Genomic DNA, 72,089 nt, shown 5'->3' on the forward strand with positions numbered 1-72,089 from the left:
AATATTCTGTTAGGCTTTCTGAGCTGCCATCACTGAGAAGGCCTATTTTAGGGGAAAGCAATCAAGACAGGAAAGCCATCCTTAAGTATGGTTATGCCATCAGCTTTCTAATGATGATCCACTCTAAAGCACCAGTATTTTATGTAGTTGGCAGAATAGACAGGTATGGAGAGTCTGAAGGATTATTTCAGAAAGTTTATCTCCTCAATACGATTTTAACAAATCTCCTATCAAGATAAGAAAAACTGAAAAGTTGTACACTTGTTCTTCTTGACCCATCTTTTCTGTTTGATATATTGGACAATGATAATGAAGACAGCCAAGAGATCTAAAAGGTTTTTTTAAAAAAAACCAAGATAACAAAGTCTATACTAGCGGTGATCATGTAGTTTGATCCTAAGCTCCTTCAAAAAAATTTTTCATTTCTGAATCGTCTTCAGATGTCTACACTTTATTTAAAATTCCATCTCAGAAACCGAACTACAATATGTTGGAAATATTTTCTGTAAAGTATGGAACTGCACTTACTTGGACTAATTCACATCAGTGAAAATACCGTTTTGATTAGAGGTAGGATGGAAAATAATAATATTCCTTGTCGCCATCTGGACATACAGTATTTAATGCTCTATCTAAAAAAATTATACTTTGGGAAGATGGCTCTTTCAGAGTGGGCAGCTATAAGTCTAAATAAAACAAATAATAATAATGAGTGGTTTTTTTATGTTACATTCAACAAGTAGAAACAATGGTTTGCGATTAAATGGAAAATGGAATTTCATATTATGCAATTTGGATTTACTTTAATTCATTATTGATTGTTCTTTGGATAGACCTTAAAAGTCCAAGAGCAAAGTCATACAATTGCAATTTATTGAGCAAGAGTATTTATTTACAACTGAGATTCTCCATGAAAGTTATTTGTGATGGTATTATTGCCTGCTTTCATCATCCACCATAGGGCGGAAAGTAAAACCTGTCATCAATTTTGCAACATCATTCGAAATAATCTTAAGTGCATTTAACATGACATTATGATGGTTTTAGCCTCCTTGCTCTTTGAGGAAAGCTCAAAGGACTGCATATTGTGAATTGGGAAGAAGATCCTGGTTGGATCATCTTTTCAAAGCAGTAGTTTCTGAGTTTCTGCAGAATGGGCACCTAGTGAAAAAAGGGTCCAGAGGTTTCTTTGTCCTAAGGAAAACAACAGCATCTTAACAAGGATGGATTTCATTGGTTGTTGGGCATGAAGGGGGCTTTCAAGAATACACTGATGCAAATAAACCTTCCACAACATTCTATGAACATGAACAAGAGCACTGCTGCATGACCACGTGACAGGACCACATGGGATGACGTCACCGCGCCACACCCTCAGTGATGACGTCACAACACCCAATCACGTTGTTCTTGTCACTTTTTTGGGATGAAAAAGTGCCAAAGTAAAGAGAGGGAAAGTTGAGGTTACAGGTAAGCAAGTGGGAGAGGACTCTGAAGGACTTCACCACGATCCCCCAAAGCTACCCTTTGAACCCTACCTTCCCTCCAGGGTTGATGCTGATGGAATTAACCAATGGGAGGCGTGGAACCAGCGTCTCCTTATTGGTCCACTGACTGATATGCAAATGAGGGGAAACGTCACTTCCTGGGACAAATCGAGCGCCATTTTCCCTTTCTGGCTCTGGAAGGAGGGAGGAGCAGTCGGAGGTGGGTGGATGGGAGCTGGGGGGCTCAGTGGTGGTGCCGGAGGAAAGCCGGGTCCCATATTGCACGGCCGCCTGGACGCCGCCAAGGCAAGGATGCTGCTGCACCGCCGCTGCTGCCCGGATTGTTGAGGTGCTTGAGCGCGCGCTGCAGGTCGAGGCGAGGAGGCGGAGCCGGGCGGGGCGGCCGCTGACTGAGGGTCCGAATAGGAGATAGACAGGAGGAGGAAGAGGAGGAAGAAGAAGAGGAGGAGGAGGAGGAGGAGGAGGAGCGGCGCCGGCGGCACCGGGCGAGGTTGCAACGCGTCCGCCCGCCTCGGGGAGTCGCAGTCGAGGAACGGAGCGGGTAGGCAGCGGGCGCCCCCTGCAGCCGGGACAGGTAAGCGCAGCCCGCGCCGTTAGGCAAGAAGCTGGACTCCGCTCGCCCAGCGGGAACCTCTTGGTGCGCCGCACCTTCTCGAGGCTCTGCCGGCAGCTCCAGTGGCCGTGTCCCCCCCTTCCCACCCCTTGCCCCGGGCTTGCTCGCTGTCTTGCCGGCAGCGCAGAAAGGCAGCGATGGAGGGAAAGGAGGCCCGCCCTTTCTTGCAAGGCATTTGCGCCCCGGTGCTGCTCGGGCTGCAAGTCGGAGCTCGACCCGAACTCGTTTTGTTCACCGAGCGCCAGAATCGGCCTGAAGCTTTTTGGATGAGTTTGGAGTTTTGGGTTTTGCTTGTTTTTAACCTTCCCTCCACGCGTGCGAAGCCCCGCTGCCGGTATCGTTTCTGTGTGACTGAACTGATCCCGGGACGCCCGTAAACTCTCCTGCCGTTTGGACTGGGGCTCCCGGTGTGGGGCAAGAAAACTTCTTACTCTATTTCTACCTGCAAGGAGAAGAAACTAGGAAGGGGCTTCAGTGGTTTTCGCTTCTGGGGATAGAATAAAATAACCTGTCTGTGTCGTTCAAGTGGTGGTTTCTTCTTCGTGATATTTTATTGTCTGCCAGATCCCAGAATTAGTGTATGCATGTTGATGTGTCTGTGTGGGTGGGTATATGTGTGTGTGTGTGTGTATGTATATAAACGTGACAAACGGACCTGCCTTGCATATGACAACTCTTACCTTTACATTTCCATGCATGAATAGACAATCACATAGCTGCATTTCAGTCTACATTTATGCAAAAATTATTCATGTTTTGGGGTTGGGAACTTCTGTATACTTACAACTTTACATTGTAGCCAAGTGTCATTTCTTCAGTGTTGTCACATGAAAAGATATACTTTAATATTTACAAAATGTGAGGGGGTGTACTCACTTCTGTGGCATACTGTAAATGTTGCAGTCCCACATACTTAAGAGGGCAGCCGGCTGGGGAAAATTCTAAGTGACATTTAAGCCATTTAGACAATTTAAACACATCAGATTAATAAAGTCTGAGTGTGATGTCAGAGTAGATCAAGAATGTTGATCAGAAAGATTTCAAGATGTTCAAGAAAAGCCAGACAAACAGAAGTGCAGAGGAGGAAAAAGTGAGGTGAGAGCTGTTTCCAGATTACCAAATATAAGAGGTGGTTTTGCAAGACAGACTTAAAGAGACTCTGATAAAAAACATTATAATGTTGCCCTTATATATAAAATTGAGAGTTTAAAATCTCTTTGATTTAATTCAAATACCATAAGATCTTAAGTTCAGAGATGGGAAAATTGGATCCTTATTTCTATCTTTTATTTCTAAAATGAGATTTTGAGCAAAGAAATATGACACTGATTGGGGCAGGAAGGCTTTAGGAGTTGAAGGTGCTTAAGAGCCTCTTCTAAAATGGCAAAGAGGTATTATAAGAGTGATAAAACAAATATAATGCCATTAGCACTGGTTTACAGTTTACAGAGTTGTAGATGCATTTGTGTTTCTGCCCAAAGTTGTTCTTTTAATTAATGATCTTAAATGTTGAGGAAATAATTGTGCAGAATGGTATTGTAAGAGGGGTTTGAAATTGATGGCTTTAGCTCTGCTAAAGGACTAAGCAACTCAAAATGGCTTATATCCTCAGGTGCTGGAACTGTAGCTAAAACAAGGTTCTCTTTGAACCTGCATTCCTTGTGTAGTAATAATAATTGAAATTATTTATTCTTTTAGTATTTCACTTAGAATTTTATCAATGCCATAAACTAGGCACTGTGACTAGAGGCAGCCTGTAGTCCTAGTGGGGAAGTCTTGGCAGGTTAAGAATGACATAGAAAGCTTGAGGCCAATCCATGCCCAAAGGATTCGATAGGGATGGGGCCTGCCTCCCTTTCCTTAAATATTTTACATGCATTCTAGGCCTTGCACAACATTTTAATGTCCTATCTATGTAAAAATTAAATGACACAATTGAATTTTGACAAATGCACATATCTTATCCCAGTAAGGCATTCTTATCACTGTTTACCAGTCTCTGACATTGAATGAGAAGATTTCTTTTTAACCATTTGTTCATGCAGTTCATGCAGCTATGTAATGTTTGAGGAGTTTCTTGCTTGCCTAGTCTATTTCAATTCATCCAACAACATTTCAGTGTGATTTAGATCATGGCTTTAATTTGGTCATTACTTTGTGGATTTATTGGAATATTTAAGGTCATTGCTATGTTGTAAGGTCCACTTTTGGTTGAGCTTCAATCTTCTGACAGATGGTTTCTAGTTATCATCAAGCATCTTGTAGTACATAATTCATAGTGGATTCTATGATTATAAAAGATCCTGATGTAGCAAAGCATCTCCAAACCATAAGATTTCCATCATCATGCTTTACCATTTATATCAGGAACTTCCAGTGAAATGCTATATTTGTTTTTTGCCAAACATGTCTTCTGGTACTGTGTCAAGAATAGTTTTATCTTTGTCTCATCTAACCAGAGTCCTTTGGTCCAGAAGTTCTGGTCTTTGGCCAGGTGTTCATGAACAAACTTCAGTCTTGTCCTGATGTTCTTTCACACACTTCCCACATGGATTTAATTTGTGTAGTTTTTTCTAATGATAGGATTGTGCACTTTGTTGTCAGTAATGGAAAAACAACCTGTAAATAATGTGATAACATTCTGGGGTTCTTAGACACTTATTTCAGGATCTTGTTTTCTGTTCTTGCTGAGATGCTTGGCCTGTACCAGTTGGCAATTGTTTGAAATCTTCTCTACTTGTAGATAATATTCCAGACAGTGGAATGATTGATGTCCAATTGTTTGGCAATCTTTTAAAATTCCTCCCCACAGACATACACATCTGTTATTTCTGAAGGCCTTAGATAACTTTTTTCAATCTAGGCATGGTGATATATGTGCTTCAGCAACAAAGAGCAAAGCAAACTAAATGTCTGTTTCAAGAAGACATGTTTCTCCTAAATCCTGTCTAATAATCTTCAAATCATTTGCATTTGATCCATACATCCTATTCTAATTTTAGATATCTGAGGTAGCGATAAACGTAGGGGAGTACTTTTTCCACATGCAGTCTTTACATTTATTTTTATTTAAATCACACAGTGGGCTACAAAATATAAATGGCACATATTTGTTACACTGTGTCCCTTTTATCTTCATTGTTGAAATGAAGATTAAATATGTTAAAAAGATCAAAAAATTCAACCTACTTTTCCCACATGTCTGTAATTTTAAATTACTGAGGTGGTTCAAGCATACTGCAAAGATGACAAATTATCACCAAGTGTCCCCAAGTTGATCAGATACAATAAATATGTCTTTGCCTAGGGCAACCGAAAATGTCAACTGGGATTCATAATGCATGTTTACATTATAATAGCATAATGCATAAAAGAGAATGGAACAAAGGAGATACCAATTCTAGATATTGTCTACAAGCTGTTCTCAATTCTTCCTGCCTGTTTTTGCTATGTGCCTCTAGGGAAACAGATGGTTCATTGCAAATTTATAACATGGTTCACTTTTGTTCTATATATGTTTAAGTTTTTAATACCTATAAGCTTTGTGAGTAATTAAAATCATTGATAGAATCATCTTTGATGGCCTTAAGAATATACTAATTTTGACTAACCATAGTTACTAGCAAATTTTGGTGATTTTCATTGGATAGGCTTACCACTATATCTGGGTTAGATGTGGGGTGAAGTATACTTATCACATATAGAACAACCATGGGCATGAATGTCCTCTAGGGGGCACCTATTAACTGGAACGAGCTCCCCCCAGAGATACGGAGGATCCCGGATCTGCGCACCTTCCGCCACGCTTTAAAGACCTTACTATTTCACCAGGCGGGCCTGGCCTAATTTTCTCCCTCTTTTATAAAAGATTTTTAATTTTCAAATATCTTTTAGTATTTTATACATTCAATTTTAAATTGGTTTTAAAAGTTTGGGGTTTTAAATTTGTCGGGGCCAAAATTATTTAATTTGATTTTATTCTACTTTTAAATTTTGTATGTATGTGTTTTATTGTTTGGCTGTGCACCGCCCTGAGTCCTTCGGGAGTAGGGCGGTATAGAAATCAAATAAAATATAAATCAAATAAAATATATACTGAGCCCATATTGAAGCTCCAGATATGCTAATTCACTGCTGTTCCGGATTGGTTTTCATGATGGATTCCATTTCCAAAACATTTTCATTTCTTGAATTCCCTTGTTTATGTTTAAATTGTAGCAAGGCCTTCTTTCCAAGAAAGAAATTAGACTGTAGCAGTCACTTAAGACAAAATTGTGTATTCTTCTATTCTCAAATCTTACAATTGTTCTGGATGTTATATAGCTTCCTACAAAGTTTATCTTTACAGTTATAAGACTTGTGAAGTTATATTGAAAAATGTACCTCTATTTTGTGTCTTTGTCTTTCAGGCAGTTTGACATGTTTCAAATTCCTGTGCAAAATCTTGATAATATAAGACGATCTCGAAAGAAAGTGAAAGGTATTCTTGTGGATATTGGACTTGACAGCTGTCAAGAGTTACTTCAGGTAAAGAAGAAAACTTTTGAAAATTAGAAAGCCCTTTATGATTGCATTCATAAAATTTTGTGGCTATTCTGAAATGATCTCATGAGGCCTCTTGTGAAAAAATATTTTAAAATAAGTCTTTGTCCTGGAAAAACTAAAAGTAGGATTCTATATTTCAAATAGTAGGATTTTCAAATTTTGCAATAGTGTGACACTGTAAAATAATAAATGTATTTGTACAAGCTGCCCATGAATAAAATTAGTAATTTCATTGAAATTAGGATAGGTTAAGAAATATTTCACTAACTTTTAATGATTAAATTTTAATCTATATGTCAAAAGTAAATTAAAGCCATGGTTTAGAATAACAGAGTTGGAAGGGACCTTGGAGGTCTTCTAGTCCAATCCCCTGCTTAGGCAGGAAACCCTACACCACTTCAGACAAATGGTTATCTAATCTCTCCTTGATCAGTTTCCACTCCTTGCTTCTTGTCCTGCCCTCAGGTGCCTTGGAGAATAGTTTGACTCCTTCTTCTTTGTGGCAGCCTCTGAGTTATCAGAACACTGTTATCATGTCACCCCTAGTACTTCTTTTCATAAGACTTGACATATCCAGTTCCAGAAACCGCTCTTTATATGTTTTAGCCTTCAGTCCCCTAATCATCTTCGTTGCTTTTCCTTGCACTCTTTCTAGAGTTTCAACATCTTTTTTACATCATGGCAACCAAAACTGGATGCAGTATTCCAAGTGTGGCCTTACCAAGGCATTATAAAGTGGTATTAACATTTCATGTGATCTTGATTCTATCCCTCTGTTTACTCAGCCTAGAACTGTGTTGGATTCTAGGCTGCATAAACAGAGGGATAGAATCAAGATCACATGAAGTGTTAATGAGAAGGGTAACATTTATATATTTATTTTTACTTTTATATAAGAGTAAACCTTTTATATAAAAAGGTTCCTAAAATATGGATTTCATTTTGTGTAGTCATTTATATTCACCAAAATTGGGGAGAAAGAGTATTTCCTTGGTTCTAATAGTTCCTTAAACTGGTCTTTAAATGCTACAGTTTGCATTGGGATGCTCTAAACCAGTGGTCCCCAACCTTTACAACTCGGCTACCTGGCTGGGAGGGAGGGAAAGCGTGAGTGGTAGTCCAGTGTGCACACGCACAATTGCCCGCTTGCCTACTGCTTGTGCAAGTTGAGCTGTGTGCGCACATGCACTCTGGCCAGCTACTCATGGCCCAATTCCAAATAGGCTACAGTCCAGTAGTGGCCCGTGCCCAGAGGTTGGGGTCCCCTGCTCTAAATTGGTTTTGGTGTCTTTCTAATGAACGAATTAATCCACATTGAGGCAGCCTTTTTCTCTTTCTCTGTTATTCCTTCTGGTCAGTTGGTCAGAGTTTGGCATAGAAGCACTGTTTCCTCTGATCATGGTCTTCCTTTTGAAACACAAAGAGTGGTTTGTATAGAGCTTGGGAACTGTTAGCTTTGCATTAATTTCTTCCTCAAACTGATAAGTCTGTTTGGAAAGGAGGAAAGAAAAGGAGTCTTTAGTGACTCTCCGTCCATTGACTCCACTTAAAGAAAGGCTGCCATATAGAATTCTGATTGGGAAAATGCAGAGAAGAGAATTTAGCATAATACCTATGCATATTACAAATTAAAATATTAATGCATATTAAAATATGAAAAAGTCATTTGTGTGCCAAATCTAATCAGCTGTAAGTCATCATGTGCTGTTTTCTCCTTGGAGAAAATAATATTGGATAATATAATTTTATGTATAGAGCCAATTTGGTGTAGTGGTTAAGGCACCAGTCTAGAAACAAGGAGACACTGAGTTCTAGTCCTGCCTTTGCTTTGAAAGCCAGCTGAGTGACTTTTGGCCAGTCAGTCACTCTCTCAGCCCAACTCACCTTGCAGGGTTATTGGCAAAATAGGAGGGAGGAGGATTAGGTATGGTTGTTGCCTTGAGTTACTTAAAAAGTAATAAAGGCAGGATAAAAATCAAATAAATAATTATTGAGAAAGTCCAAATTCAATAGTAGAGTCCTAGTAAATTCTTTCAAGACACAAACTGGACTTGTATGGTAGAACAAGCCCAGGAAGAAAACTGCCATTTCTTTTGCACCACAAAGATTTGTCTATGTTACCATTTTGAGCTGTGAAGAGATACTGTAGGTACATCATGAAATGCAATGGATTATAATTAAGCTTTGGCTAGAGTCATAGCATCCTTTAGACAAGTCTGTCAAGTGTGGGAAAATCAGAGTCCAGGAGATTCAAACAAACATAAATATTTATTGCAAGTTTATGCTCTCTACAAGAATCTGAACTACCAACGGTCAAAGCAAATTAGAGGTTGATAAGAGTCAATGGAATTTAAGGTGCGCTGGACATAGATCTCTTGTGGGCACGAAGAGACATGAGACTGATGACATGTTTGACTTCCTCCCTTGGGCTCAGTCTGGTCATCTACAAGTCTGGTAGATTTTATTCAGTAGGCAACAGTGAGTATTTCTGATATTTAGGATAGGGTTTCAAAGGTTAGGACCACTGCTTGCTTTATGGATTACAGTAGTCACCGCATTTTCTTGGCTCTGTCTCTATACTGTTTCCACTTGTCTGTCTTACTCTCTTGCTACATTTTAGTAGCAGTTACTTTATTTTGACAAAACATTTTTAATATTTTGTCTGCCTGCCCATTCCAAGGCTTCATATGTTAAACATCTTATTTAACTTTTTCCTTTCTTTACTGCTTCATTTATTTGGTGGAGGTTTCAAATGTTGTCAATCTCTTATTTAGCAGAAGGGGAAGCTATGCTACTGAGTTTGCTTTCATTCCATCCATTTATTACATTGGAGGAAGAAATTCTGTGAGATAAGGATAAAGACAGTACAGGCAGATATTAATGGAGGTGATTTGTAGTGAATAGTTACAAAGTTATAGTTATGAGAGATAGAGAAGACTAACCTGGATATATGCCACAAAATGAGTATTGTATCATGAGGAAGCATTGACTGCATAATTTAATTTCAATGAAAAAAAATTGTGAATGAGATAGAAATTCTCAAAGAAACCACTAAAACGAAAAGAATTTGGAGAAAGAATAAATAATGTAACAGAAAACAACCAAATTAAATACTCTGAGTTTTGGTTCTGATCCTGATGATGACATCCTACCAGTAGAATTCAGAACAAAGAAAAGCCACAAAATATGGGGTTAAAGATACCTTCATTAATTTTTAGGTTTCATCCATACCTTCGGATTGCTGGTATGAAGATACCCTACTAAGGCTTGATATAAGTATTCTGGCAGGAAAGGAGGTTTTTTTACTCTTATGCTGGCATCAAAACGTTCTTACAGTCTAGGCAGATGGAATGGAATCTTGAGATGACTTGGCTGAGGGAGGAGATGATCTGCTTGAATAGAGTCGGTTTGCTGTGGTGCACTGGTGCACAGGTGCTGTGGTGCACAGGTTTGCTGTGGTGCACTGCAAGCTTCTTCCCAGTAATTTGGCTCAGTGTCGGTGCTTCTGTGCTATTCAGGTTGCAAGGGAACCCTGATTTCTGTAGCCACTTTTTTTTAAAGGGAGCTTGGTGAACCTAAAGAGAAATCGTTCCTTCTGACAAGACCCATGTAACTCTTTGCAAAGCCTTGAAATTGACCAGTCCATCCCTGGCTTAGCATGTAGTTAGTGCTTCTATGCCCTGTGTAGTGGAGAATTCATTTTTCAAAGACTGCTGTTCTTGGAGAAGTTCTGGATCCTCACTTTGTCTTCTCAGAGTATTCTTTTAAAAAGTTGTGGTCTTGGTCAGAATTTTCTTTTAAATGATCTGTGGTTATCATCCTCGATTTGTATGGTAGGACTTGAAATCATGGTGTGTTTTCAAATCAGAACATCTTTTTGCTGAAGGTAGGACAAGAACAGGAACACCACAATCCCAACCCCCTCAAGTGATAACATATCAGGTAACAATTGGGAAGACTGAGGTTCTTCTCCATATAGGCTCCAGGGTAACTTGCCCTAGACTGCACTGAAGTCTCTCTGGTGCTAACGAAACTTTTATCTGCTTTGTTCCTGTTCCTAGAAGCTTATTTTTAAAATTGCTAAATTTTTAAAACTGCTCTTTTAAACATCTTTTTTTCCCCACATCCTTCTCATCTGTGAAGAGGTGAGGATTTAAACTGCATAAGCTTTTCTTTCTTAGGAGATGTTTTCTCTTTGGAGGTGCAGGAGAACATCTTTCTCACTTTCCAAGATGGAAACAGGGAGGGGATCTGCCAGTCCCTAATTGAGGCAGAACAGGGATGGCGAAAAGGAAGATAGGAGTGGGGAGGTCATGGGTTCAGAGGATTGGATGACAAAGTAAGTCTGTCTCCCACACAGCTTCTAATTTAGCACTGCGGGGAGAATGAGGCAATTGGGGACATAGCTGAACATGGGTAGGAAGCATGTTAATTTTGAAAACAACTTGCTGGGCTTGTCCAGGTACTGTAGGCTTGGGACTTCGATGAAGAACATGACCATTTAATAGAATAAATCAAGATTACAGTTCTTTACTATAGTCTTGTTCTTGGGTATGTATGGTTTGTTCTTATTGTTTTGTTTCTTAACTTAGAGGAGTTGGATTTCTTTCTTCTTTAGTGTTTTTCATTTATGATCATTAGAACGAGTGATCTCAGACTTAACATTTTAGCTGACAAGTCATTCTTCAATCAGACATCTTAATAAAGAGGGCTTTTACAGTTCACTTAAACTAGAGCATCAACTTTGTTTTACTTTTCAATTCATCAGGACCAATAAAGCTTATTTCATTTGCTTTATGTTTATAAAGCAGTTTTCTTCTATTTATGCTGCTTAGGTCCATTTCCTAACAAAGATAGTTGAATAGTTCAACCAGCTTTGTCTCAGCTTTTGAAATACTTTATCTTCCATTATTTGCTTAGGCTAGAAAGTTGTCAATTGCTATATTATTACATGGGGCCTTTTTGGTAGGCGCTAGGTCAGATCTGGGCATTTTACAGGCCATATCCAACTCTTTGACTGCCTGCTAGCCCACAGCAGGGGAGGGGGGATAGTGGGAGCAGCAGCAGCAGTGGGTTACTACTGGTTCGCCCCGGATTGGGTGAATCGGTACTGGCGGCGGGAGGCTCTGCCCACCCACCCAGACGCTTCTGCGCATGTGTAGAATGTTGTGCGCGCGAGCGCCCACAAGCGAACTGGTAGCAACAGGTTTTGAAACCCGCCCCTGAGCAGCAGCCCTCCACAATAGTCCCAGTTTCTCACATGGCCCCATGGAAAAATTAATTGCCCATCTCTACTGTAAGTTCTGCTGTCTGTTTTTCTCAACAGACTCTGCATCCAAAATACTTAATTACGGGTAATCCTGTACACTTTTTGTACACTTGATATTTGGGCTTGAGCAAATGCTATTTTTGAGTGGCTGTTTCCTATAATATCATAGGCATATCCCTCTTTGTTAATTAATTACATTTTGTAATGCATGAACAATAGAGACCATGAAGGAAGATAGATTTCTTTTTTGTAAATATAATTTGAGATCATTTGTACAGTTATCAAATTTAATCATTTTCCCTACTTCAGATGCCTTTTTTCTCCATGGGCCTATATTCTATGATTTTTGTTGCCCGTATTTACCGCATTGGTAGCAGAATAGCACTTGGGTAGTGCACGCTGAGGATCAGAAAGGGCAAGGGAGAGGAACAAGCAGGCTATCTATAGCCAGATCATTCAAATCTAGAATGATTTCTGCAATGTTCTTTGCTTATTTGAATGTATACATGACTATTCAAAAAATCAAACTTATAGATAGGGAAACATATCACTATTGTTCTGCATTTTTTGCTGACTATTACTAATATAAAAATATTCCCACTTTTTTATTTCCATAATTTTTTTTAATTAAAAAATTATTTTTTTTTCACATGTGGCAATACTTTTTCAAAAAGTTCAATAAAATACCCTTTTCATGGACTTAACACAAGTAGTCCTCAGTTAACAATGTTGATTGCAATGTAGTTGTAAAGATGATGTTATGTGACCACATTTCTTAGCAAAGGCAGTGCTGTTGCCATCAATAAGTGAGGATCATAACTTTTGACTTCCTGTTGGTTTCCCCATTGACTTTGTTCATGGGAAGCCAGTAGAGAACTTTGGAAATTACAATCATGGGAACATTGTGATGGCTGGAATTCTGAGGAATGGATCATAAATACTATTCATTGTTTTCCTGCAAGTTTGAACAGTTCCTGAGCGAGTGGCTGTTAAATGAGAACTACCTGTATTGGCCTTTAAAGGAAAAAATACATACTTTTTAAAAAGACTACTTTTAAGCCTAAATTTACAGTTGCAAGAAAAAGTATGTGAACCCCTTGGGATTACGTGGAGTTTTGCATGAATTGGTCATAAAATGTGCTCTGAACTTCATCTAAGTCACAACAATAGAAAAACACAGTATGCTTAAAATAATACTACACAAACATTAGATGTTGCCATGGTTTAATTGAACATAACATGTAAACATTCACAGTGCAGGGAGGGAAAAGTATGTGAGCCCCTAGCCTAATGACTTCTCCAAGAGCTAATTGGAGCCAGGAGTGAGCCAACCTTGACTCCAATCAGTGTGATGATATTGGATGTGTTGCTGACAGCTGTCCTGCCCTTTAAAAACACACACCTGTTTTGGGTTTACTGGTTTCAAGAAGCACTGTCTGATGTGAACCATGCCTCGCAGAAAAGAGCTCTCAGAAGACCTACGACCAAGAATTGTTGACTTGCATGAAGCTGGAAAGGGTTACAAAAGTATCTCCAAAAGCCTTGATGTTCATGTGTCTATGTTAAGACAGATTGTCTACAAATGGAGAAAGTTTAGCACTGTTGCTACTCTCCCTAGGCGTGGTCGTCCTGTAAAAATGACTGCAAGAGCACAGCGCAGAATGCTTCATGAGGTAAAGAAGAAACCTAGAGTGTCAGCTAAAGACCTACAGAAATCTCTGGCACATGCTAACATTTTTGTTGACACATCTACAATAAGGAAAACATTAAACAAGAATGGAATACATGGGAGGACACCACGGAGGAAGCCATTGCTGTCCAAAAAAAAGTATTGCAGCACGTTTGAAGTTTGCAAAAGAGCACCTGGATGTTCCATAGCACTACTGACAAAATATACTGTGGACAGATGAAACCAAAATTGAGTTGTTTGGGAAGAACACACAACACTATGTGTGGAGAAAAAAAGTCACAGCACACCAACATCAAAACCTCATCGCCACTGTAAAACATGGCGGAGGGAGCATCATGGTTTGGGGCTGCTTTGCTGCCTCAGGGCCTGGACGGATTGTTGTCATTGATGGGAAAATGAATTCGAGTTTATCAAGACATTTTGCAGGAAAACGTACGACCATCTGTCCGCCAACTGAAGCTCTGCAGAGGATGGGTGATGCAACAGGGCAATGACCCAAAGCATACAAGTAATTCAACAAAAAAATTGGCTTCAACAGCACAGAATACGCCTTGTGGAGTGGCCCAGTCAGAGTCCTGACCTCAACCCGATTGAAATGCTGTGGCATGACCTTAAGAGAGCGATTCACACCAGACATCCCAAGAATATTGCTATACTGAAACAGTTTTGTGAAGAGGAGTGGTCCAAAATTACTCCAGATCGTTGTGCAGGTCTGATCTGCAACTACAGGAAACGTTTGGTTGAGGTTATTGCTGCCAAAGGAGGGTCAACCAGTTATTAAATCCAAAGGTTCACATACTTTTTCCTCCCTGCACTGTGAATGTTTACATGTTATGTTCAATTAAACCATGGCAATATCTAATGTTTGTGTAGTATTATTTTAAGCAGACTGTGTTTTTCTATTGATGTGACTTAGATGAAGTTCAGAGCACATTTTATGACCAATTCATGCAAAACTCCACGTAATCCCAAGGGGTTCACATACTTTTTCTTGCAACTGTATCTATTTTGTCTGGTCTCCTTGACTACAGTACTCATCTAGGTAGAAGTCTAAGTTAAGCAACTGAAAAAATATTATTTTAGGTTTCAATAGTTTTCTGTCGCTTAAACATATTTTAATATTGCAGTTATAATGTCTGCATGAATACAGATTAGTCAAATACACGTATGTAAAAATTGTCTTAAAATATAGTAGTTTATATCTTAAAATCAAGGGAAATCAAATAAATTTTATAAGCTTCCTTAGTTACATAAACAAAAACTTTTCAGATGAATAAAACACCAAATCAATTGTAATATCTCAGATAAATATAGATATTTAAATCTCTGAAGAGATTTGTTTTGGTTATTTTTATATTGCATTTATATTCTGATTTTCCTGTATAAACTCACAGCATCATATATGATCCTCTCTTTTGCTAATTTGATTCTTACAAAAACCCTGTGAGAAAGCATTTGGCATAACTAGATATCATGCATTTTAGCTGAAGAAAATATATTCTGTGTTTAATATCACTTATAGATTTCCAACATTGATGAGAAATCTTAAAAATTGAATGCATGGTTGAATTAATACTTTAAGTTTAGTTTTACTGTACATCTAGAATTTATAACAGGAAAAAGCATATTGAATACATGGAAGCATGTGCTTCTGGGAGCAACATTCCCTCAGAGTTATGCATGATTCCCATTCTTCAAGTGTTTGTGAATTCCCTAAAGGCCTAGTTTTGTTCCCAGGACTGGAGCTAGGGTATTTTGGAACCCCTGTCAAATCTCTTGTGAATGTTGTTGACGTGTCTGAACATTCATCTTTTATTTATATTTATTTATATTTTGTGTTTTTAGACAGCCAATCTTCCTCAAATTTTAAATATTGTAAGATGCTCCGAGTCCTTTTGAAGTTAGGTGGCCTCAAAACTCAATTAATTTGATTGAATTAAGTGGGCAAAAATATTACTGTTGAATTATCACTGCTAAACGGTTGAAAACATGGCTATAAGGATTTACTTGTACTTGCACTGTGCTCCCTGCTTCATTTCCCAAACCATCAGAGGGGATTCTGCATCAGCACAGCTTTCACTTTTGCCATCTTCAGATTATTTCAAAACTTTATTACGCTGACAGATCAGAATATCATATTCACAAACATTTAGTGCTATTAATGAGCCAGGCCAGCTTTCCATCCAATTGGGAAATGCAAAAAGCAGCATCCAATCAACATCTTACTTCATCTTTCCCCTTCCTTTCTTGTTCTTTATTAATTTCTGAGAGGACAAAAGCAGGAAAGATGCCATTGCTTTGCCATTTCTTTATTTAATTAAAAAACCACGATAGAGTGCCCTGCCACCTTGATTTCAAAAGGAGAGAGAAAATAGGGCAAGGTAGGGATTTGCTCACCCAATGACTTCCAGGCTTTCTTCCTGCTCCATAGTTGAGCCAGAAATGTTGCTATTGAAGACCCCCAGCATTGTGAGAATGTGAAGTGCTGAGCTTGGATTGGCACAAACCAGATAAAATTACTGATTTCAAATGAGTGGGCCTACTTTAGCTGGCCAAAAGCCATTCTTGAAAATCATTTAGGAAGGTGAAAGCAGTTATGGTCAGGATGGTAATGCCAAGTCCGTGAGGCCATAATTCGCCTTTTGTTTGGAGTGGATTTTTTTTAAAAAAATAAAATAATAAAGGTCATACATTATGCATTGGTAATTGTGGTTTGCTTGAGCTATAGGATTTGGAAAAAAAAGTTGGGGTATTAAACCAGGCTTTGGAATTTCATTCTAATTTTAAAGTAACTGCATTAAGTAACATTTTATTTTAGTTATGAGGTATTTTCTTACCCACCTTGCTTTTTCTTAGACTCTGAAAAGTTTTGATCCAGGAGAAAAATATTTCTCTAGTACTTCATGGAATGATGTATCTCATTGGGACAGTGTTGCTAAAAGAAAGGTATGTAATATAGTTATCATCATTTGCAGATATAAATGGATTCAGTTGTTTGAACATGCCTTGTTGGATTAAAAAAAACAATTTTGATTTGAAAAGTTGGTACTATGTTGTATTATAAGACTTCTTTTAATTTCAAAAGCTAATGTTCTATAACGGGAAGATGTTCTGAAAATAGAATAAGAAAGTTGATTGTTCTGCATTTTGTCAGTTACCTTATTTATTTTGTTATACGTTTCTTCATTAAATTGTCAGAATTGCATGCAGAATAAGTGGTTCCTTTTGCAGCATTTTGAATACAAGCTACTACAGCTGTTAGTTCTTTGATGACTCCGTAATTAACTATATTGAACATCTAATTGGCACTGGCATATTTATTCCTCTACAGTTCCAGTAACAACTTATTCTGCTTTAAATTTTTTGTCTTAATTTGATGGACTAAAGATTTCCATTGATATATTCCTTTAATTTTCTTTTAACCATAAATGGTAATAGATATTTGATATTCATTTTGGTAATTCTTGTATAAACTTATGACATAGAAGGGCATTGCTTCTTTCCTTTCTTTCCTCATTTATTTCTGTTCTTAGACTAAGCTGGAGTCCACACTGCTAGTATTGTAGTAATTTTATTGATTCTTAGCAAACAGCAGCAAAAAGTTTAGATTTCATTTAGCTTGGTCCTCATACTACTTGTATTATTATATTAACATTATTCAAAACAGAAGCTAGATTATTATAATCTGAAGAAAAGTTCACATCTGGTTAACAATACTGTGGTGCTTTTTCGGTAATATGAATTGACCAGTTGATAAATATATTATTTGAGAGTTCTACAAATGATGCCCGTTTTTCTTATTTTTCAGAGATACAGAACAAATCCATATTGCTGCAGCTTGTGCAAATTTTCATCAAAATTTCTTAATTCTTTCAAAAATCATCTGACTCGCTACCATGAAGATGAAATGGATCAAGAGTTAGTTGTTCCTTGTCCAGAATGTTCATTTGCTTCGCATTCTAAGATAGTAGGAAAACACCTCCGAATGTTTCACTCCAAGAAGAAAATACAAAATTATAATGTGAGTGGTGGTATGAAACAATTCCGGAATGATGCAGTAAACTTTGTATGCCAGAAGTGTCAATTTTCTGACATGCTCTACTACAATACAAAGAAACATGTGTTGGTAAGCCATTTTCAAAATCTAATAAGCACATATTTTGAGGAGAGGCCTGATGACAGCGAAGAGAACTTTACTGATCACTACTGTAAAAAGTGTAATGCTTTTGCAAATAGCCGGGATTCTTTAATATATCATGTCTTAACATCTGAAGTACATAAAGATCTGGAGAACATATTGGGACGTGTAATTTCAGTTCAGCCTAAAAAAACAGGACAAATGAAATCACTGCAGATTATCAATATTGCTCCCAAGCCGTCTACAATCAATACTGTTTCACAACTGATTCCTACCTCTGTAGGATCAAATTCTACACCACGTTTTCAACTTCCACTTCCATCAGTTAATCAGAATCAAAATACGGTGCCGACAAAAGCAGTTCATAATGTGGTTGCACCTTTGAGCGTTTCAGGTAGCGCCAATACTATGACAGCTTCGACTTCTGCTGACCGGTTACATATTGCCCTTCTTTCTGGTTCTCGCCCAGCAAATCAGAATAGTGCTGGTCTTCAGCCTGGAGTTTCCCAACCAGTCTTTGTTTCTCATCGTTTCCCCTTAAAACAGCCAGTAAGACCCAGAGTTCTTTGCTTAAATCAACCCACAGGAAACATAAGCAGAGCTGTTCCTCCAGGAGTCATTTCTTTCACTCGACCTATCAGGCCTTCTGTGCTTCCTGTAGGTAATCAATCAGTCAGAACTATCAGCAATCCAATTATGCCAGGGCCTGGTCCTATTCCCGTTAACAGGCCTTCGTCACCTGGCATCCTTGCTGTAAATCGGCCTATTGGCAGTGGGCCTGGTGTTCTTCCAGTTCCCCAAACCATTACATCGGGAGTTCTTCAGTTTAACCATCCAGTCACACCAGGAGTTCTTCCTGTAAACCCATCTGCTGGACCTGGGATTGTACAGTTTAATCAGCCTGTTACACCAGAGGTTAGACCTGGAGTGTCTCAAAATGCTACTTTACTTGCCACTGGACCTGTGCTCAGACAGTTAATTCCAACTGGCAAACAAGTCAATGGAATACCTACATACACTCTTGCACCAGTTTCTGTGACTTTGCCTGGGCCACCAGGTGGTGGGGTGGCAACGGTTCCACCGCCTCAGGTACCTGTTCAGTTGATGCCATCTGGCCCAGTTGCCCAGCTGTCTCAGGGTCCTGCTACTGTGCCATCTCCTGTTGCAGTAAGTTCTGCAAATACTCTTACCAAGACTTCTCCAACCAGTACTGCAATGAATCTAGTTCTTAAACAGGCTAAGCAATGGAAGACTTGCCCTGTTTGTAGTGAGCTTTTCCCATCAAATGTCTATCAAGTACACATGCAAGTGGCCCACAAATGTAGCACATCTAAGACGGAGATGACTTGTGAAATAGACAAAGTTGCTGTCTGTGCACCTTTTCTGAGGTGGCTAAAAGATAAGACGGTGCGATGTTTTTCTTGTAAATGCTTTTTAACTCAGGCAGAGCTTTTAAAACATATTTTTATCCATGGGTTAAGTTGCCTCTTCTGCACCAGTATTTTCTATGATTTAAAATGCCTTGTGACTCACACACAAACTGCGCATAATGGAAAGAAGGAACTGCACTCAGATTATGATGATAAAGGGTTTCAGCTTGCGAGTGATTCTGAAGGTCAGCTAGTATTCCCTCATTTTGACTTCAGTATAACTTCGAAAGAATTTTATGAAAGAGAAGTGCATCTTGTTGTACTCGCTGGTGTAAATTCAAGGACACTTATTCCTTTGTATATCAAACTGCAACAAGAGGATGCTGAAATGAGCAGCGAGAACAAGAAAGTTTCTACTTGCCCTTTTTGTTACGATACTTTCACTAGCACAGATGCTTATGAAATGCATTTGAAAGAGCAGCATCACATCATGCCAACTGTGCACACCATTTTGAAGACTCCTGCTTTTAAATGTATCCACTGCTGTGGAGTATACACTGGCAACATGACTCTGACAGCTATAACTGTGCATTTGCTTCGATGCCGTAGTGCTCCTAAAGAGACCTCGCCAGCTATGAAGATGCAGGTTGACCTTGATGAGAAGCAGGATCTACCACTTATGAATGGGGAGAACCATGAGGATGCTTCTCTTTCAGCCAAGAGGAAGCAGTCTGATCATCTTTATGCTGCTTCTGTTTCAGAAGACCAAAGCGATGAGGATCCGCCGTTCTTCATTATAAATAATGGTACAGCCCAAATTCCAGTAAAGGAGGTGAATCGTGTGCCTTCGAAACGACAAAAGTCTGATCATAAAACTGAAACCAAGGGAGAGACTTCAGTTGAAGATCTTCATCTGTTGGTTTTGAATCCGAAGCCATTCCAACAAAGCTCAAATGAAGTCCAAAAAAGGTTTCTTGCAGATTATTTTCACAAGAAGCCATATCCCAGTAAAAAGGAACTAGAATTGCTGTCATCCATGCTACGTGCATGGAAAGTGGATGTTGCATCATTTTTTGGGAGAAAGAGATACTTCTGCCTAAAGGCAATAAAAAACGTTAAGCCATCTGTGCTTTTGGGCTTTAGTATGTCAGAACTTAAAAATGTAAAGCACAATTTGAATTTAAAATGTAAATTGGAGGATGTATAATTTTTTTTTAAAAAAAAGTAGTCCTGATATCAGGCAACCAAGACTGCATATTACATCAGAAACTATTCCACTTAATTTTTTTGTAATATTAAAATATTACTGTTCTTTGGCTAATTTGCATACAGTAGTAAATTAGAATTACAAAAAAAAAAAATTATCATTCACAAGCATTTTTACTTTGTCCAATCAGTCCTTTGTTCTGTCCATCACTAACACTGACTATAATAAGAAATCAGCAAGAAGAAATCTCCTTTTAGGTAAACACAGGTTACTATAGTTCTGACTAGTGGATGATACCAAGGTTGAGTCACAGGGCAATGTGCTGCTCCTGAATGATAAACTAGATTTTTTTAGAATCATAGCTCACTATTTTGTGTGAACACAATCAGTGCTGTGGGGGTGTATTTCAGAATACCTGAAGTTCTAGTTCCTTTTGTTCTGTTTTGTTCCCTTGCTTATGATGTAGTTTTGTCCATGGAATTTTATACAATTGTGTAACAAATTTCTAGATATTTTTTTTTTAAAAAACAATTGCTTCTAAAAAAAATAAAGTGTATAGTTTTGGTAACATATCAAAATTGGTTAGATGATTATAACAGTGTAAAAGAATCATCCCCTCTGTTTAAAATTAAGATGCTTGGCTTTCAATATGACCTTATCACACTTTAAAATGTTCAAACTTGACAGTGTATAGCCAGTACCAAATGCAAAAATACTGATATTAAAACACTTATTTGCTCCTGTAGGTACAATGGTACACATGAGATAATTTCAAATGCTGTTTCTGAATTTCTCCTTAGTAAGAAATTCTAGATCTTTCAAGTATTGGTAATGCATCTTGGATTAAATAAAGTTAGGAGCTACCTGTTCAATTAAGATGTATTTGTCTTCCTCATATACCCCAAATATGCTACTATAATTCTTAATTATGCCATTCTTGCTACAGAATTCTGTGAGGTGAAGCTCATGTATTTGGAAGGTGTCCAGGTTGGAAAAATTGATGTAGACTAAAATGGCTGTCTAGAGCTAACTTTACTTAATGCTGTAGCTTGCTGCGAGCATTCTAGTTTGCATTTTGTTCCAGAAAGGTATAGGTATTGCATTCATGACTGTTAATCCCTTGTGCTGACAAATAGTCAAGAACAATATTGGAAATAAATTCTTGACACTTTGCTATTTTGCTGTGAAGATTGTCTTGGAATATGGGATTAAAGGCAACTTCTTCAGCAATCTATTGTGGGAATATGTTGCATTGTGATTGATACACAAATGTGTACATGTGAAAAAATGCTTGCCATTTATAAGCTTTGGGTTATTTTTCTTCAAAATGCAGAGTGAAAACTTCTGCCATAGTGGTCAATGTTTTGATACTATGAATAGATAATAGTTTTGTCTAAAATTATTCAAGAGATAAGCCTGTTAGACATTTTAAAACAAAAATACGGCTAAAGCTGTTAACAGTTTTATTACTACTTTTTAAAATATGTTGGGGCAGTGGATGATTGAACAGTTTCTAGATCCAGGTTAGTCTTTAGCCCCTAGAAGATAACTAGCTATTCATTTGAACAGCATAGCTTATTACTACCCTATCAGAGAACATTTTGGGTGCAGACTTTACAGTGCATTTTAGTTATTAAAAACGTTTCTTATGGCAAGACTTGTTTTGCTGAAACTGCATGTAAATAATTGCAATTTAAGCACTTGCATTGCAGGCTGTTTAGATTTCTATAATTGGCAGAGAATTGTAATAGGGTTTACTGGTTTGGTTTCTGTTCTTTCACGAAGCCTCATTTTCTAGGAGTTATATCAAGATAGAGATATTTAAATATAATTTATTATTGCTGGAGACATAGAAACTGAAAGGTCACACCTGTACTAGCACTGATAATTATGTAGCAGGAATGAAGGTCTTGGAAGACCTGGCCACCGAAAGCAAGAATAGTTTTCATGGCTCCCACTTCATCTTTCAGGATTATTGAGAGAAATATTAGATTCTGAAGTGAAGAATAACATTGACTAAACGTATATACTATGCACAAAATAAAAGGACTGCAGCCAATTAAAGATAAGACAACTACCTGCTCTGGAAGATGGTAGATTCCAAGATTAAACTGAGGGGAGTTTAAACTGTTATTTGGTCAAAGTTCATACAGTATAAAGTCTTATTTTTAGAAAAGGAGAATAAATACACTTATTGTCATTGCTATTGTTACTGTATTTTAAAACTACTGTATAACTGTTTGATTACTTACCAACATTGGAAATGGAGTTGTTACAATAGTAGTGCTTTTGCTTAAGAGTTTCCTGCATTTCATTTTAATTATTTGTATCCCACATTATTTTTACAAATAACTCAAGGTGGCAAATATATCTAACATGCCTTCTTCCCCCTATTTTCCTCACATCAACAACCCTGTGAATTGGGCTGAGAGTGACTGGCCCAAGGTTACCCAGCTGGCTTTCACGGCAAAGGCGGGATTAGAACTCATGATCTCCTGCTTTCTAGCACGATGACTTAATCACCACCAAACTGGTGTTCATTTCTTTGCAAGTACTGGCTCAAAGTTATGGAGGAGCAAAATTAATACAATGTGGTATCTGTGAATTCAAACATAGCTTTTGCATCTGTGCTATATTGTAGTAATTTACTATATACTGCTTCAGTGCTTAGCTAATTGGTGGGAGCCCAACCTAGCCAGCAGCAAGTTATATGGACGGATAGTTTTGCTCTATACATGTTTCTCATTACAGTGATAGGATCTTGTTCCTTTTTTTAATGAAACAACTCTGCATTGATTCTATCTTAATGATGGCATTCACCTCCAGTTATATACCTTGCTAGTAACTCACATAGAGGAATCCAGAGGCCAGACTGAAAAATTATCTATAATTGTTTTTTGAGTGGTCATCAGTAAAATCACATGATACACTTTTCTTTCCTATGTTTAGTTTACTGATTTAGGAGAGGTTGAATAGTTTCTGATGTATGCACCGATGTTAGTACTTTACCATATACCATATCATTAGGTGCAATGAACAGTTGCTTCCGTGTAAAAGGCTATATGGTCAGATCTGAAAATGAAATTAAATGCTTCAACTTGTTCTTATACCAGATATGATGGATATATTCCCCTTGAAGTAAAACTTAAAAAGGCTTAAATGAGTTATATTGTTACCATTAGTAAGTGTAAATTCCTAAAAACTAGAATTCTGATTCAGTTGCTCACAATCATATTGATTTGGTAATGAAAAGGACAAATGAAAAACTGCACCTTCCTAATCAATTTAGCCCCACTTTCTCTTTGTTGAACTAGTATTTTCACACTTGTCAATAATTCCAAGAAATACATATAGGTAACGAAACATCTGCAAGCAAATAACCAAGCTCAGAGAGTGCCAAGAACTCCACTTTTCAATGAGGTATACAGCCAGAATTAATGGGAGCTGAAATCCAAAATGTTTGAAGAATGTAAATTTGTCTCCCACAATTTAAGACTAGAAATGATTGGCTGATATGATGGAGGTACAAGCAGAAAAAGGTGATTCCTCAAATTAGATTCTATAAAGCTTTCACATATTCCTGTGATAAAGCTGACCCTACCATAAATCAGGTTACTGGTTTACATAGATGGTATATATTACTAAGCCCCTTTTCATTTTTACATCAACATTTTTGTGCATCATGGTTAAGCAAACTTCAGAATAAAGATTAGAATAGTTCTTGGAAGATGTCATATTCTCAGTTAAAAAGAAAAATTTAAAAATCAAGGCCCTGTTCCCTCTAGCTTTCTGTGACAAAAAGAACTGTCATAAAAGATTCACTTGCCCCACTTGTCCCACAAATTCAGTGTATAGTTGTGGCAGGGACTGCTGGACTTGGCTATTAATACTTTTTTCCCCTGCCATCTTAACATTGTAAAAAAAGCCAACCATCTTGTCACAGTTTCTCGAATGCATTTAGGATCTTAAGATCGCTTTGTAGTTAAGATATGGACAACATACTTTAAAATGGCATTTTAATCTAAAAATTTAAATGCTTAATTACAAGTTAACATGTAAGTGCTTTGGTGATCAAACATTTTACATTTTATATAAAAGGATATTCATGAAAAACTTTATGAAACAGTTGCTTCTGCAACTTAGCAAACTACATATTGCTGTTTTTCTTTAATATATAGCACTTCAAAGAACAAAGTTACTTATACTATGCTCTAGTCAGCCAGTGGATTTCTTCCTGTGTTGACAGAATCAAGATCATTACCATCAATGCATATTTTGGTCCTTATTGCACTTTAAGTACTACTATTTCAAAAATATGCCTGTGGTACAGAGATTAACAGCAGGAAACACAGTATATTTTGTTTTCCCCACCTATTTCTCTTCATATGGACTTTGTTAATCTTCAAAAAGAATTTACCCAGAAAACCATGGAACACAGTTTGATACTTGGCTGTAAAATCTTTCATACTCTAGTCTTATACTAGGAGAGAGGGAAATACAGAGGTGAGTTGGTTTTTCTGAACTATTCTGGCTGAAAATAATGGCTGGAAGACCTTCTTCCTGTGTATCCAGTCCCTCCCATTCCCTCTCTAATCTCTCAAGAGGATAGTGTTAGACTTGCTTATAGTTTATATAATATACATACTACCTTTTCTTGATAATAGTAGCTGCCACTTAAGGCTTCATATTAGATTGTGCTTTTAAGATACTAGTATATTATTTCTACAGAAAATCCAGCCAAAGTAAATATGCTGGAAGACAAACTGGCACACACAAAGAAGGCACCGTAGTTTTCTGAAAAAAAGTGCAGCAATAACCTAAAGGCCAGCCTGGATCTTACTGATAATACTCTCCTTTACATGTTACCGCTTCCAGTTAAATCATATACATTGTCCTTGATCAAGACAAGGAAAGTAGTCTTCAGTTTTGAAGAGATCAAGTGGCTCATACAGGGCTTGATTTTGCCTCGATGAAGATGATTTCTGTAATGAAAATCTACATATCAAAATACTTGTACACCTGACTTTTTTAGAACGTACAATTTAATAGTTTGGAACAAAATGCCCCTCTTATGTTTGTGTGTCTTCCATAAAATATACCAAGCAGATTTTGAAAAGATTGGAACTACATTTAAATTTCAAAGTGCATAAAGGGTTTCTGGAACATACAAGTTCTGAAAAGGAAGTCAGAAATGTTATTCACTATTTTTCATGAAAAGTCTAGGATTGTAGAGTTTTCCAATATGCAGAGCACAAATGAAAAACATCTCTGAATCATGAAATGAGCTATGCCGTTTGCAAGGCTTGCATAGATGCCTCAGGCATATTTTACAGCTTTTTTCATCCACTTGTATGCTAACTTGCTTCACTTGAAAAAATGAGTCCAGCCATTTTTTTCAGATTATCCCACTCCCCCATCCCAAACACAGAGCCAGGAGATGCATGACAAATGGGGACAAAAGGTGCAGAAGCCAAGTCTGTCTTCTCAGGTCCATGTTGGCTGTTGCCTTGGTAGTAAATGATAGCAGTAACTGCTATGAAACAGTAGGGGAATGTGACATTCCCCCGCCCTCCATTATTGGTTAGAAGTCTCATTATTCCTGATTTAATTGGAGCTATCCTTATCTTTTGGTAGATAATCAGGTCAGTCTGCCATGCAAACATGCTCAATATGTACAGATTATTTCAATGTTGCAGTTGTCCAATAAAAATATTTTAAGTGCAAAGGTAAACATACTGAACAAACAGGCCTAGATAAGTCACTAGCTACAGGAGGTTCTAATACGTCAAGATGGGGAACCTTTCTATCTTTATTCTCTTTATTTAGTTAACTCCCAAATTAGTGAATGGATTTTTGTCCTCCAAAGTATTTATTTCAAGCAAGTATCTTTACACAGCTTTTCTAAATGCAGGTAAGCCGCAGAAAGGAAACGGAGAGCAGTTGAGCAAGATAGCTCAGCTCACTGCATCATCTTCTACATGGTGTGGTTACAGACTAAGCCAAAGATCTCTCTCTATAGAGGACCTGAGATATATAATTTTTGTTTTTTGAGGTCTAACTTATAGCAAGTTAGAAAGACCATGTAGACAAAAGCACCCTGTCAAGGACTACCTGTTATAATTGTGGCTGCTCCCAAATGGCACTTTCAGGGCAATACCATACAGCTTTATATAACTGTAGGAAGGCTGTGCGGTAGACTGGCCACTTCTCTTTCACAAAGGTGATCATCAGAAAAGGTAAGTGAATTGAGGAGTGATGGGAGGAGGAGGCGCAAGGATGTGGGGCCCATGGGGAAGGAAGCAGGCCCAAGCCCTGTGGGAACTCAGTCAGGAAGAAGATAGATCCAAGGGATTCACTTGGGTGAGATGGAAAGGAAGAAAACCAAGTGGAGGTTGCAGCATCCCTGCAATCAATCGTAAGGGTAGGTAACTTGCCAAGTGCCCAACTTGCTCAACTGACCACAGGGGCACCGAAGTGGCTGTAACTTTGGGTAAATATTGTTAGTTCCTTTATTCAGTGCCATAGTAATTTAGAACAGTCACTGAAGGAACATTCTAACTCGAGGACTACCTGAATTGCCTTATATACAGAATAAAGGACCATGGTGGATGAAACGGGCATGCTTATCCAAGCCCCTCCTCTGGAGGACAACAGAAGCAGATATCTGTTGTCCTCCAAATTCCTTTCTATTTATTTAAAGGAAGACCCTGAAAAAATAAATATTAAAATAATCATTTGTCCCCCATTTTTACATTCTTTGAAAATCTAAAATAATTATCTTACTGAAAGTTATTTTGGAAATTATTTGGGGTAAATGTATCATAAATTTATGAATTCCTAATAATCGATCATCCATCTTGTGCTTATGGAAGTTATGCATCTAGATTTGGATCAGATTTGTCCCTGCTATAGAGATTAAAGAAGTCTAAGGTTTCTATAATCTACTCCATAAACTAATTTCAATTTGTATCTTACATCATGTCAGCCTTAATAAAGAAAACTTACATTTAGAAAAGATGGCACGTTGATTGTGTACAATAATTTCTTTAACGTATTTGGAAAATTTCCAAGGTCTGATTCTGCCTTTATGATCTGTTCCTCCATTCCAGCCACATTATTACCAATCATTTTTACAAAGGCCTGGTTTAAAAGAAAAAATAGCTATAGCAACAACAGAATGTTAACAAAGAGTGGTTTAATTTCCTAGTTTTGAATTAGAATACTGGACTAAACCCGAAAAGAATTAAACTTTCTTAGAAAAAAAAAATAAAAAATCACCAATTGAATAGGTCAATTTTTCTCATCCTAGTCTACTTCACAGATTGTAAGAATAAAAAAGGAAGAGAAAAACAGATAATCTTGAGTAATAAATTTCAAGACCTACAATTTACTTTGCTAAATTAAATGGGCTGTAAGTAATTGAATGAGACAGTAGCAAGCATAGTTTAGTCAAGAACTGGATCTCTAGAAGTTCAATTTAGTTTAGAAATATGAAAGCATGATGCAATATGTCTGAATAAAACCAAAGGGAACCTGAGAACCACAAGATTCATTGTATTTTGAACTTCTAATCTAAAACCAGAAGATTCAGTAAAGAGTGGAGACGTGTATACATGACAAGTTCTTCAGAATCAAGTACAGGTAGTCCTTGACATACAACACTTCATTTAGTGACTGTTCAAAGTTACAATGGCACTGAAAAAGGAACTTACGTTTTTTCACACAACTGTTACAGCATCTCTATAGTCATATGATCAAAATTCAGATGCTAGACAACCGACTCATATTTATTATGGTTGCAGTGTCCTGGGGTCATGTAAGCCCCCTTTTTTAACCTTTTCACAAGCAAAATCAATGGGGAAGTCAGATTTACTTGACAACCATATTAGGTTAACTGCAGAGATTTCCTTAACAACTATGGCAAGAAAGGTCGTAAAATGGGACAAAATTCACTTAAAAATGTCTCACTTAGAAACAGAAATTTTGGGATCAATTGTGGTTGTAATTCGAGGACTACATGTAGAGATTCATTAGATCTGAAATACAAAAATATATTTTTATGACAGGAACTTACACATTACTGGGCAATAATAATATCAGACTTATACATGACCTGAGTCTCGATAAGTGAAATGTCATCTTTAAAATAAATTTACATTTATCTTTAACATTTATCAAAGATACATGTGTTCATTAAAACATTGGGAAAGCAGTGTGAATAGAAACATACTTGTCCTTCAATTTCTTGCTGGAAATATTTTTTTTATCTAGATTATGATTAAGGATCTGCAAAGAATACACTAAATTATCTCTTGCTATGCTGACATTATAAGGTCTAACCTCCGAAAGAAAAATAAAATTGAAAGTAATTTCTATTAGCCTTTTAAAGAGAACTAAAATATTGACATTTGAAACAATACCTCTAGTTTGTCAATCTTTCTATAGAGCTTCTTCATTTCCATTGCCTTTGCATGAATATGTGGCACACTTTCATTAATTACTTGAGAAGAATCATTTCTAATCTAAAAGAAAAAAAATACTTTACTGTTAACCAGCTAGGGAGAATAAGCTTTGACAAAATCTAACCAATGCATTTAAAATGGTACATAAACTGAGTTATCTTCCAAATTAATGTATACAACCCATACAAGTTAATAACAGTAAGAGTTGAAAGGGACCTTGGAGGTCATCTAGTCCAACCCCCTGCTCATGCAGGAGACCTGTACTAGGGATTAGAACCGCTGAACTGCCGACCTTTCCAATCGATATGCTCAGTGTCTTAGCCACTGAGCCACATAGTCAGGCTTGATTTAACAGTTGTTGGTGGTCCATCACTGGAGGCTTTTAAGAAGAGATTGGACAGTCATTTGTCCAAAATGGTATAGGGTCTCCTGCTTGAGCAGCGGGTTGGGCTAGAGGATAACCTCCAAGGTCCTTTCCAACTCTGTTATTGTTATTAACACCAGGCTTCATTCTGATCTGTAAATGCTTCTAGATTTGCTAAATGTAGATTTCAACAGTTTACTATACACTGCAGATATAGAAAACAAGTTACAAGACCCCATACAAATCAGAATTGACCACTATTGTGGTTATGATGACAAATGTTTAGTGGTGGCGCAGTAGTTAGAAGGCAGTACTGCAGGGCTGTGTTACTGCTCACTGCCAGGAGTTTGATTCTCACCAGCTCAAGGTTGACTCAGCCTTCCATTCTTCCCAGGTCGGTAAAATGAGGACCCAGATTGTTGTGGGGCAATATGCTGACTCCATAAACTGCTTACAGAGGGCTGTAAAGCACTGTGAAGCTGTATATAAGTCTAAGTGCTATTGCTGTTATCTTTTTAGTGTCAGTCAGGACGTTTAAAATTATCTGTGTAAAAGATAATTTCTGCAGTCTTTTCATTGCAACCACAGGTTTCTTTTAAACACGGACAGCACCGGACAGTCTACCTCACACCAACTTTTAATGCAACTCACGCCTTTTTAGGTAGCATACCTACCATGTCCAGCATTCCCACAAACTCATCTACCCTGATCAATAAATCTTCAAGACTCTTGTCCAAAGTCCCGACCTGCAAAAAGAAAAACCAAGACAAAATAAAGCATTCGAAGTCGAAGCAAAACGGCAATCGCAGGCGCGCGGGGGTGGTGGTGGTGGTGATCAGACCTCCTAATAAACTCAGCTTATTCAACGGGGGTGGCGGCGGGGGAGGGACGGACACAAGCAAGCGGCAACCCTCGAAGGCCACACCGGTTGCGTGGAGCCACTTTTCCGCCGGTCTTTACTTTGGGCTCGCCTGGGATTTAGAGCAATTTGCTACGAAGTCGAACCGCTGCTGGTGAAAACCGTCACGGCCGCTACAGACCGCAGCACCGGAATGCCTGCCAGAAAGACTCCGGGGGGAGTTCCCTCAAGACCGCCGTCTGAAGGACGAGGCTATGCGGGGAAGAGAGGGACGAAGAAGGCGACGGGACGACGCGCCAGGCTTAAAGCGGGCCCGCCCAACAAAGCGGGCGCCTCCCGTCCATTCACTCGCCTGCCCGGCTGAGGCGACGTTCTCGAGCGGCGAAGGGAGCAGGTAGGAGGCGTAGTCAGCAGCCGCCGCGGCCAGTAGAAACTCTCCGCGCGAGGCATCGCCTGTCCCCGCGTGTTCGTCGCCGATGCCGGAGGCGCTGCTGTGACTCTGCGAGACGTGGCCGCTGTCACCGCTCGAGGACGAGGAAGACGACGAGGAGGAGTGAGGCAGCGGCGGTGGCTCCTCAGGGAGGGTGACCGAAAGAGCTCCGGCCGCCTGCGCCATCTCCCGCCTGTCTTCCGGGACCTTGCCCAGCCCGGAATCGGCTGCCTGTCACCTGATTCGGGGCGCTTTAAATCGGAGGCCTTCGAAATGACAGTTTAATAGTTGGGCCCCCACCTCGCCTCCCCTTCCCTACGGAAGCTCAGCGAGGACACCGTGAGAGACTGGGAGCTACTCGCTCGCGTTTTTCATTCACGTTCTTACTTCAGAGGGTGGAGCCAAAGCGAGTGTTTTGAGGTGAAGCACGTGTTTAGGTCACGTGGGAGAAATCCCGCCTCAAGGGGATTTTTTTGCTTGCATATCCCGGCTTGCTTTACTCCAAAATGTGGAATCTTTTCGTGCTTTACAATCTCAGCGACTTCAACTCCCAGAATTCTCTGCTGGCTCTGCAACGGCAACGGCTGCCAGTTGAGCAAACACTGCTGGTAGAAGAAAATAAGGGATGTTTTTCATCTTTCCTTCCTGTCTTGACTTCCCAGCAGTGTTTGTACGTGTACGGATCTGTTGAGAGATGACAACAGTTACTTAAACGTGATCCACCCCAGTATTTTATAGCCTGTTGTTTTGTTTCTGCAGGAGGCTGCAAGACTAGGCTGATATTGAGACATGGCTTGCTCAGAATTTGGATTACCAAACTATAGGCCACGCGGGGAAAGCTTTTTAAAAGTCTCAGGAGAAGTCAGTAGCCTGTGTACTTACCAGTTTTTAAAATCTTTCATTTTTCACTAATTACTTGGGGAGATGGTAGAATGCTTATTAGGTACAAAACTAGGTGGGATGGTTAACACTTTCAGCAAAATTAAAACTAGCAGAAATGATCAGAAATGGTTTGACAGTGTAGGAAGTTAGCACCTATTCCCTCTCCTAGAAGAATGAAATATTCTAGGAAATATTAAAAAGGCAGAATATTATAGCTCCCTGGATTAGAAAAGGAGAAACATGCTCTTGGAAAGCAGTCCCCATCTTTGTTAATAGCCCCAGAAAGACTGGTGCCAACCTATCTACAAGGCAAAAGACCTTCAGCTCCAGGGTGATAGGATTAGCCTCACTCAAGATCCAAACCAGGACAAAGCCATTAAGCATAATAGGAATTGTCCAAAGCCCCTTCATTACACCACCCAGCAAGATTCAACCAAGCCTGGGACTCAAGACAACTTACAAAGTTACCCCTGCATGACCCAATGGGAACCTGACAGCCAATCAGAATACATTTCTTACACAGGAACAGGAAGCTCCAAGGCGGGACCCAAGACAGTATAAATCTCTCTCACCCATGTGCTCAACTGCCCAGGACCTCAAACCATGTGGTCCTGTTCACCATTAAAACCATCCTTCCGAGCAGTCCAGTGGTGAAATGTAAAATTTGTTACTACCGGTTCTGTGGGTGTGGCTTGGTGGGGGGGGTGATGTGACTGGGTGGGCGTGGCCAACTTTTTTTTCTTTTAAAAGCCTCTGACGATCCCAGCTGAGTTGCCTGATCGGCAGAGGCTTTTTTTTCTTTTAAAAACATTTTTTCTATAACCTCTTCAGCTGAAGAGGTTGTAAAAAAATGCTTTTAAAAGCCTCTGACGATCCCAGCTGAGCCGCGCGATCATCAGGGGCTTTTTTTTTACTTTTAAAAGTATTTTTTCCACCGAAGAGGTTGTAGAAAAAATGCTTTTAAAAATTAAAAAAAAGCCTCTGATGATTGCGCGGCTCAGCTGGGCATGGGGGGTGGCAGGGATTTTTTCTACCGGTTCTCCGAACCACCCGCCACCATCACTACCGGACCAGGCGATCCAGTCCGAACCGGGAGCATTTCACCCCTGGAGCAGTCTCCATGTTTCCAGTGTCTTTCTCCCCACTTGGAACTGAACCCAGATGGACATTTCTTCCAACAATTATTCAATGAAATCAATCAAAACTTTTGGAAAGTTGATGACTTTTAAGACACTAAAAATGAATTGTTCAAATATAATACACTGAAGTACTGTACGATAGAGATGCCAATATACAAAATACTTTAGAAGATGTTCCCTACTTAACCAAGACCTCTACTATTAAAATATGGAGTTAGATCAATACTCTGGTCATTACCAAGTCAGAAGGCTAAAGAAACAAGGGGAGACCCACTGAAATATGGCAAAACAACAGAATAAGAATCAGTAACATCCTAAGTAAGATATGCCAGCAAATTTGGAGAACACATAGTGGTCATGGTCAATCTATGTTCCAATACCAAAAAAGGGAGCCTTACCAGAGTGTAAACTATCATACAATATCCTTAATTTCACATGCTAGCAAAAAAAAAAAAAAATGTTTAGGAACATGGAACACAGATTAGAGCCCCATATGGAAAAAGACTTGCCAGATGTTCAAGCTGGCTTTAGAAGAGGCTGAGGAACAAGATACATTATTGTTGATTTGTGTTGGATAATTGAGAAAGCTAAAGAATACCAAAAAATAAGTATGTGTTCCATTATAGAAAGGCCTTCATTTGTGTTGATCATGTCAGTTGTAGAATGTGGTAAAAAAAATTCTAGAAAGATACTGATTTCATGAGAAACACAAGGACATTGTCTTCGTGAAAACACACACAAGCACATACAAAGGCTCTAATGCTGGGAAAGAGAAGGAAGAGAAAAGAATGACCAAATGAAGAGATGTATTCAGGTACAGTGGCAATGAATCTACCAATGGAAGATCTGAAAGGCCAAGTCGTGAAGAAAATCTATATGGTTACTAAGAGTTGACACCAACTTGATGGCACATAAATAAGTATAATAAACAAATAGGCTGTTATAAAACTCTGGAAAGTTCCATGTTAACCCTTTGACTTTTAAAATGTGATTTAAACTTCGTTAGTCTAGTGAAATTATTGAATTCTCCGGACTATATTTTGAAGACACATGACTGGAAAAAGTTGCTTTCAAAGAAACATTTGTGCATGTATAAATGGCTCATAGGACTGAAAATCCTTTGAAAGTGGTGTTTTGACATGCACAAGAATACTGTGAATGCAAATTTGTCTTAATTTTTATTTAAGTCTATTAAATCTACAACTAGCCTAATATTTCTGCTTGCATGGTTTTTATAACCCTACTTGATCATTCTCAACATATTTCATTTCTAATAATTGGAATCATTGCCCTATCTTTTGCTTTAAAAGATTAACCAAACTCTTTTGTTTTTCACCATTTTCTGAATATTTCTGTCAATCATGTTAACATGACTCTTGTCTTCTGTAATATTGTAGAATTTAGTTCCTATTCTTTTGTATTTCTCTGTAAAAAGTAGTAAAAGGGGATCTAACTATCTGTGTCCATAGATATTTTATCTTTCATTTTCCCTTTTATTTTTAATCTTATTTTTGTACGATGTATAAATAGTCAATTCGATCTCAGATGCAAGATTTATATGCTTCCTACCCATTAAAAAATTCGGGTACTTGATATTTCTGAATGAATACGAATGAAAGTTTTGCAAAGTCTCTCTCCACATGTTTTTATTCTAATTAAATTGTAAACACCATGAACTGTTAACAGAGGATTACAGTTTAGCAATGAGCTACAAAAACCACAGGTATATACTTTATTACATTTTCACCCAGAGGGATTAAAGAAGCTGCACTTCTTCCAAGCTCACATGGCTGTTTTGGAATTTGTTGCCAATTGTTTTCACATCCATCAGTGCACACACGGCCATTTTACTAGCAAAAGTAAAGCAGTCATGCATGCCTGGGGAAAGCAGCTCCTTAAATGATTGAAAACAGATGCATCTCATCATTCTGCAATCTCATCATTTCAGAATCTGAAAAAGCTTTTGCTGTATTAAAAAGGGTTGGATTTTGACATTCATAAAATGGATCAAGATATTATATGAGGTGCCCACATCTAAGGTAAAAGCTAATGTATGCTTTCTGTTTCTTATTTAGAGGAACTAGACTAGGATGTCCATTTTCATCCTTTTTTATATTTATACGAAGCACTTCATTTTGCTTGTAGCATTAGACAGCATAGGCAGATTTATGCAGTAGTGCATAATTCAGTTTAATATAAATTGGTTTCATTTCCAGATGGCATTTTTATTCTGAAACCTCACACTACTTTATGTTGTGGACTGTCAGTGGCCTGTGCAGTTAATAGCCGATTCCGACAGCGAGGAGGCTGGTGTGGTGCTGCGCCAGCAGCCTGTGCAGCTGGCGCTCGAGTCAGACAATGAGGAGGCTGGAGAAGATGTGGTGCCAGAGGTGGGGATTCAGCCAGGGCCTTCAGAAACTCCAGAAGCTCCCATAAGTGAAGAAGAAGAAGAGGAGGAGCCTCTTCTCGATGCACGAGTGCGCAGAGCTGTTAAAAGGCAGGAGTGGCTCCTCAGGAGGAGGTCTCCTCTAGAGTAAGGCTTGGGGTTAATTGGCCACTCCCCTAGCCTATTTAAGGAAGGACGACTGATGCAATTTGCAGGAAACAACTTTGTTCATATTCCTTGAAACGTTTGATTCGGCTCTTGTTTCTCTGTTGTCAGTTTTCCTGCAAATTACGTCTGGGCATTCTGCCAACCACAGTAAGATTACGGTTATCTGAAATACTGTGCCTCAGAATTGAATTATTCTTTGGATTCATATTGAAGTGGTTCGGGAATAACGAGAGGCACAACCAAGCAAGTGACAACAGCTCTTTAATTTACAGTGAGACTTCAGCGAAAACTCAGAGGCTGCAGCCCTCCTTATATACAATCCAGGAGGGACTGATAGCCAATCAGAAACGATAGCAGGTTTGAAACTCCCGCTCAAAAGTATCAATACATAACACCCCTCCCTTCCCAGAAAGCACTGACATTCAAAAAATTTACATATGTACACACAAAATCTCGCAGGTGCCTAGGACGAGTTCTCGCTCTAGTTGACCTGCGCAGTTCAGTGTTTGGCGGGGTGTCGAGCTGGTCGGAGGGACTTTCTGTCTCTCCCGGCTCCGCCAATGGAACCTCCTGGATTTTATCCGGGGCGTGGTTATCCCCGGCTGGGAGTGGCGACTCGCTGGGGCAGCGCTGGAACCAGGGCTTGTCAGCTAAGTATTCTCGCGAACCCGGGCTTGAGTTAGCTGTGTTGGGAAAGTTGTTATAGTTCGGCTCGGAGATGTCTAAGTTGATGTTTGCTTCGCCGACTACCCTTTTCCTCAGTTGGTCTATGTGGCGCTTCCAGAGTCTGTCTACCCCCACGTCAACCGTGTAGGATTTTGGGCCGGTTATGCCCACTATGGTTCCTGCAACCCATAGAGGTCCGCTAGCATAATTGCGAGCGAACACCGGGGACCCGACCTGGAACTGTCTAAGTCCGGAGGTCTCTCCCTTGAAGTTCTCGTGTGTATAATTTGGGTGAAGCCTGTCTAATACACACCGAAGCTTCCTGCCCATGAGGAGCTCGGCTGGGCTTCTCCCTGTGGCCGTGCATGGGGTGGCATGCTGGACCGCTAAGAATTGGTCTATCCTGGCCTGCCAGTCCCCGTTATCTAGCCTAGACAATGCTTCCTTGGCTGTTCGTACAAAACGTTCAGCCAATCCGTTAGAAGCCGGATGAAAGGGGGCCGACAGGGCATGGCGGATGCCTAGTCCGGCCAAGTAACCCTCAAACAAGGTTGCCGTGAATTGGGGGCCGTTGTCAGATACCAACGTATCTGGTAGGCCATGTGTGGCAAATAGTTTGCGGAGGGCTTTGATGACTGCCTCAGCTGTGGTAGAGGGCATTAAGATTATCTCGAGCCATTTAGAAAAGGCATCGACCACAATTAAGAATGTTTGCCCGTGGAAGGGGCCAGCGAAATCAATATGGATCCTCCCCCATGGCCCTTTTGGTTTCTCCCACTCGCGGATGGGCGCTACTGGGGGATCGGGGCGAGACTCCTGGCAGGGTCTGCACTTCCCCACCCACTCGGCGATAACTTGGTCCATGTTGGGCCACCAAACATAACTACGGGCTAGACTCTTCATCCTAACAATGCCCGGATGCCCCTCATGTAGTAATTCTAATACCCATGAGCGAAGTTTCGTTGGTATTACAACCCTGTCGCCCCACAACAAACACCCCCCTTGCATGAACAGTTCGTTACGTTTGTTAACATAACCCTGGTATTCTCCCCCGTCCACTTTGGTCGGCCACCCCTTTAGCACCCAACCCATTACAGTGCGAATGATTGGGTCTCTAGCCAAGGCTTTCGCCACCTCACAAGAGGAAATAGGCCCCAAAGTCAAGGTGTCCATTAAGAGAACGGAGGCTTCAGGCGTTGAGTTGGCAAGGAGGTCAGGCAGGGGGCAGCGGCTGAGGGCATCCGCGTGACCCAAGGTCCGTCCGGGTCGATGGACAAGCCGATACGAGTAGGCTGACAGAAAAATGGCCCATCTGGTCAAACGTGGGGAAAGAGCAGCGGGGGTTGGCCTATCACCTGCCAAAAGTCCTAGCAAGGGCCGGTGGTCAGTCACAAGTTTGAATTGGCGGCCATAGAGATACTCGTGGAACTTTTTAACCCCCGCAATTGCAGCCAGAGCCTCTTTGTCCAATTGACTATAGTTCCGCTCTGCGCTTGACAGTGTGCGAGAGTAAAACGCAATGGGCGCCTCTAGGCCGTTCGGCAGTCTATGGCCTAGGACTGCACCAACTCCTACGGGGGAGGCGTCACAAACCAATACAAGCGGTAGCGCTGCATTGTATTGGATTAGGAAACTGTCTTCCAATAGAAGTTTCTTTACTGCCTCAAAAGCGGCTGCTTGTGGTTTCCCCCAGACCCATGGTACATTCTTCCCCAGTAGTTTGTGTAGGGGATCTGCGACGGTGGCCTTGTCCTTGAGGAACATTGCGTAAAAATTGAGCAGTCCGAGGAAGGCTTGGAGCTCTGCTTTGGTCTTGGGGGCAGGTGCGCTCTTAATAGCTCTCACCTTGCTTTCGGTAGGGTGGATGCCTGTGCCGTCCACCCTGTACCCCAAAAATTCGACGGAGGGGACAGCGATCATGCATTTGTTTTTCTTCAGTCTTAGTCCCGCTTCCCTAAATCTAGATAGGACGTTCCTAACTCTGTCCCCTAGTTGACGTTCGTCCTGAGCGCTGACTAGAACGTCATCAAAATAGGGCACCACTCCGGGGAGCCCTTGCAGAAGGCGCTCCATGGTGCTCTGAAACAGGCCGGGTGCGACACTCACCCCAAACTGGAGTCTGGTACATTTGAATGCACCCCTATGAGTTACAATCGTTTGCGCCTCCGCCGTGGCATCGTCAACTGGTAATTGTTGATAGGCCTGGGCCAGGTCTAATTTGGCAAAAATTTTTCCGGGCCCCAGGGAGTGTAGTAGATGATGCACGATCGGCACCGGATAGGCGCTCGGCTGCAAAGCCTTGTTGATCGTGCACTTGTAGTCGGCGCAGATCCTGATTGAGCCGTCAGATTTAACTGGGGTCACTATAGGGGTTTCCCACTTTGCATGGTCAACGGGAACCAACACCCCTTGTTTAATTAATTTGTCCAGTTCCGCATCGATGTTGGGTTTTAATGCGAACGGCACCCGTCTGGCCTTGAGTCTTATTTGGGCTACGTTGGGGTCTAAATTAAGGGAGATAGGGGTCCCCACATACTTGCCCAACATGTCCCCGAAAACGTCCTGGAACTCGGTCAGGAGACTGTCCTTTAACGATGACTTGAGCATCTGGTAGACGCCGGTGAAGCCCATGCCGAGGACTCGGAACCACCCCATGCCGAGAAGACTGGGAAGCTGCTTCGTGACGATGGTCAGTGGCAGGTCTCTTTCGTAGTCTCCGTAGGTGACTCGGAACGTGCCCACGCCTTCGAGGGGGACTCGGTTCCCCTGGTAGTCTAGGATGCGCAGTCTCTGTTTGGAGAGCTGGTCCTTCCGGAACGACGGCAGGAGGGTCTTTAGGGTCGCCCAGGACATTATGGAGAGAGCCGATCCGGTGTCGATCTCCATCGAGCATGGCTTGCCGTTGATTTCGACCACCGTGCTGACTTTGTCCTCGATTTCCGCGCTGGCCTGGTTGATGTGAATGCTGCGGCCGTCTCGAGGTTCAAATTCGCGCCGTTTTTTTGCGCCGCTTTCTCTCGTTGGCTGTTTCTGGCGCGTTGATTCTGGTTGGCTGCGGCGCTCACGTGGTTGGTGTTTTCTGGGCAGAATGGCTCTACAGACTCGCGCCAAGTGCCCTTTTTTCTCGCAACGCCTGCAAATCGCCTCCCTGTACTTGCAGGACAGTCTGTCATGGTGCCCTCCACAGCTGGGGCAGCTTCGCCGCGGGCTGCCCGTGTCTTTCCTCTGGTGCTCTGTTCGGAAGACGTCCTCATCCGACTCGGACTCCGAGCTGGATCCGGCGTCTTCTCTGTGCACCGGGGCAGACTTGGGGTTATCTTTGCTGGTCAGCGGACGCTGCAGCATTTCTGCGGCTTTTGTGGAGGCTTCATGAGCCCTGGCCTCGTCTAGGGCTCCAGCAAGCGTCAAATCAGGCTTGGCGAGCAGGCGCCGTTGTAGCCTAATGTCCCGAACGCCACAGATAAGTTGCTCAAGCAATGCATCATCCAAGTCTCTATAGTCGCAATGAGTTGCGGCTTTTCTCAGACTGGCCATGTAAGCGCTGACCGGTTCTCCCTCTCGCTGAACGCGCTGTCTGAGTTGGTATCGTTGCACGAACTTGGAGGGCACGGGAGCATAGTGAGCCCGGAGCGTGGCCATCAAGGTGTCCCAGGAGACGGTCTGGACCGGAGTTGGCTCACACAGTGATTCTGCCATCTCGAACACGTCGGGTCCGCAGTGGCTTAGGAAGAGGGCTTTCTTCCGATTAGCGGAGAGCCCTTGCATGTCGCTGGCTTCGAGCGAGCATTCGAACCTCGTTAGGTACGAGACCCATTTTTCGCGGGTCGGATCAAAAGGCTTGGGCGGAACGTAGGCAGACATGTTCGGTATGCCTCCTGTAGTTCGCCTCGTCGCCTAGCTGAAGCTCGTGGTCTCACTGGTTCGTTTCTTGTGCTCTCTATCCCACCTTCGTCGCCAATGAAGTGGTTCGGGAATAACGAGAGGCACAACCAAGCAAGTGACAACAGCTCTTTAATTTACAGTGAGACTTCAGCGAAAACTCAGAGGCTGCAGCCCTCCTTATATACAATCCAGGAGGGACTGACAGCCAATCAGAAACGATAGCAGGTTTGAAACTCCCGCTCAAAAGTATCAATACATAACACATATCGGCTGTTATTGAAGTTAAATTAACAGCCCTTGTTCAGAAAAGACTGATTTAAACTGTACTTGTGTTCGAACAACTACTAAGAAAGCTCATTAGTAGTCCTTAATTAGTAAACTAAGGTTTGTACGGACTTTGTGTGTGCTGTGTTCTTTGGGCTCCGTAGCTGGGGCAGAACACTTTATTCCAGAGCTGATGCAAATGAAAGTTGCCTTTAGTAAAACAGCAGGAAATTTGAACTGGTCCAAATCGGAATTGATGCTACCAGGCAAAAATTTGGTTACCTATTCATTTAAAGAAGCTCAAGCCTGTATTTCAATCAAACCCTTTAAATATTTAGGCATATGTGTACAAAAAATTGTAACTCTGTAACGTGTAATATAAATAAAAATTATAAAGAGGTTTCTTCAGATATAGATAGGGGGAAGTCATTAAACCTTGCCCTTTCGGGAAAGGTGAATGCTCTCAAACATTATTCCCAAATTAATTTATATTGTGTGGGGAATTCCTCCTTAAATACATGGAAAATATATTCAGAAAATAAACTTTTTCCTTAGAAAGTTTTAGATTTTTCGATTCAAAGTACATCAGAGATGAATTTCCAATTAAGGTAGGAGGATTTGGTTATCTAGATCTTGAGCTATATCGTCAAGTTTACCTACTGTCAAATATTAGATACTGGAAGCCAATAATTGGTATTAATTTTCCAATCTGGACAATTTTGGAATATGTACAGTATTTATAGCATGTTTGATTATTTATTTATTTATTTTATTAGTCCAATTTATATGCCGCCCTTTTCCGTAGACTCAGGGCAGCTTACAATGCATTATAGCAGTAGCCTGCATACCTTTTTGTATATACCTGCTTATTAGGGCTTTCGGGGCCCCCCAAGCTGTGTTGTTCTATACAAAGTTGGCTTATTGCCCCCACAATCCGGGTCCTCAATTTACCTACCTCAAAAGGATGGAAGGCTGAGTCAACCTTGAGCCTGGTGAGATTCGAACTTGTACTAATTGCAGGCAGCTGGCAGCTAAGTGCTAGCACTTAACAGCACTTTAGTCCGCTGCACCACCGAGGCTCTTAATTATTGCACATAACTGCAATATTTTCAACTACAACCTCTGTTAACAACATTGTTTGGACCAGCAGCATTTTCAGCTCCTGAGATCTGAGAATTATAACTGGTTTACTGTTGTAATGACATTCTTTTCTTTTCTTTTTTTTTAGTTGTATTTTTTTTTTTAAGCACTTGTTACGGTATATATATTTTAATAATGTATGAATGTTTGCATTTTGTTTCCTTTCTGTTATTATTTTAAAAGCAGCAAAAATGAATAATAATTAGAATAAAAATAAGGTAAGAGCTGGCCCATAGTATTGCTGAAAATTGGACACAATTGGAGAGCATCATCAGGCGTAAACAATCTCACTGATTAGATTTGCAAATTCTGACAATTCTATTCCTCTCTTATAGACCAGCCCATCTGGTTTGAATTAACAGAGTATGTGAAACAGGAGATGGAATTCCCTGTTCATTCTCCTGTTCCTCTGTGAATGCCTTGATTTTCACAGGTTGCCAACTTCTGAACAGATTTACAGTATGCATGAGGATTAAGGAAAAAGAGGAGAAAGGATACATGCTGGCCTATTGGATACAAATGAATATTCTTCATTTTTCTTTTGTTTAATACATATTGACATCTTTTTTGCAAAAAAAAAAAGAATCAGCTATATGGTAACCCATCCAAATAACAGTTTTAAAAATCAAAGATCCCAACAAAAAAAAAAATACTCAATTTATACTTAATTCCTATAATTAATATAGCCTTCATCTCAAATGATCATGAATGTTCCATGGACATCAACACAGTAATTTATAGTAAGTAATCTTAGTTGCACAACTGGTCAGGCATTGCTGCTAGAACTAATATCGCTGAAGCCCCCATTCTAGTTCAGGTGAGTCGTTAAGAATTTCAAAATTCAGCTCCCCATTTCTGGAATTTCTTAATTACAGCTATGAAACTCGAATTCTGAAATGCAACAGATGGTAATTGTATTTAGTTCAGCAATGAGAACCAGCAAATTTTATTCACAGTGTGATAATAAATTACTTTCTATTAAAACTTCAGGTCTGAAAGTTACCTGTAAGGTAAACAAAATCTAGACTCTAAATTAAATAAATGAAGCTCATTAGTTTGGAAACACTTTAATACACAATCATATACAGTAAATAACAAAAACAGCTAAAAGTAGAAAAATACACCGTAAAACAATTATATTTTGTTTCTAGGCATCTCAGGAATATAATCATATTTTCTCTATAAACTGTTTTAACAATTTGTGGCATTTCAGAATAGAAAAGCAGAGCTGAGAGCAAGACTCTTAGGCTTGTCTATTACTGTCTTACAATGCTGCTGGTGTTTTAGATTTCTGAGGATAGGTAGCTCTACAAGTTTAGAAAACAATATAGGTTTCCCTTTCCCAAATTAATATTTTAATTATTAAAGACTCAGTGAATTCATTTTAATTCTAAATTATTAAGAGAAATTTAGTGGAATTGTTTATGTTACCTTAGAACATAGACGTAATAGGATTCTAAGTTCTAGTTATTCAATACTGTCAGCAAATCAGAAGGTGAAATCAATGGTCACAAAAACGGGAGCGTTTGTCTAATAAATACTTTAATAATAAAAATATAATGCACATCCCATGTTATTGTGGTGCATTAATAAACTAGCATTCATGCTGCAACTTTTTCAAATAAACAGAAAACTCAAGTTTATGCAGACAGAACTATTAATGACCAGCAGGGGGTGCTGATTTAAAAAGAAATTATTCCAGCAATAGCAATTCCTCACCCATGTAAGATTTTATACATACAGTACAAACATATACAAACACAAAGTCATTTGGTCAACATTTCATTCCCAAAGGAGGGGAGGGGAAGGAGTAAATACAGCATGCCCTCAACTATAGTCAAGATAGAAAGCCATTCTTTAAAGGCAGTATTTCCAAATTTAGGTCCAATAGTCAATTTTCTGTGTAAAAAAAGCTAGGAAACAATTACCTAGTGGCAGAAAATAAGTTTTTGGAAGATAACATAATTGTTATCCTCTGAGATTAATTGATGAAGCAGAAATCATATTTACAATTTCCATGGGTTACACAAGACAATACTTTTATGTCTAATCACAAAAATTGTCCTTCCTGGAAAGTAACATATCTCACACATCAGAACATTTATGAGAGTGATAATTCCCGCTCTTCTGCATGTAGATTGAATTGTTCCAGTAGGCACTTCCAGAAAGAAATAAAACTCATCCACTAAAGCATCCACTAAAGTGTTATCACAGTTCCATCCTCTTCAATGCCTCCTTTGGGAATAACTAAACTATGACGAGGATCAGTTTTTAAGGAATTAAGGATTTTGTGAATATTGCCATTGCTTTCTCGTCCAAAGCTGTTGTTGAGTACTAGGTCTCTCTGTAGTCTGTGACTAAGACTGTTGCCATTGATTCGGGAAAGACTACCGGAAGGAAGACTGTGAGATTTTGGAATGGGCTGTGGTTCCAGGCAGCCTTCAATTACGATGTCAGTATCCTCGTCGCTCTCCATTTCGTCTTGGTGGAAGTTCTGCAGGACATGAGAGGAAGGCAAACTGTGATGGCTGGCAGTGCTGTCTGTAGACTGACCAGAGCTCCCAGACATCCGACTGCTTCTGATAATATTGTTCCTTTGATTTGCTGGCTTGACTGTGATGATAAGATTATGGCTATTGGCAATCATCATATCCGTCACCTGATCAAGGGTTTTTCCTGCCACTTCTATCCCATTCACTTCCAAGACTTCATCATTGACCGCAAGCAAGCCTGTACTCTCAGCTAACCCCCCAGGAACCATCCGTGAGATGAAAATGCCAGGAACTTTTTCCAACCCATGGGGAGTCACTCTTACACTGGTGCCATCACGAATATAAAATCCAAGTGGTTTCTCACACCCGTGGCGATACAGTCGTACTCTTCTATGAGTTTCAGGCAGAATATCCACATCAATGATGGAAGATACTGGTCTGAAGTCTTGAGGCATGCTGATATTAACATGAGGACGCCGGCGAAGGTTGTCATTCCGGAGGGTCACCAGAGCCTTCTTTTTCCTTGTTAAGGTGTTTGAACCAAAATTTCCATAATCCGCTTCGTCTGCAAAGAGAGAGAGAAAAATTAATACCTCAGACTAAATAATCTGTAGGCCATCTTCTGCAAGAAAAAGAGCCTTATCTCCAGCTTTCATAATATGCCAACATTTAAATATGGTTGAAACATTGCTGAGAGAGAGAGAGAGAGACTGTCAATTAAAGGCTGTGTTACTAATAAACATGTATTTTGAAATATTGGAAGAAATGTCTAGACTCTAGACTCTAGATTGAATAAAGAAAAAAGCAGCAGGCTTTTGTTAGGATGAACATGAAGCAAGAGCCCAAAACAATTTGTTTGATGACAAACATAATGCTCTCTTGCTAGAAGAAAACCCCCAAAATGAAATGCAGTTTGTGGCCACTATGAAGAGAGAGCTAGAAATAACAGCAACACATGTATGTCTGGTAGTTTACTGCTCCTTCAAAGTCATAAATGAAGCAACTGGCTAAGACAACAAGATTATCTTTTAAAAGACTGTAGTAAAGTAACCGATTAACAGGACTAGACTGATTGGCTGCCAGTCATCATTGATTAATCAATAATATATGAATTTGCAAATTGCACCAGAGCACGGTTGCTTTTATGGTACTAGTATTTCATCTCTAAGAGCACAAAGCCGTATTTCAAACTCACATGTAGTCCCTAATGGCTTTGTTAGTTATAGATTATTCTAATAAACACTGTGTAACTTAAAATATATAAGCATTTTTGTAAGGGCATGTGTTAAAACTCTTGTAGTTTAAGATATAAAATATGCATGTGTAGGCAGACGAAAGCGTATTTTAAAGGAGTCCCGGCAACATGATGCTTGTAAATATGGGAAAGATGTGTAACTTCATTTGTTGAATGTAGGAAGCATCCCTTATTCTATTGTCTTTAAGTAAACCTTCATTCAAGACAAAAATAACCCATTTATTTTCCACACCAGATCATCCTGCAGTTGCAGATGAGTAAGTCACCAAGAACTTTCAAAAAAGGCCTCCAACAGATCAGCACTTCAAACTGAAGATGGATAAAGCAACTGTCGGGCCTGATATTTCAACTTAATACCACAACCTCAACAAAACAATGTTAATTTCATCCCTCACAAACTCCATGATGCAAAACTAAACCTCAAATGGGGGGGAGGGGGAGATTCCTTTTGCAAACATTTTCTCCGAAGATAACCAGAGACAATTTAGGCCTCCTGGAAGAAAATATTTCAATTTCCTCATGTTTAGAAGCAAGATTGTTGGAGACTAGAGAACAAAGAACCAGTGTCAGGAGACACAGGTGGGTTATTTTTGTAGGCACTTTATTAACATCAGGCAGAAAATCAATATGCACGATTACTTGAGAGACCCAAACATATAACTCATGATCTAGCATGCCACAAGCAAGCTGTCAGGGCCAGAAACACTTAACTACAGCTAATGCAGCTTTACATAAATTGTTTAAAAAGACCAACAAGAGCCAGAAAGGATTTGTGCAAATGAGATATCAAATAAGCCATCTTTAACCAAACTACAGGTGCAAAACTTATAGGCAACCCTATAAGGATGTTATAGGCAAATGTCCTATTGATGTTTTCCTAAGCATGTCCAAAAAGTCCTATAATTGTAATTCTTTAGCATGACAGGCTGAGAAAATGTATTAAATGCATGATGTATAATCAGATTAACTGTACAGTATTTAATATTTAACAATGTTTTAATTAAAATTTGGGTGCTCGCCATTTTTTAAAATGCAGCCCTAAATATTTCACTCAAAGGTTAAATTTGGCTCTCAAGTTCAAGTTTTGCATATTAAGTAAGGAAAGAGGTGCTCATCATCAGTTTCAAACAGTCTCTTTCAAACACACACACACACACACACACACACACACACACACACACACACACAGAGTAAATGAAGGAAATTAGCCAATAACTGGTCTAGGCCAGGGGTCTCCAAATTTGGCAATTTTAAAACTTCTGGACTTCAACTCCCAGAATTCCTCAGCCAGCCATTCTGGTTTTCTGGCCTAGGTTATGAGGCAGCAACCTACATATTCAATTGTAAGGTGCAAGAGGCTGAATATACATATGCGGAAAATAGCCCAACACAACTTTCTCTCCTGACGAGAACAAAGCTGAGAAAGATGGTCCCCTCCCAGCCTCCCAGGAATCTGACATCAGAATGTATGCAGATCCCTGGCAAGTATGGCAGAGGTTTCCTGTTGCTGCACCTTCGCTTCCTTGAGGCCAAAGCCAAGATGAATACCAGGACAAGTTAAAGCAACTTGTTCTGAAGGTGGGGCTGATGAATTGCTACTTGCTAAACTGCTGAGAGTTTAAGATCCAGTTAAGCAACTGTGAGGTTAGGACACATCCATTTGGCTCCTGCATTGCTGATAATGTCCAGTGAAGGATGCTTCTTTTTTTTGGAACAGAAAGACTACATATTTTATCATCTGAGCCTCCTGAATGAGATTTTGCTGATCTCAGTGGCATTCTTTTAAACACGAAGAGAACAAAACACTTTCAAATTAAAACAATCTTAAAGTATTTGTATTAGTTACAGATATAGGCTAGATGAACTGTTTACATCCCAAGATTTGTCAAAAGTGAAGGAATAAATCCCACCTTTACTTCCCTGGAACTCTTTGCATTGAACAGGGTTTCTAAGCTCATTCAGGGACCAGAGGGGTTTACCGCTGATCAGAGACAGTATGAACTGGGGATTTACTATATGTTTCTGAATTTATGCCAGGGGTGAAATGCTACCAGTTCGGGCCAGTTTGCCCGAATCGGTAGTAAAAAATGCTACTGGTTCGCTGAACCGGTAGTAAAAAATGTTTTTTAAAAAAGTTCTGACAATTAGCTGAGTGACATGCAATCGTTGTAACTTTTTTTTTTTACTTTTTAAAGCATTTTTTAACTACCAGTTCTCCGGAACCGGTAGTTAAAAATGCTTTAAAAAGTAAAAAAAAAAAAAAAAAAAAAATTACGACAATCGCAGGTTGTCTCAGCTTATTGTCAGAACTTTTTTTTTTTTTTAACTTTTTAGGCATTTTTTTACTACCGGTTCAGGTGAATTTCACCCTAGGATTTATTTTTATTCCCATTTTGTATCTTATATTCTGATTATCCCACCAATTTTTTTTTCTTCATCTTTTACTCCAATAAGGTCTGGAAAATAGTTGTGCAAGTATATCTTTAAAAACTTAAAAAGTTTGTTGTAGTTCCTGAATGTTCCATATCTGTTTCACTTTTCCTATCTGATCTACCATGTCCCCAACCCAATGTGAGGAAAGTGACTTTAAGCACCATTTTCATTTTACGTATGGCCTATATCAGGGGTGACAGCCAAGCTGTCTCAGGAATTCTGGGAGTTGAAGTCCACAGGTTGTAAAAGGGCCACATTGGCCCACCCCTGGCTACATGTAAATACTAAAATCTGTGAGATGAATGTAAACTTTTACAGTCTGATCTTAAAAGAGAAGAGGAAGAGGGGAAAAAAATATTTCCAGAAGAGCTGACTTTTTAAAAACATGACATACATGCACACCCACACAGAGACAGACAGATCTTTAATACCAGAAGTGCTGCTCTTCTTGCTTGGACAGCTGCTTTTCACAGGAATTGCCTGCCAGACAAAATACCAAAGCTTGGCCAGATAAGAATAGGTAAACAAGCAAGATTCCACAGAGAAATCTGACTGCTAGGCTCATATAGGAAGAATTTGTTTTGGACCTGGTGTTTTCAGTCCAGGCACACTCCTGGTAGATTATTTCCTCTGATAATGCTACAATGTCAGTTGATAGATTGGAAACTATATCAGAAACAGAAGTGCTTCCATAAGGGGATTAACTTTTATTTCATACAGCTTTAAAAACGAAACAAGTCTTTAAGGACTATGTCATGCCCTCTACACCATATTGTCATTTCCTGAATGCAAAGATCAAAATAAATAACAATACCTCTTATTTTGATCATGGTTCCATAGAGATCAACACAATGTTTTTATACACTGATAACATTTGGCTGGGGAGCTGTTCCATCATTTGTCATAAAATGATGGGAAAGTCAGAGATACAGAAATGTTTAAAGGAAACAGATATATAGTGAACTTTGACTTAGGCAGCTTCCTTTGGCCAGCAGAGATATAAGCAAGAAAGGAACACAAAGTAGCATCCATCCAAGCCTATTTATGCTGACCAAGTTTACTAAGAAGCTCTAAAAGAAACAGTTTTACCAAAAGCAAAAAGAGAACCATCTTGGCCCAAACTGAAACAAAAAAATAAATAAATGTAGAAGCCTTTGAATTCTTCAGAAATCCTGACCTACAAAAGGAAAGATGACAAAAAAAATTGGGGGAGGAGGGAAGAGGGAGAAAACACAAGGGCAAATCTCTCACAAATCAATCTTTTAGCTAGGTTCCACTGAAATCATCAACAAATCCTAAACAAATGAATAAACTGACTCGGCAATCAGCAGCAGCAAACACCCAAATTTGCAATTGCTGGTTCACTCACCATTAATCATAAGCATTTTTCTCTGGGCACATCTTCATTTTTTATGGTTTCCCATTTATCTTCACCACCACCACCCAAGCTCCTTAGTGTGCTTCCTCCCTTTTTGTACAGTCTTGATTTTTTCTTCTCCTTAGTGTCTCACTGAAATCACCTTCATTTAAATCTCATCAGAAATCTTTCTCTGCTAAAATCCAAAGGCTTCGGCTGTGACTTCAGTTTCCTTGACTGTTTGCTGCCTTTGATCTCTGCCCAGACTGACCCTCTAAATTTCTGTGATCAATTCTGATACTTTCCCCAGGAGGAAGCTTTTTCCACTCCTCATTACTTGCCCTTGGAGTTTCCATGGGATCTGTTTGTGGGCCTTTCCTTCCTTCCCACTTATTAAATGTTGAGTGATGTATACAGGTAACATCCAATTTCTCTTCCTAGATCTCCCATGCTCATATAACTCTAGATCTTCAATAGCCAACCTGCTCTCAAGTTCTATTGACTATTCTATAACAATATTATAAATTTAAAATTCTTCTGCTCTACCCTGTTGGTCAACCACACCTCCCTACTGATCCAAATTGTCTGGCTACCTCTTCTCTCTCTTTTGTTCTCTTATCATTTCTCCACTCTCTTGCTATTTCCTAGCATGTCACTTTCAAATCATTTAATCTATGCTCAAGTTTATTGTTCATGATGGCTATGGGATTCTGGCAATTATCATTCCACACTTGGCTATTACAAGACTAATGGCAATCAATAACATCTCATTATTTGGGGCTCCAAGCCCTAAGATTAAGTCCTTTGAGTGCAATGCCATGAACTGTTTTACCCCAAAGACAGGGCAAAACCTGTATTTTAGTTTATTTTAATTAAAATTAAAACTAAAATTAAAAATGTTAAGATTATTATTCCCCATGTCTTTAATTTTCTCCATCTCTTGCATTAAGCATTTTACTATATTATCAACTAATTATCAAGGGGCTTTGTGGGTGGCAATTCAGATTTTTGGAGTAAACATGGCTCAATAATCTCAGGTCATTCACCTTGGACTAATTATTAAGACTTTATATTGACTTTGGGATTACTCCTTGCACTAACTCAAATTTGCCCTTCCTTGGCCTTCTCTATATTTTATTTTATCCCTACCCTTGAATCTACCAATACAGACTCCAAAACTTCCTGTACTTTAACCTTTGCTCATCGCTTGCTGCCTCTTAAAGGATTATTTAAAGGTAACTTGTCAAGGAGGATGTTTTGAAGCTGAAAAGAGATTTTCCAAAAGGATTAACATGTGAATTTCTGTCCCAAGGTTTTAACTGGTGAGTCTACCTTTCAAGGCAACATCTGCTTTTTATAACTCATACAAATGCAGAATTATTATATTACCAGATCAGTACAAACCTTCTAAACAAGATTGTATGTGAAACTGGTTGGTTATAAGTCACCTTTTTCAGTGCTGTTATAACTTTGTATGGTCACTAAGCATACTGTTGTAAGTCAAGGACTATCTGTACTTGTACAACCTGTGTATATTTCTTACTGTGTGCCCCATAGTCCTGCCTCTACTTTGATATTTCCTACCTCCACACCCTGTCAAAAGAAAAAGACCTAAAATGCTACAAAGATAATATTCAATCTTTCAGTCTTTCCTTTTTCAAGGGAAGGTCTTCAACATCACTTTTTTTCTTCATTATCTTGACCACTACAAAACAATCACAGTCAATTTTAATCAGGTCAGCGAATGGCAAACCAGTGAGTCTTCCAGGAAAAAATTGCATCCATGACTATTTCTTTTTCCTATCAGCTGAACACAAAGTTTGAGAGTAACCATTCTATTTCCTTTTCTGACAGAGTTCTCGTTATCTTTATAGTGGAAGTACAGCCAAAATAAGCATGATACAGCAAGGGAAATCCATAACCCTGTTCAAAGGACAAGGAAAGCAAAACTAAAGTTTATGGAATTGAACTGACATCGGAAGACTTCCAAATATCCACTTCATCTTGTTATCTACAGATGTTTGAAATATTTCTCAATGCATCCTTGTACTCCTCTGTTAACCTCTGTTAAGGGGACGACAGCAAATGATTCCAAAAACAAACTGAATTAACTAAGGAACAATACAACCCTACTCATTTCTTCTTAAATGAAGCTGAAAATTCATATATTGGGGGCTTTTTGAATTTATGTTTGCACTGTGGTAAAATGGGGCAATTAATTGGAAAATTAATACTATCATCTCCTAAAACAATTAATAGAGCACATCCTGTGGGTATAGCAGGTAAGAAGTTTGATCAGGAGACTGAAGTCTAATAATCCTGTCCTAGACATGAACATCAGCTGGATGACTTTAGGCCAGTCACTCTCTCTGAGCCCAACCCACCTCACAGGGCTGTTGTGAAAAAACATGAGGTGGAAGGAGTATTATGTATGTTGGCTACCTTGAGTTATTTATAAAAATAATAAAGATGGAATAAAAATCAAGTAAATACGGTACATACCCTAGGTTCAGATTAACTTTCACTATTGAAACTCACTGGGTGCTCTGAACCAACCACTCTCAATCCAATCTATCTCACAGGATAGTTGAAGGAATAAAATGAAAAGAATCCAACCTGCAAACAGATTTTAGCTTCTGGAGAAAAAGCAGGATATAAAATACCACAACTTTATCCTCAAAGTATTTTTATTTTATTGTGCAAAAGTTACATTTTATCTAGCCTAAATAAATAATAATCAAATCTCTGTTGCCTTGATACAAGCAGTTTACCAACAACTGGTTGTCTGTAAGCAGTCATTCATGCAAGGAACATGTGGCTTGTCAAACATCTCAGTTTGATCTTGGATTGAAATGTGTGTGGGGAAAAAGTGATCTAGTGTATATTCTTCAGAAAGTATGCTGTTATGTCTAGCCAGCCTCCTTCTAACTAATACCCTCCAAGTGTGTGGATCCATTTCTGTATCAGACATCCAGGAAGCCACTGTGCATGCTGGCTGGGGAGGATGGTTATCGTAGTAACATATGGAGACAATGTTACGATATAGCAATATCATGGAGCTCGGCTGTTATGGAATTATGGTCTCTGCAGGAACAGACGAGTCAATCCATCCTTGGACACTCCTGGAAGCTCTCAGGAGAATTATGGGCTTGCTATTGAGAGCTGTGCAGGAAGCATTCCTGCCTCTTGGAAACATAGCCAGCAAAATCATGGCTTGCTGGGAAAACTATTGCTTTATCCAATGAAAGAATACAGTACTTTAAAAAAAAAACATCCTAAAAAGTCTAGCATTTTTATGAGTTTAGGGAAGTGCCTGAGCAGTGCTCAATATCAAACTTAGCAAGTCAGGAGATCAAATGCATCAGGACGCAGCTGCGCCTTCGTTTTAATCAGTTTTACACAGTTGCTCTCCAGGATGCCAAGCTTTTTTTCCGGACTGGCAAGCCAACGCATTCACCTGTATGTTGTTGGGAGGAAAAACATCCATTTCACTCCCAAGTAGGCTGGGTCCCTTGTTTATCAGTTGCATCCTGATGGAATCAGGCATTCAGTCCACCAGCATCGCTGCTGCATTCAACTCAGTTCCCAGGGGCTGCCTCCACCCCAAAAGAAGAGCTGCTTTGAAGAAAGCATACGACAGGGCATGACTCCAGGGCAGTCCTGAAGCCAGACTCCAAAGATGGCAACCAGGAGCTCCACTTGGAGGCAGGCAGTTCATCATCCCATGTGAGGACAAAAACTGATAGGCTTGAACACTTCTCAGACAGGCCAAGTTGAGCCCCGAGAATTGCAAGAAACAAAGAACAAGGAAAAGGTGTTGAGTGGGGAATGAAGGGTGGTGGGTGCCCTTGGTGAACCTCTGGAGAATCCAAAGAGAAGGAGGGATGTAAATATTGGCAGTGGAACGAAAGAAAGAGAAACTTATGAAGTGTCACACCTGCCAAATAATGTATTTTAGATCTTTTGGGGCACCGGTTGCTTCCCATGGTACCCTCTGAGAAAAATGTCTCCCTCTGTAGTTTTACTGCTTAGGTTTATAGCAGTCTTTTCAGGATTTTTTAAAATACATAAAATATATGCTTTTATTCATATATGCTTTTATTCATCACTCTGCTAAACAGATAATTCCCTCAACACTGTCAAAGTTCAAACTATTCACATTAGGCTGCATTACTATTGTAATTGGTCTTCTCATCGTTCCTGTTGCCCATCTCCTCCCACTTGTGACTGCCTGACTGTAACTTTGTTGCTTGTATCCTTGCGATTTATATTGATATTGTTTCCTAGTGTGATTTGATTGCTTATTGTACCGTATAACTGTCACTGAGTGTTGTGCCTTGTGATTCTTGACGAGTGTATCTTCTCTTTTTATGTACACTGTGAGCATATGCACCAGAGACAAATTCCTTGTGTGTCCAATCACACTTGGCCAATAAAGAATTGAATTCTGTTCTGTTCTGTTCTGTTCTGTTCTATTCCTAACAGAAGTATTGTTTTGGTCTTAGCAAGCTAATCATCAGCTTATCACTGGCCTGATGTCTACATAATGCTAAGCCATAATAGTTGAGTTGGAGGATGTTTCTGGAGGTATACTGAGAATTTTGAGTATGTGTTGGCTGTTGCTTGGACTTCTTCATTCATAAATGATTGTCACGGAGGGCATCACAACTTGTACAGCATCTTTCTACCAAAATACTACCTGTTAGCCTTTTAAGCCATCCTCTTGCAATGGCTGTTTATCTTTGGTTTTTTTGAAAAAGCAGAAAGTACATTTCCAAGCAAAGCATTGGCTGCAGGCCCTCCTTTTCATTTTTTAAGAAATCCCATGGGGCTCCAAGGAATTTTTGAAAACACTGTAAAGATAATCTTCCCAATTTGAAATAAGTATTTTGTATTTGTCTCAAAATTTCCGTTCCATCTTCAGGTATAAAACATACAATGGTACCTCAGTACTCATCGTTAATTGGTTCTGGGAGGCATGATTAGTATCAAAAACAAGGAATACCAAATAAATTTTTCCCATAGGGAATAATGTACAGCTGACATCAACAAGTTCTAGCTTGTGCGTCAAATATCAAACAAACGATGAGTATCAGGACAAAACTGTCATGTCACAATGCGTTGAGGACCAAATTCGATGAGTTTCAAAGCAGTTGAGCACCAAGGTACCACTGTATTTTAAAATCTAAATGGAATAGTAATCCTGTTGGCTATCAAGGGAGATGATTACAGGCTCTGCTGGTTCTCCATAAGATTAACACAAATACTACCCAAAAAAATCCTCAATAACATTGTAGCTTATCATTTTAAAGGAACTGAACATTCGACATTCATTCTTCTACATTCCACAGTTCTGGACCAAGTTATTGTTAATACTGATCCTCAGCTTGCTCCCAAATAAAAGTTTTGGTAGCAGAAAAACAGATTGAACTGAACAATATGAGAAAGATCTTTCTTTGGGAAATATGACAAGAAAGGGAAAATAAACATATTTTCATGAGGACTATTTAGAAAGAAAAAGAAGATGCTCCATCTTTCCCTGCAAACCAAGGGCTTTCTAAATGTTGATAAAAGGGTCCAAAGAAACTAGCATTCTTGTTATTTGCTTCTGTTTCTCAATCAACCATTTACCACACGGGCCATTAGTTGCTATAACCATCGATTAAAAGCTTAAAATAAGCAACATGAAGACTAAAGTTCTGCTGCAGGAGGATATGTATAAAGTATCATCATGTAAAAGTCTTTTTGGACTCTCAAAACAGTGAATAAAAAAAACAACTATGCATAACTTATTCCCTGCATGTCTCTGATCCTGAAGTTTAATAGAGAAAATAATTAAAACTGTCATTACATTATATAACTATTCCTAAGTGGAATATAACTGTAGGAAAATGTTTAGTTTTCGAAGCTTGTAACTATTTCTTCCCAACATAAACTTGATCTAGGTGACATAACATCTGAACGAATGCAGGGAAAATAACATTTAGAACTCTTTACTTGAATTCTCCCTGTTCTGTACGGTATAAGAGTTACAATAAACAATAATGGGATTGCTTGGGTATAATGCAAAACAGTGACTTGAAAAAAATGACATAAATCAGGGCAGTATTTTGTTGTTGTTGCATGCATCCAGAAATGTATTTCTCCAAAGGAATATTGGGTGTATAGGAAAGCAGTTTTAAATCTTGTTTACTTTTATAAAAACATGCTAAGAAGAGGCAGGGAGATCTCTTGACAACTCTTTTTATCAGTACGTTCTAACCTTTTTAATTCAGTGCTGTCCAAATAACAAAAAATCATCATCATATTTTCAAACTGAGAAAGTGGGAAAGAGTGCAGATCCATGGCATTTGTGCAGAGGCAGCCATTTCTTCTCCAGAAGCGATGGTCCTTAAGCACAGCAGATCCTGCAATCTCTTCTGCAACTTTGGGTCAAGTAAAGCTCTCACTTTCATGACAAAACCGTGGACAACTATTTTGGGGAGGAGAGGTGGGGTAAAGGTGATATCAGACCTAAATGTAGGTGGGGAGGCTGCATTCCCCAAATTCTGTGGCGGGGCCTTCAAAGCAATTAAATCACAATTAGTTTTTCAATAATCCAATGTAAATCTGTAATGAATATGATTGCCCCTTCTGATACACATAAAATGATATAGAAGTGACAACTTTGGATGAGTTTCGTGATATCACTCAACATTAGCAGGCTCCAATGTGGACTTGGGGCATATAATACACACCTATATCCCAAAGAGGTCCCATAACTTTGAGGAAAATGGAGAAATTGGGAGAGCTTCTATTAAAAGGCAAAACATACCTATACGCTATTAAAAGGCAAAACATGTAAGAGCCTTGGTGGTGCAGCAGACTAAAGTGCTGTTAAATAGTACCAGCTGCCTGCAATTACTGCAAATTCAAATCTCACCAGGCTCAAGGTTGACTTAGCCTTCCATCCTTTCGAGGTAGGTAAAATGAGGACTGGATTGTGGGGGCAATAAGCTGACTTTGTATAAAAAAAAAAAGAACACTGCTTAGGGGGCCCCCAAAAGCCCTACTAAGCAGGTATATACAAAAGTATGAAGGCTATTGCTTAACGCATAAGCCTTCATATTGTAAGCTGCCCTAAGTCTCTGGAGAAGGGTGGCATATAAATCGAACCAATAAATAAATACCAGATCAGCTGAAGATAAGGCTGATAAACCTTTTGGAGCCTAACTAAACACAACCTGCTCATTGTGTAGTTCAGACTGATCCCACTCTCCTGTTGCTACAGTACAGGTAGTCCTCGACTTACAATAGCTCTTTTAGTGACCAAAGTTACACTGAAAAAAGTGACTTACGACTCTTTTTTTCAAACCTACAACCATTGCAGCAAAGTCAATGGGGAAGCCAGATTCACTTAACAACAGTGTATCTAACTTAAGCAACTGCAGGGATTCACTTAACAACCGTGGCAAGAAAGGTCATAAAATGGGGCAAAACTCACTTAACTGTCTCGCTTAGCAACAGAAATGTTGGGCTCCATTATGGTCGTAAGTCGAGGTATGTGGATGCCTATGTGTACATCATCTGAATAAGGTACAAAAAAAAGCCACCAGTAGCCTCTCACCGACCAGTACGCTCCCATAGAGAGGGGCTTCTTAGGGTGCCGTCGGTCAAACAGTGTCGACTGGCGGCCCCCAGGGGGAGAGCCTTCTCTGTGGGAGCAGCTGCCATCTGGAACGAGCTCCCCCCAGAGATACGGAGGATCACTGATCTGCGCGCTTTCCGCCGTGCCCTCAAAACATTCCTATTCCAGCAGGCCGGCCTGGCCTAACCTCTTTTTTAAACTGTTTTTAAATTTTTTAAATTTTAAATTTGTCTTATAAAATTGGGGTTTTTAAATTTTGTTTTCTGGGCCAAATTATTTAAATTGTATTTTAATGGTTTTTTAACATTTTTATTATGTGTATTTTATCTTTTGGCTGTTCACCACCCTGAATCCTTTGGGAGTAGGGTGGTATATAAATTCAATAAATAATAATAATAATAAAATAATAAAATAATAAAATAATAAAATAATAAAATAATAATAATAATAATAATAATAATAATAATAATAATAATAATAATAATAAAACAAAGTTCCTCTTATTGTTGCTTAACAATATAGACCAGGGCTGTCAAACGCGCAGTCCGCAGGCCAAATGTGTCATGCATTGGCCACGCCCATGAATGATTTAGCAAAGGGGGGGAAAGTCGTGATATGTCACATGATGCCACCACGACGCTGCGAGTTTGACACCTCTAATTTAGACAATCCAATCTGGTACTTACAAGAAGTTGCACAGAAGTTCATATCAAGTGGTAGCTTCACAGTTATGGGGGTCCCTGCAATACAGATCAAGCCTTCCCTCCATGTAATTAAAATGTGAATGAAACCCAAGAACCAACAGTACTATTTCCTGGTTCAGTCACTGGAAAGTCAGATTCCTTTTCAACATACTGTATGGAGGAGAGGCATGTTCTATTTCTAAACAGGAAGCTGCACTGACACACTGCTAGTAATAACATTGGACAATTATGAGACAAGATAAACGTAGCCATATGATTATAGGATTTGGTTGTGTGACTTTTATTAAATGAGTACAAAAGGGGGTTCTGCAAGATATTTATCTCTTTTTCACATCTCCTATATACCAGGTGTCCTACTGATTTTCCTCACTGCCAACACCTATCTTACCGCCTTCTTAGACAAAGTAATTAAAGTCTTGAATAATAATGTCGCTAGAAATGATAAAATCAATAGAGCACGGCTGAGCAAAGATTTAGATTGAATCTCCCAGAGATTCTTTGGAGCAGGGAGCTGGCATCTGTTTGCAACATCTGAAAGCAGCTGGGTTTTTTCCCCCCTCAGATCCCAGAAAAGGTGTCAGTGTTTGACAGGACTGCCAAGAGATTACCTTCATACTTCTGGGTGCTCTGAAGCACCTTTCAGAGATCAAATCTGAAATGCTGCAGTCCTATTACATAGTCAGAGCTTGTCTAGTCATATAGCCATGCTGGAGAAACTCCCTGATTAAATAGCTGTGCTGATAATGGAGAGAAAGAAAACATTTATGTTTGTTATTACTGTTGAAAATGCACCTGGTTAGAGATTTCCTAATAGAACTACCAGGTTGTCAGAGAACTGACCAAGTTAAATAACTGGATAAACAACACTGAAGATATCTGTCTCATAACATTAAGCGTAATTATGGAATGCAGCTAACAACTAATGAAAATGCAATGGCCAACTATTAGAGATTATTACCCAAGGTAGACAGACATTTAGCACAGGAGGAAATGTGAGTCAGCTGGAACTGGTTTTAGAAAAGGAATGTGATTTTGTCGGTAGGAATTTTTGCAGTGGAAACTGACTTTCTGGTCTCAGAAATGATGGCATTCCATTCGCTAGTGGCTTTAATACCTGGAAAATCATGACTTTTAAATGCTTTTCAAAACTGAGAGTCTTTCCAATGCAGGGATTTTCAACCAGGTTAAATGAGGGCAAAATGTACTGCGGAAGGGGCTCGGGCTAAATCAGATACTTGGGCAATAGCATATTTATCCAAGTCATTTCTATGAAAAGAAATGGAAAAGAGAATATCCATGGAAACAACTCAAGGCTCCCTTGGCCAACCATGCCCCTCAAAGCACGGAAAAGCCAAAAACCCAGTGAGGAACAGCATAGCTCAAGTTTCATCCTGGATAACTGATCGGATTGCATACCACTTGTCAGTTTATCATAAATGCATTTCTGAGATCACCTGCCAACTTTCTGCAAATTTACAGCACCACCTATAACTATGTTCCAGGCACAGAACTGCTGTTGAGGCTCCTATAGTACAGCCTTAATGGCAATGCCTGCCAAACTGCCCTGTTTTCAAGCCCATTTCATTTTGCTAAGCCTAAATAATTCTGCTGTTGCTTATATAATATTTGTGATCATTTGAATGAACAGACTTCAGGCAGTCCTCGACGTACAACCGCAATTGAACCCTAAACTTCTGTTGCTAAGTGAGTTCTGCCCCTATTTTATGCACACCCTAGTAATTAAATGAATCACCACCGTTGTTAAATTAATAACGTGGTTGTTAAGTGAACCTGGCTTGCCCACTGCCTTTGCCTGTTGCAAAATGTGATCACATGATCCTGGGACACTGCAATCGTCATAAATATGAACCAATCGTCAAGAGTCTGAATTGTGATTGTGCTGCAATTGTCGTGTGAAAAACAGTTATAAGCCATTTTTTTACCGTGTCCTTTGAATGGTCACTAAACAAATGGTTCTAAGTCAAAGACAAAGTCAAAGTATTCTTGGACTCATATAAATAGGGTTGGACCTTGAAAGAATGTAATGGCAAGCAATTTCCTTCTTGTTGCCAACAAAACTTAGACACCAGCACTCCAGCTTATCACAAAGGAGAGTTTACTTTCTACAGCATTCACTAAAGGTTATTTTTAAAGTTTCCCAATCATGAAAAGTCTGAGGAAGTCTGAGGGAGTAAGCAAGTCTTCAAATTTGCCTTCCTTTTGAAAACCTCTATGTCTTAAAAAGAAAAAAAAAGCCTCCAAAGCATGCGGTAGAATGGCTGATTGCTTAAGAAAAAGTCTATTGGCTGGTAGGCTTCCTTCCATCCATGAAAAACTGCTAGATATAGCACTTTCTATGAACAGAAAGACAGTATCAGATTCCATCCGAGCAAAAGTCTTAAAAGGAACATCTGTAAATGGTTTTCAAAACTTCTAAACAAACGATATATGTTTGTGCTGACTTTGTACATGTCTCCTTGAACCTGTATTTCACAAGGCTGTTGTTGTTTTGCCGAAATCCTGTTTGGTAACCATTTAGCATAACAAACTATTAGCCCAAAAAACGATTTCTTGAGCTGAATGCCTTATCCTTCTTTGAAATAATTCACTGGAGCATATATATTTCTGACATAAATATCTCCCAACAATCCTGTGAGGCTGACTACATTGGAAAAATTATGACCAAGCTCAGGGCATTCAAGTGAATTTCATAGCCAAATAGAAATTTAAACTGCTATCTTCTCACCAGAGTGTTTGGCCGATTCTCTAGATGAATAGATGGGGGAAAAATATCAAATTAATAGCTGTCTTGGACTGGTCAAGTAACAGGGAGAAAGGATACCAGTTGTAGTAGGAAACACAGGAAATGAAGACAAACCGTCAAAGAACAACAAAAGAAGCATGAAGCTATTCCTTCTTCAAAAGTGAAGAAGAAATTGGAATGAACTTCACATCTCTTTGATTGCTGCAATGATGCCTGGACTACCTTCCCTCCCTCACTCAAAGAGGGTCTACAAATGAAAGAAAATGCCCACAAAACATCTTAGTTACATACTTCGGGAGGCACTATTGCTCCATCTACAGCAAATCTATAGCTCATTTTGCTAACACTGAATTTTTCATCTAGCTGTTTATGTGAGCAACAGCCAAAGCTGAGACAGTGTTTTCAACCATGCCTTGGCATGCCCTGGCCACCGTTGGTTTAGATGAGCCTGGTAGACTAAGTAAGGCAGTACGTAAAAATTATTTTGGCTTCTAGTTTTCAAGATGATAGTACTTTTATAACCATTTATTTAATCATCTACTTCTCTCCCTGGGCTATTCAAAGAATGAAGGAAAATCACAAACATACACAGGCACAGAGAGATATAGATATAGATATAGATATAGATATAGATATAGATATAGATATAGATACAGATACAGATACAGATACAGATATAGATATAGATATAGATATAGATAGATGGATGGTGGAGGGAGGGAGGGAGGGAGGGAGAGAGAGAGAGGGAGAGAGGGAGGGAGGAAGAGAAAGAAACACTATTTTCCCCTCTTTATCAAGCAAGTAGAAGATTTTTTTCCCTGGAGAGAAAAAATGTATGGCGTGTTCAATTGCCACTGGCAATTGAAATACTGAGCACTGAGCATGCCCATACATTTGCCCCTCCAGGTGAGCACAAGAACAGGACTCTTCTGCCAAAGATGCCATCTGAGTGCCTGGGCAGGTTTCAGGACCCAGAATACCTAAAAGGTTTGTCTGAACAAAGTTGTTGAAATGTAGAAGCTAAATGCAAGCTGAAAAATCAATACAAAAAGAGGCTCCGAGTGAGAACGGAGAATGTTAAGCATGCTAAATTGATAAAAAAAAAAAAAAAGCAAGATCTATTGAGAAGAGTAGGGTCAATATTACCTGTAACCTTACTATAAATGACAATTTTTCAAACTTGGCAACTTTAAAATGTAGGAGCGGCTGACTGGGGAATTCTGGGAGTCCACACATTATAAAGTTGCCATGTTTGAACAACCAGTGTTTTAAATAATAATGATTGAGATAATTTATTGGCTTTATATTTAAAAAGACATTTTAAAAAAAACTTTTCAGCAAACAGAAATATGGCTTAATACAAATAACGTATGTGATAATTGAGATTGCAGATATTAAAGATCTACACCCCATATTCTTTTTCCAACTAGAATAAAATAAAACTTTCAGAGTTCTCCATACCATTACAATCAATCTTCAACCAAAATTGAGTCAGAGTATCTGCATGTACACAAATTTCATCTTAAGAATAAGCTGTTTTGCAGCTGCAACATTAAAGAAGTTTTGTTCTGAAAAGGTAGGAGGAAAATTGGCACAACAGCTTCAAAGGAGATACTGGATCCTTACATGGCTCATACGTAAACAGAACTATTCAATAAAACTATTTGCCTAAAAACAGCTTTTAAATAATTTATGTCTTTTTCACATACAACATTTTTAAAATGCTTTTCTAGTTTCCAGAAAAGCTTTGGAAACAATGATCCTGCTTGAGTGTGATTTGTTTTCATTTGCCTAATGCAGGGATTTTTTGCTTCCTTCTATGAGGAAAAACTCCAAATTCACAAATGGGTCTTTTGTTTTAAACTTTTTTTTTTTGTAATCATCACATTGGGCCAAAAACATTTTTTAAATGTTTCCCATTAACAATCCTGTCCTATGGCAGTGGACCTCAGAGAAAATATGGTCTATGGAAAGAAGAAAAGGTCATTGTTACCACAAATGAGGGCAAAAAACTCCAGTGGACATTTATTTAGCAGGTGTACAGACACCAAAATAGTTGTCGTTTTTACAAGTAAGCAACCTTCTGAAGGAAAGCAGGTATGAACCCACCCATACTGATTTTTTCCAGTGGGATAATCTGAACAAATCAAACTAGGGCTAAACCAGGATATCACTAATTCTTGTAGCACCCAAGATACTACAGACAAGTACATAATTATGCTATGAGGCGCCCCGGGCCAATTATGTCCCATGTGGGAATGTGCTGCCTTTGACTTAATGGCCAACCCATGTGGATCTTCAGGAAAAACAAACCCCACACGCTTTCTTTGGTGGGTAGAAGAGCAATCAGACTCAACAACTAGCTGATATGAGAGGCCAGTGCTTCCTTGGGGGGCATTTCATAGTTTTGGGAGGCTCTCCTGAATAGAGAGTGTATATATACAGGAAGAGGTTGTAGGAAGTTTCATAACCTCAGGTGAGTTGTTGAGGCTTAAAAGGTAATTTTTCATAAAATAGATTTTATGAAGACCTACTTTATTAGAGAGAAAGAATCAAATTAGTAGTTGTCTAGGAGAACACGCAGCAAAATTAACCTAGCAAAGCCCTCTAGCAAAGTAAACATATAATTGTGGGATATCAAAATATATCTTCCTACCTAGTGTCTTCCAGAGATATTGGGACTGCAACAACCAATATTCCTGGTCCTCCCAAAAGAATCAAACTCTGGCTCTGGTGTGAACGATGGTTCCAGCACCAGGATTTTTGATTATAGGTAGTCCTCAAGCTTGGCTGTCTCAGGAATTCTGGGAGTTGAAGTCCATAGGTTGTAAAAGAGCCACATTTGTCCACCCCTGGGATAGGCATAGAGGCAGGGTGGGTGGGCGGGTCCACCCGTGATTTCCGCTACCGGTTCGTGTGAACAGGTCTGAACCGGCTGAATACCACCTCTGCTTATGACTGTTTTCACACTTATGACCACTGCAGCATCGCCATGGTTACAGTTATGGGGCCACTGCTATGCCCACATAGAAGTTTTGTATATAATTATGTGAATTGTGTGTGTATATGTTTACTTCTATCATGTTCTCATCCTGCGTTAAATAATAATGGTCACATGATCAAAATTCAGGCACTGAATTTTGCACAAAATTGAACTGTCCCTGGGGTAGTGTCAGGGCCGGATTTAGATGAAAAGAGGCCCTAGGCTATTCCACTTATGAGGCCCTTTCACCTATAGTGAAAGTGTAATTTTAATTTTGCTAACAATTTGAATGTAGGCCCCTCTTGATCTTGAGGCCCTAGGCTGAAGCCTAGTTAGCCTATAGGAAAATCCGGCCCTGGGTAGTGTGATCACCATTTGTAACCTTTCCTACTGGCTTTCAATAAGCAAAGTCAATGGGGGAAGCCAGATTTACTTTATGACTGCCTGCTTCAATTAACAGCCAAGCAATTCGCTTAACAACTGGGGGGGGGAGTCGCAAAATTCACTTAATAACTGCCTTTCTTAGCAATAGAAATTTTGGACTCAACTGCTAGTTTTCCCAAAGCAGATCCTGCTACTCTGGAACAAGATCAATGCCCAGAATGCAATAACAGAATGAAAGTGCACCACAAAACTTAGAAATAAAAAGAAGAAATTTGGAGTATCTCTTGCTAAACTGAAATTCCCATATGCAACTGTTTTTTCCCTGGGAAAAAAGTGGAACAATAGAGCAAGTACAAAAGCTGCATTCTCCACTGGATGGTTGTTCCCTCTCCAATCATTATTAATTAATTTCAAGAATTCAATGCCGCCTTTCAAAAGAAAAGCTTCTCCAAGGCAATGTATAGTTGCTATAATAACACAGTCATACTGCATCAGCACCGGGAATTATGACTGCAAAAAGAGCAGCATGGAGAATACTTCAAAATTTGTTCAAACTGCTGGGTTGAAAACTATTCCAGTTTAAAATCCCATCTACCTTCTCCATTTAAATGGCTTGTTTTTTTAATAGAAAACCTATCTAATGATTACCTCTCCCCCCACACACACGAAAAAAGGAAAAATACAAAACACATCAAAGGAGAAAGTTCCACAAATATGGGGCCATGAGTGCCTTACTTTACAGGTAGTCCTTGTCTTACAACCATTTGTTTAGTGACTGTTCGAAGTTACAACCGCACTGAAAAAAGGAAATTAGGACTGATTTTCACACCTACGACCACTGCAGCATCCCCACAGTCACGTGATCAAAATTCAGCCACTTGGCAACTGCCTCATATTTATGACAGCTGCAGTGTCCCAGGGTCACGTGATCCCTTTTTGTGACCTTCTGACAAGCAAAGTCAATGGGAAACCCAGATTCACTTAACAACCGTGTTACTAACAACTACAGTACAGGGATTCACTTAATAACTGTGTCAAGAAAGGTCTTAAAATGGGGCAAAACTCACTTAACAAGTGTTCTTGCTTAGCAACAGATTTTTGGACACAGCTGTTGGTTGTAAGTTGAGGACTACCTACATCCAAATAAAATGAAAGTTTCTGTAATTAATTTTAATGCCTCGTCAAGGTTTTATGAGGATAGAGTTGCAGGTGCCTTATTTTCATCTATTTTTCAGCTGAATTCAGCATAACACGAGTACTGTAGCCACTGCATCTCACTGGAGCAAACTCATTCTGCAGGTCCCCCAAACAGCTGCAGACAAGGCCCATTCAATCACTGAACGAAGCTGCATCCTGCTAGGCCATATAATAAACCATAAGAGAAAAATAGCAACATATGTTAGTACAATTAAACTCCATTCGCCTCTCCGGTGGATCAGCTTTCAGCTCCTCAACCTTATGTAAAGCATGCAAGACTGTCATTGTGGTTTGCAAGCTAAAGTTACAGGCTTAGGAAAGATGAAAGGTTCAAGTTAAGGAAATTGAACTTTTCGGTGCCAAAAGCTGGGGTGGAAAGGCAGGCTTAGTATTTGGGTAAGAAACTCAAGTTGCAAAGGTCCAGGGATTATCTAGTTCCAGTGAGTCCAGCTGAGGATCATCCTCAGTGCCACATCTTTACCAAACACACAGGAATTGCTGACTGACAACTTCAGCAATTTTATCTTTCACAGTCCAAAAATCTCCCTGAACTGCAATTCAGTTCCAGCTGTATATAAATTTCAGTTATAAAATTAGGGCTTTCTCTCACTTTTAAAGGCATCATAGATACTAAGAGAATGTCCCAAACGGTCCTAAGTAGAAGTAAGAAAAAGTGGTTGTTTTCCAACTTCCTATTAAAAGATTGGTCCAATTTTTAAAATTTAGCTTCCAGAACTAAAACATCAATTAAAATGACGAATAAAGGAATGAATTGGAAGAACTTCCTTTGCATTAACAGTCCTTGAAATCTCAGTGAAGACACTGAAAGTAAATGCCAAGTAATTCATATCTTGCTTTGGAAATCAAATCTTCAGTACTGTATTCAACTTTGAGAAGTTAAAATAAGACTTTAGAAAAAAGTTGATGTACATGCTGTAATTTTTCCAAAATCCGATTTCTTTACATCAGGGGTGTCAAACTCAAGACCCGGGGTCTGGATCCGGCCCATAGGGTGCTTAGACCTGGCCTGCGGGGTCACCCTGGAAATATTGAAGGACTGGCCCGTGGTGCTTCTGCAAGTGAAAACAGAGCTTGGGGTCTGTTTTCGCTGGCAGAGGGTTACAGGAGGCCATTGCAGGCGAAAACAGAGCTCGGAAACCTGTTTTCACTGGCAGAGTGCTCAGGCTGCCACAGGCGCCCCCAATACCAGTGATGTTGAACTGACCATGCCCACCCCGGCCACGCCCACCCCGGACCCCAAAGCTCAAACACAACCCTGATGTGGCCCTCAATGAAATTGAGTTTGACACCCCTGCTTTAGATATACATCTTTTGTGATATATGCATGTGGAGTATTTCCCTAAGATGCTAAGAAAATTTTCAAGACACATTTATACAAGTTATTTTGAAAAATGTAAGCGTTTATGTTCAGTGAAACCATAGTAATGTTCAAAAATTAAAACATGCCTCATTTTCTCTCCAAATTATCAAGAAGAGTAGATTCCTATTCAGATGTAAATTAAAAACTAGTGAAAACACTACAGTGGAGAGCAGTTCTATCTACTTACAGGTCATACCTCTGACATAGCTGAGGGCAAAGATTCACATACAGATCACATATGTCTAGACTGTGGAAACCGTCAGTCATACTGTATTGCATTTAAATCAGTTTCAGGATGAGCACACTGATAGCACAGAATATGGGACTGCATAAAAGCCAACACTGTGCATGTGAAAACCGCTAAAGTGAAGACATCCATGCTGCAATCTCTTTTGCATTGACATCTAAGGCGGCAGGTAGGTTGCTCACAGTTGCCCACATATTTGCTTTTACTAATCTTCATAATACTTGAAGTAGGTTTAGATCTCTTCTGTAGATAGGGAAAAATTAAAATGGAAGAATCCTTCCTTAGGTCACAGAATGGACCTTTCAAAAAGCATACGAAAGGCATGCATTACTTAAAGAAGCCGGTTCAGTCCTTGAACAAGGATAAAAGGGTAAGTTGGGTTAATAAGCAAAGCGGTAATAGACATATAAATGCCAGTGGACATTCCTCGACAATTTTTCCTTCCCCAGGCCTCACAAGACAACAAGAGACTTCCCGCTCAGAATGGCTTTTGACAAGTCTGAGGTCAGGGATTAGCAACTTGCAGAAGTTCCCAAATGCTTAAGATACTCAGCACTTCTACTAGCTTAGGAGGGTCTCCAAATGTGGCAACTTTAAGACTTGTGGACTTCAACCAGTGGTGGGATTCAAATAATTTAACAACCGGTTCTCTGCCCTAATGATTTCTTCCAACAACCAGTTCACCAAACTGCTCAGAAAGTTAACAACGGTTCTCCCGAAGTGGTGCGAACTGGCTGAATCCCACCACTGACTTCAACTCCCAGAATTACCCAGCCACAAGTTTTAGAGTTGCCACGTTTGGAGACTCCTGCACTAGTCCACTAACCTTCCATTCCCTTCTAGAGACAGGTGGCAGGAGCAGCAAAAAAAAAAAAAAGGCTGGTCTTTCAAATCTCTCCCAGGTCCCAAGGTCTAGATGGGGAGTTTGGCTTCTATCTTTTATTTTCATCGATGTAAAGGCACTGTCTCAGTTTAAATATTCATTCCTAGTTTGTTTGTTTACAACACGATTGTTGCTAACCATAGACATGTTCAAATTGACTGAAGTAATTTAGAAAATTACCCCTGAAGACTGTATTTTATTTTTAAATGTTGCTGCTGACAGCACAGATTGTGTTTACCATTGATTTCAGTTCAGAAAAAAACAGAATTACTTTCAGATTAACAAGCAGGAATGCCAAGAAATAGTTCTGAGGGGAATCAGTGGGCTGTAGTTTTTCTGGTCTTATTTTTCTATTGTTCTTTTAGATTAGGACAATTCTATCAAGTAAGAAAGGAACAGACTGTTTTTCTGTTGGGGGTTATATCTTATCATATCACTATTTTGCAGAACGGTATAATCACAACCCCTTTGGGATCTCTTGAATACTGTATCAAAGGAATTCTTCTAAAACAGAATGGGACAAGAGAAAGCAAAACGGAGGCATGATTGGCACATGTGGAAATGCACTTTCCTAATGTCTGATGTGATTAATTAATGTGATGTGATATGATGTGATGTGATGTGATGTAATGAGGGAAAGCTGTCAGCCCAGTTTCGCAACTTGAGTACTGTGCGATACGGTGAGCTCCCCGCTCCCCTTCCCCCTCTCCTGCCCACCTAGCATTTTGAAAGCATGCAAATGCGAGTAGATAAATAGGTACCAATTTGGTGGGAAAGTAACAGTGTTCCGTGCACCTCAGCATATAGTCATTCTGGTCACATGACCACAGAAAATGTCTTTGGAGAACACTGGCTCCTTCGGCTAAGAAATGGAGATGAGCACCATCCAGAGTTGGACACGACTGGGCAAAGGAAACCTTTACCTTTAATGTCTGATATAAATCTTGGTGATCACAACATACTATCATAACATCATTCTTTCTAATATCCTTAGTATTTCACCTGTTCCAGCCAACACTGATTCCAGATGTTACATTTTAGAATGCTAAAAGCCTATTTTTCCAGTCTCGGCATGCTCAATTCTTCCATAATTGTCTGCATTGCATAATATTTATCTTTGATCTATTAACCTGGCTGTTCCATATATAAGTAAAAGCACATGGAATACCTACTGAGAAACAGAAATATTTCTAGAATTGAAGGAATAAAAACAATGTTTCGAAGACACACCCAAGACACTCCAACAACTTGGCCTCGTTTTCATTTCAGTCCTTCAATGCCCTTTCTGTACTAAAGCCATATAGCTTTTAGGGAGCCGAATAAAATATTTTTTCTGAGACCAAGAAACACCTGCCAAGGGCTAGATGACAAATTTATTCTGCGCATGAAGATCAACCAGAGCTGCAATCTGCAACAATGCCCCTGTCCTATAAATCATATCACTTGCTGTCGGGTATTGACAGCATAACAATTTCATTTTCAGACTGGGCTGCAGCTTTAAACATCTTCCAACCTGTTTAAAAGATAACTAAAGCAACAGAACTCTTATGGCCCCCTTTGGAAAAGCAAAAATCTCTCTACACTCCCTCAGTACAAACATGTCTCTTCAAGTCAAGGCACTTAGACATAGCCTACTTTTAAAAACTTGAGTTTATTTCATTAATAGACAGATGGGTGCCAGCTGGCTGATTTATTCCCAATCCACTAGTCTTGCAGCCAGAGGCTGAAGAATCATTATTCTGTGCAAGTGATTAAAGACTTCATGTTTAGTTACAAAAGGTTAATGATTACTCAAGAAAAAGTAAGCATGACTATATATAGCAGCTAAGCTACAACCCAACAGCCTCTGACAAGCTATCCTATAGTAAAAGGGAGAGCAATCTGAGGCCCCTGGATCCTTTTTTTGGGGGGGGGTGAGTCTTCAATCCTTTTCCAATCAAAAGTGCCCCCCTTGCTCCATGATTTCTTACACTTTTGAAATGGCAAAATATACTAAAATTATAATCCAAGCACCCAAATCGGCTTACCTACTTTTTTTTCTAAAAAAAACTCCTTGCAACTCAAGAATAAAAATCCACTCATTAATATAAAACGGTATACCAAATTTATTTTATTATCCTACCGTTACAGCCTATGCCAGAATATCTTTCTCCAAAGTTAACGTAAACCAATTGAAAGATTGTATAAGGTTACTGTAGCATATATCCCTTTGCATTCCCTCCGATTCTGTAACTACATATATAGCAATACCATTGTCCTCCAGCTATTTGCATTTACAATTTCGATAATCCCTATTCTTTAACTAGGCTTTCTTGGCTGGATGGGAGTTGTCTGCTTGATCTATATCAGTTCTAAATATTTTAATAATTGGGCTTTACTGGTCATCTGGTATCGTTGATAGGTGTTTGCATAGGTGTATCAAGGTTACTTCAGACGTGCTAATTTTATCAAGACACATGTGAAGCAACGCAATGCCTTTCATTTTTTAAGGAAAATAAAAGGAAATAATTGGTTCACAGCCTGTGCGTTTGCATTTATTCTTGACAGTCAAAGCAGGATTCAAAGCACATGCACGAAAATTTCATTTTCTGACCGAAAAATGCCATCTCTCTCCATCACAAGACAGGTATAATCTGAATAAATCTCCTCTTTGCCTCTTAGTTCTTTCAAGAAGCTAAAAAAGAATATTCCTTTTTCAGTTTTTAATTGCAAGCTCCCTGTAAAAAATGCTAGGTAGAAAGAAAATAATTTTGGGTAAGGACCAGGAGAGTTCATCAAAGTCGAAGTATTCAACTTCTGACTGTTAACTAAGTGGAAATTGTAGAGCAGCTGATCTTTATAGAAATGTCATATTAGAGAATGTCACGGGTATTCTTTACAACAATAAAAAAAATCTACGTCTTAAGAATTGGAAGAGTCATTATGAATAGATTTATACATAACAAATAATCCATTTCCTCCTTGCTCCCCCAGACACTGAAGCTGAAATAAGTTGTTGGAAAGTAGCACTCCATTGCAGATAGAACTTGGTTAATGAAAGCAATTACAATTGGAATTTCCATTGTGATTGTAGAGCATGATGTCATGTAACCGCGCCACTTAGCAATGGAAATTTCAGCACTTCTGATAGACAATGCTAACTAAGTGAATCAACAAGGATCATTAATCAAGGACCTCATATGATTGCCATTTGCAACCTCCTATTGGCTTCCCTGTTGACTTTGTGTGTAGGAAATTGGCAAAGAAGATTGCAAATGGCGATTGCATGATTGCAGGGATGCTGAGGCGACTGGAACTTTGAGGATCAGTCATAAATCCTTGTTCAGCACCACTGCAAGTCTGAACAATCAATGAACGGTAGTCAGTGAAGGGCCACCTGTACCTCACAGTAGCCTAAAACCAAGTCCCTATATTGTTGCCTGATGACACATTGATTGAAACTGGACCACTCTTTCTATCAACTGGTTCAGTGGTGGGTTTCAAAAATTTTTACTACTGGTTCTGTGGATGTGGCTTGGTGGGCGTGACATGGCTTGATGGGCGTGACATGGCTTGATGGGCGTGACATTGCTTGGTGGGTGTGGCTTGGTGGGCATGGCTTGGTGGGCATGGCAGGGGAAGGATACTGTAAAATCTTCATTCCCACCCCACTCCGGAGGAAGGTTACTGCAAAATCCCCATTTCCTCCCGATCAGCTGGGACTTGGGATGCAGAGAATAGATGGGGGCGGGGCCAGTCAAAATTTTTACTACCAGTTGTCCGAACTACTCAAAATTTCTGCTACCAGTTCTCCAGAACTAGTCAGAACCTGCTGAAACCCACCTCTGAACTGGTTCTACCATCCATGGCAAAGAACATCTCAGAAAATATAACTCCTGTTGCTTATAATTATAAGCCTTTGTGGTGCAGTGGTTAGAATGCAGTACTGCAGGCTAATTCACTGCTCACTGCCAGGAGTTCGATCCTGATTGGCTCGAGGTTGACTCAGCCTTCCATCCTTCCAAGGTCAATAAAATGAGGACCCAGATGGTTGGGGGCAATATGCTGACTCTGTAAACTGCTTAGAGAGGGCTGTAAAGCACTGTGAAGCAGTATATAAGTCTAAGGTGCTATTGCTATATGATCATATTATTAAAAATAATAAAGAAATCTGCCATTCAGAGGATAAGATTAATGGAAATGAAAAAGTTTTGCCTTTAATTAATAGGAAACAGCACAAGGCAATGTTATCTCAAGCTAATGTGCACAAGACCCTTCAGACTGAAAGGTCTGCTTATTTAGTCCTTCATTTGTCAACTGTCCAATTCTGAAATGGCAGATTGCGCCATTGGTCTTAGACCAAAAAAAAGTATGGGTGATGAATCAATTGAAGTTTCTTTTTTTATGCAAATTTATCCAATGCCTCTGAAATTAACAGATCCAACCTCACTATGCAGTGAAAGACCCCTCAAAACTAGTGGGATCTACATCTGCATCTTTCAAAGAATGGATATAACCTAAAAAAATAGTGAGCAGAGAATATTAAACTTGCACTATTGTTTTGCTTTGAACAGAAGAATACATATAAGGAATTTAAAAGATATTTCTTGTAAGATTTAGGCAGCACATCATCATCTTTGGGACTCTTTCCAGTCCAAGAAATTAAGCAGTTGAGACCAATCAATCAATTTGCCTTCTTCTTCTTCTTCCTAGGATCCTGTTCATTGTGGGAGATTAAAAGCAGCAGAAATGCCAGTTCAGATGTTTGTGGCTACCATTTACTAAACCCATTGAGTTCCATCAGTGAAGGAGTGGAGCATTTGATGGCATGGTTTTGTGATGATATACTCTTGATAATCTGAGTGGGGATGGAATGTATCTAAAGAAATACATACATACTTCGATACAATAGTGGGCAATCTATGGTTACCTATCCATCTTGGCAGACCCTACAGTTAAATTAAGGGGCACATTCTTTCATTTTAAAACAGAGAAATCACTTCTGAGGACGGCTTCACAAAAAGCCAAGTTGACGACAGCAGAATGAAGAGCTGATGAGTACACCAACTATTTGATAATTTCTCTCTGGATAAGGAAAGGACTTGAGATCACTCACAGCTGCTCTTTACAAGGAGATCACAAGTTAGCAGGCTTTGGTGTATTTAGAACTCTGGGAGATGAGGAAATAATCATCTTTCTCAAAACATGTTGACACATTTGAAAAGACACTAAGTTTGCACACTTTCCTTTCTAATCACTTTTAGAAATTGCTTGTGTCAGATGTAAATGCCTTATTCTCTAATGTGTAAATAATGTATATATGGAACATCAGGGGTTAACTTATTCTTTGGACTTTAATGTATTCATAATTTACCACTCCCATTCCTGGCTCCACCCCTTGTATATATAAGGAGCCATCCT

General features: G+C 39.4%; 3 protein-coding genes across 3 annotated transcripts in view; 1 reads left to right on the forward strand and 2 right to left on the reverse strand.

Moving 5' to 3' along the window:
* Positions 1-17,707: 17,707 nt before the first annotated feature.
* Positions 17,708-20,967, forward strand: ADNP2 (ADNP homeobox 2). Its single transcript, XM_070942454.1, has one exon. The coding sequence runs from the start codon at positions 17,719-17,721 to the stop codon at positions 20,338-20,340; it is 2,622 nt and encodes an 873-aa protein (XP_070798555.1). The 5' UTR covers positions 17,708-17,718; the 3' UTR covers positions 20,341-20,967.
* A 3,375-nt stretch (positions 20,968-24,342) lies between these two features.
* On the reverse strand, positions 24,343-30,828 carry BLOC1S4 (biogenesis of lysosomal organelles complex 1 subunit 4). Its single transcript, XM_070942455.1, has 5 exons — positions 30,378-30,828; positions 29,841-29,912; positions 28,761-28,862; positions 27,346-27,480; positions 24,343-25,322 (listed from the first exon to the last, which is right to left on the reverse strand). The coding sequence occupies exons 1-5, from the start codon at positions 30,639-30,641 to the stop codon at positions 25,221-25,223; spliced, it is 675 nt and encodes a 224-aa protein (XP_070798556.1). The 5' UTR covers positions 30,642-30,828; the 3' UTR covers positions 24,343-25,220.
* An 11,639-nt stretch (positions 30,829-42,467) lies between these two features.
* The window catches only part of PARD6G (par-6 family cell polarity regulator gamma), a 95,883-nt gene continuing 66,261 nt past the window's right edge, over positions 42,468-72,089 (reverse strand). The window contains exon 3 of the mRNA XM_070942456.1: positions 42,468-44,039. Coding sequence (XP_070798557.1) covers positions 43,180-44,039 — 860 coding nt within the window. The 3' untranslated portion in view covers positions 42,468-43,179. The remainder of the gene's footprint in view (positions 44,040-72,089) is intronic.

Source organism: Pituophis catenifer, unplaced genomic scaffold (genome assembly GCF_029215685.1).
Source record: "Pituophis catenifer annectens isolate HBS135680 unplaced genomic scaffold, rPitCat1.0.hap2 SCAF_3, whole genome shotgun sequence".
Classification (NCBI taxonomy): domain Eukaryota; kingdom Metazoa; phylum Chordata; class Lepidosauria; order Squamata; family Colubridae; genus Pituophis; species Pituophis catenifer.

Bases quoted from the DNA above. Each gene is read 5' to 3' on its own strand.
- BLOC1S4 (XM_070942455.1), bottom strand. From the start codon at position 30,641: ATGGCGCAGGCGGCCGGAGCTCTTTCGGTCACCCTCCCTGAGGAGCCA. The intron at 27,481-28,760 runs GTATTGTTTCAA...CTTTTAAACCAG, and splicing joins GAAAGATTGACAAACTAGAG to GCCTTTGTAAAAATGATTGG. The intron at 25,323-27,345 runs GTAAGTTTTCTT...TTTTCATTACAG, and splicing joins ACGTGCCATCTTTTCTAAAT to AAATCATCTTCATCGAGGCA.
- ADNP2 (XM_070942454.1), top strand. From the start codon at position 17,719: ATGCTCTACTACAATACAAAGAAACATGTGTTGGTAAGCCATTTTCAA.